Source organism: Pseudophryne corroboree, chromosome 7 (assembly GCF_028390025.1).
Source record: "Pseudophryne corroboree isolate aPseCor3 chromosome 7, aPseCor3.hap2, whole genome shotgun sequence".
Taxonomy (NCBI): Eukaryota; Metazoa; Chordata; class Amphibia; order Anura; family Myobatrachidae; genus Pseudophryne; species Pseudophryne corroboree.
In genome coordinates, this window is record NC_086450.1 from 139377885 (window position 1) to 139449973 (window position 72089).

Consider the following 72089-nt stretch of genomic DNA (forward strand, 5'->3'; position numbering starts at 1 on the left):
ATGGAATATAGAGAGGTGACGTCGCTGGTGACTAGCCAACAGTTGTCACTCCATGTAATGGATTGTAATTTCTGTAGAATGTCTGTAGTGTCTTTGAGATGCGATTTCTGTGATTTAACATATGGCTGTAAGAAAATGTCAATGTACTGGGATAAGTTTGAACTTATGGAACCTATGCCTGATATAATGGGCCTCCCTGGGGGCTTCGTCGGATGTTTGTGTATTTTGGGTAAGTAGTAAAATACAGGTATTATAGGATGTAGTGTATTGAGATATGTGTGTTCTTGGATTGATAGGATACCTGTGTCCAGACCTGTTTTCAGAAGGGTCTGTAGTTGTTGTTGAAAGGACTTGGTGGGGTCTCCTTTCATTTTCTGATATGTTGTAGTATCATTCAGGATTCTGTTGGCCTCTGCCATGTAGTCGTGTTTGTTGAGTAACACTATCCCCCCTCCCTTATCAGCTGGCTTGATGATCAGGTCAGTGTTCTTGCATAGAACATTAAGGGCTTTTCTTTCATTGTTAGTGAGATTGAATGATTTGGATTTGGTGATGGTATTGTCCAATTTCATAATGTCTTTTTCTACCATATTGGTAAAGGTGGCTATGTTATTGCCCATCATGTAACTGGGGTAAAACTGTGATTGAGGTTTCAAGTCGGTGAGTAAAAATGTATCCTTGTTACTGGGTTTGTGTTGTGGTATCGGTGTTTTATGGAAGTATTTCTTGAGGGTTAGATTTCTGGTGAATTTTTGAATGTCCATGTATGTCTCGAATTTATTCATAGGTGCAGTTGGGGCGAATTTCAATCCTTTGTCTAGGGCACTGATCTGGTGAGTATCTAGTGTAAGGTTGCTCAGGTTAAATATGCCCTGTCCTTTCTTGTCCATGTTGTTCATGGTCTATGTTTTACTTTTTTGTCCTCCCCTGCATCCTCGTCTGGTTCGGATAGTTTCCTCTTTGTGGATTGATGAGGTGTTTTGACAGACTCTTCCTGAGGGTGGTGGCCTGTCACTAGCCCTAAAAAATGTTGTTCTCCACATAGTGAATGTTTATCTGTTGTGGTTGGTTCTCTAGTGGATGCAGTTGTGGCAATGTTTGCACTAAGGTCTGTAATTGGTGAAGTTGCTGTATTCAATGCTCTTAATTCGGTATCCAGCCACCCTTGTTCTAAGGATTGTCTTGCTACCTCTAGTGACGGATCTTCTTCTATATCATAGATGGAGAAGGAAGTGTCGTAATCTGTACTGGTTGTAGAGTCGAGTGATGTGTTTTTAATGTCCAGCTCTGAAACAGTAGAAGCTATTTTTGGGGGTTGTGTGTGAAGTTTTTTCATATATTGTTGATAAGTTAGTTTTAACCTCTTGTATACGGGTGTCCTTGGTTGTCCCTTGTTTTTTGTGGTCAGGGAGTGTGTTCTATCTTTAGTCTGGTTGTCAAACTGATGTTGTTTGTGTATTATCTTGTTGTGAGTTTTTTTGTCCTGCCCAATGGTGCACCCCGAATTTGTCTCTCAGTATTTTGTTCCTTTTGACTAGTATGATCTTGTCTTCTCCTTGCTTAACTCTTTTGAGTGTAAGTTCGGTAAGGGCGTGAAATTCCTGATCGTGTTCAAAGGGTTCAAGATCAGTGTTTATCTGTTTGATGTTTTGCTCTAATTTGGCTAGTTCTCCTGTATGCGTCTTTATTAGGAGCTGTATCAGTTGGTGTGAGCATTCATCTTAGCAGTTTCTGAGTATCTCGACACTCACTCTGCCACTGCGATCAGTTCAGTCCGTTTCGTTCCTTGTTTGACGTTACAAACACACCCAGCGTTCGCCCAGCCACTCCCCCGTTTCTCCAGCCACTCCCGCGTTTTTCCCAGAAACGGCAGCGTTTTTTCACACACACCCATAAAACGGCCAGTTTCCGGCCAGAAACACCCACTTCCTGTCAATCACACTCCGAACACCAGAACGAAGAAAAATCCTCATAATGCCGTGAGTAAAATACCTAACTGTTGAGTAAAATAACTAAGCGCATGCGCTCTGCGAACATTGCGCATGCGCAGTAAGCGACTAATCGTAATATAGAGAAGATCGGCAACGAGCGAACAACTCGGAATGAGGGCCACTGTACACACCTCTTTTCCTCATTTTAGACACCAACAGCAGGAGAACTACAGATATTAATATAGGGTACTTATTTCTAATATATAATGATGCAGAGGCATTACAAACATGGATTTAACAAATACATAAATAAGATATCTGTATTATTTGTATATCTCTCCTAAACATTATACTAGATCAGCTATGTCACATCATACTCTAATTTTGGAAATAGGACCCTACCACTTTAGAGAAATAACACACTGACTTTGATAGACAGGTCAGAGGCCAAATCAGTGACACAATCCTTCATCCAATCAGAACAGGTCTGGTTTGATAGACAGGTCAGAGGCCCAATCAGTGATACAATCCTTCATCCAATCAGAACTGGTATGGCCCCCTCAGAAACATACAAATCAGAACAGGTCTGGTTTGATAGACAGGTCAGAGGCCCAATCAGTGATATAATCCTTCATCCAATCAGAACTGGTATGGCCCCCTCAGAAACATACAAATCAGAACAGGTATGGTTTGATAGACAGGTCAGAGGCCCAATCAGTGATACAATCCTTCATCCAATCAGAACAGGTCTGGTTTGATAGACAGGTCAGAGGCTCAATCAGTGATACAATCCTTCATCCAATCAAAACTGGTATGGCCTACTCAGAAACATACAAATCAGAACAGGTCTAGTTTGATAGACAGGTCAGAGGCCCAATCAGTGATACAATCCTTCATCCAATCAGAACTGGTATGGCCCCCTCAGAAACATATAAATCATGTCAATCTAGACACTTCAAGCACTCCCAGAGGAAGACCGAAAGGTTGAAACGCGTTGGGGGGAACTACAAAGAAAGAACCACTACAGATTCAAAGACTTCATCAGGAAGACTCTTTCCCACGTCGAAAAGACCCGGTCACGTGACCGGACCAATCCGGAAGCCAGCAGCACTGCTAGGATACCAGACAGCGGAGGAAGCCGGTGACGGAGCGCGGCGTGCGGCTGGAGCGGGCGACAGGTGAGTTCTCTGTAAGCGGTGGGAGAGGCGCAGCTAGCCGCTCTGCAGAGCGGCATCTGAATCCTTTCCCCGCCGCTAGACAGGTCCACCTCTCTGACCGACCTGCACCCGGGGGCATCTGAACAAGGACGCACCACGGGCAGCAGGGGCAGAGAGAGGAAACCAGTCCGGAGACCCCCTTTTTTACCCCACTTATGCCACCACCGTAAGCTCAGGGCATCGTGAAGGTTTTAAAGATTTTTTACCAACACCAGCATTTGTTATTATTATTATTATTATTTCCTAAAGACTTTTCAACAGCAGATGTGTGGGACGCCCAGGGCCGGTTCAAGGGCGCAGAGCGCCCCGGGCAGGAAAGGGGCGTGGCCTAATACAGGGGGCGTGGTGAGTCACGCCCCCTGTACATTGAAAGCGCCGCTTGAATGCTGAGTGGTGCGCGATGACGTCATCGCGCACCGCACAGCAAAAGGTCCTCTCCACGAAGAGAAACTAGACGCTATGCGTCTAGTTCCCTTCGTGGAGAGGACCTTTGCTGTGCGGTGCACGATGACGTCACCGCGCACCGCTCAGCAGTTACTCTCCACGAAGGGAAACTAGACGCATAGCGTCTAGTTCCCTTCACAGGAGGCGCCGAGGACGGGGACGGCAGCGGGCAGCGGAGGCGGACGGGGGGGACAGCGGGCAGCAGTGGCGGATCTTGCCACGGTGCGGCGCCCTCCGGATGGCGCCAGCGCCCTCCGGAAGACGGCGCCCCGGGCAAAAGTCCTGCTTGCCCGTGGCAAGAACCGCCACTGGGGACGCCGCAGTCTGTATTATAACCTGCATGAACTTTATAAGAGACAATATCGCCCACCTGCATGAACTTTATAAGAGACAATATCGCCCACCCTGGGCATTAACCGCACACCTTTAGATTGGCCAGTATACAATAAATACAGTGGCTCACAACAATTAATTCGCATCATATTGTTATTTTTGTGATTTCTATATCCAAGTGCAAACTCAAATTTGGGTCTGTTCATACATTATCCTTTATTACATCTGATGTGCATTCGTTAGCTAAACACACACACCTTAGGGGTTGAGCACAGTTCTATTGTGGTATATCCACTAAGCTTCTCCATTTACATATAGGTGGGTTGGAACACCCATCAGAACGAGCAGCACACCCCGGCTAGCTATAGAATAAAGACACTCAGTGCGCAGAACCCTCCAATTTATAGTGTTTATTTAAAAAGGGCACTAAAAATAATCCTGGAAACTATAGACCAGTTAGTTTAACCTCTATAGTGGGTAAAATATTAGAAGGCATTTTGAGGGATAGCATAGAGGAGCACCTACATGTTTATTACTAAAAGTCAACATGGTTTTGGAAGGAACAGATCATGTCAAACCAACTTAATTAGCTCCTATGAGGAAGTGAGCAAGAATCTTGACCATGGAATAGCAGTGGATGTGGTTTACTTAGATTTTGCAAAAGCCTTCGATATAGTGCCACGTAGGAGACTGGTCCACAAATTAAGGGAACTTGGCCTAGGAAATACTATTTGTACTTGGATAGGTAATTGGTTGGATAACAGGGAACAACGAGTAGTGGTAAATGGGATGTTCTCCAGCTGGGCACCAGTAGTCAATGGAATACCACAAGGGTCTGTTCTTGGCCCACTGCTATTCATTATATTTATCAATGATCTAGGAATAGGCCTGGAAAGCACAGTGTCAATCTTTGCAGATGACACGAAACTGTGTACGGTAATTAACTCAGAAACCGATGTGGAGTCTCTACAGAATGACTTAGTTAAACTGGAATTCTGGGCGTCTAAATGGAAAATGAGGTTCAACATAGAAAAATGCAAAGTTATGCATTTTGGGACAAAAAACACACTTGCATCCTACACTCTAGATGGAGAAAATCTAGGGGTAACTATGGTGGAAAAAGATTTGGGGGTGCTCATAGATAATAGGCTTAGTAACAGTAAACAATGCCAAACTGCAGCAAAAAAGGCAAGCAAAGTGCTTGCGTGCATTGAACGGGGCATTGAGACCAAGGATGAGGATGTAATCCTGCCGTTGTACAAATCATTGGTACGCCCACACCTGGAATATTGCGTTCAGTTCTGGGCCCCATATTACAAAAAGGATATCGCGGAACTAGAAAGAGTTCAAAGACGAGCTACTAAATTGATTAAAGGTTTAGAGACACTGGAATATGAGGAGAGGCTTACTAAATTAAATATGTATTCACTAGAAAAGAGGAGACTAAGAGGAGACATTATTAATATCTTCAAATATGTAAAGGGGCATTACATGGAGCTTGCAACGGATTTGTTTATTAAAAGAACTCTGTATAGGACGCGTGGGCACTCACTGAGGCTAGAAGAGAGAAAATTCCGTACGCAACGTAGGAAAGGGTTCTTCTCTGTAAGGGGAATAAAGATTTGGAACTCACTGCCGGAGGAAGTAGTAATGGTAGACTCTAAATGCATTTAAAAACGGATTGGACAAATTTCTAACAGGAAAACGTATCAAGGGCTTTAGCATTTAGCATATTGACATAAAAATTATCTGGGAGTGGTAGGAATCATTGCTGTAAATCGGTACTAAACCATTACTTCAGCATGCACATTATAAAATAAACAGATTAATGCAGAATACAGGTTGAACCCGATGGGCATTTTGCCTCTTTTCAACCTCACTGACTATGTAACTATGTAACTATGTCTGTTGTGAGAGGCAGAGAGGTTCCTGCATTAGGAGGAGGTGCAGGCTCTGACATGCCACATGGAGCATTATGGGGTTGCTCCAAGGTAGGTAGCTCTTAGCTTAGACATACTGTATTGTAGTAAGGAGCCATTATCAAGTGGCTCCTTGCTGGTTAATCATAGACCCAGATTGGGGTAATGAAGGTGTGGGGTGTGGTGCCTCTGGACTGGCTGAGCTGGATGGCTTTAGTGTGGCATACCTTTACATTCTATTAACACTTTTCACTTATTAATTTTCTAACACTGTTTCTCTATTTTAATTACAATTCATTTTTGTATCACCTTCTCTATAGCTTCGGCTTCCTAAATACTAATTTATTAACACTATAGATTTTTCACTGGTATGCTGCCCTGGGCTTTCTGGCTTATGCTGGTGTTTTGGGGTGCAACACCCTGCACCCAGATATAACGCTAGGGACCCCAAATATACAGAGATGCCTTGATGTGGCTTTGGGGCTTAGTCACACATTTGCACAAATATGTGTAACCAAGATCTCTGAATTCTAATATTATGTGGGATTTATATCTGGTTACTGTTATCATTCAGGGTGCTGGGGGAAACAATGTCTCTCCTTTTTTTTTCTTGCTTAGAAATACCCCTCCCTTTCGAGCCCCTGAATGATATCATTAAGTTGATTGAGCATCTACCATTATATATGTCTGTTGTGAGAGGCAGAGAGGTTTCTGCATTAGGAGGAGTTGCAGGCCCTGACATGCCACATGGAGCATTATGGGGTTGCTTCAAGGTAGGTAGCTCTTAGCTTAGACATATTGTCGTAAGAAGCCATTATCATGTGGCTCCTTGCTGGTTAATCATAGACCCAGATTGGGGTAATGGAGGTGTGGGGTGTGGTGCCTCTGGACTGGCTGAGCTGGATGGCTTTAGTGTGGCATACCTTTACATTCTATTAACACTTTTCACTTATTAATGTTTTAATACTATTTCTCTATTTTAATTCCATTTAATTTTTGTATCACCTTCTCTATAGCTTCGGCTTCCTAAATACTAATTTATTAACACTATAGTTTTTTCACTGGTATGCTGCCCTGGGCTTCCTGGCTTATGCTGGTGTTTTGGGGTGCCACACCCTGCACCCAGATATAGCGCTAGGGACCCCAAATATACAGAGATGCCTTGATGCGGCTTTGGGGCTTAGTCACACATTTGCGCAAATATGTGTAACCAAGATCTCTGAATTCTAATAGTATGTGGGATTTATTTCTGGTTACTGTTATCATTCAGGGTGCTAGGGGAAACAATGTTACTCCAAATATAAACCAACCCCCAAAACATAAAACAGATTTTAGCAATGTGACGTCAATGATATCAGGCCGGATGCAATGTAATGCGAGTGTTTAGTGAAAAACATTAACGTGCCACAACTGGAGTTTTTAAAGTCCAGGCTCCTACGCTGGCCCTCATTCCGAGTTGATCACTCGCTAGTTATTTTTTGCAGAGCAGTGATCACATAGTCGCCGCCCACGGGGGGAGTGTATTTTCGCTCTGCAAGTATGCGATCGCATGTGCAGACAAGCGGGATGAAAAAGTTTTTTGCACTTTCTGAGTAGGTCTGACCTTACTCAGCCCTTGCGATCACTTCAGCCTGTCCGGTCCCGGAATTGACGTCAGACACCCGCCCTGCAAACGCTTGGACATGCCTGCGTTTTTTCCAAACACTCCCAGAAAACGGTCAGTTGACACCCACAAACTCCTTGTTCCTGTCAATCTCCTTGCGATCGGTTGTACAAATGGATTCGTCGCTAGAAGCATTGCACAGCAACGATGCTGTTTGTACCTGTACGATGCGCGTGCGCATTGCAGTGCAAACGCATGCGCAGTATTAACCTGATCGCTGCGCTGCGAAAAACGTCAGCGAGCGATCAACTCGGAATGAGGGCCACTGTGCGATGTAGGGTGAGTTTTTAAGTGGTTAATCTTGCACCTTATAATGCGAGTTGCACGACGAGGTGAAAGCTTTAACAGAAGCATGCACAGATCAGTGAGATCCGTGCATGCTTCTGTCAGGAAAAGGTTTCAAATACTAAAAAAAAGTAAAAAAAAAAGATGTAGGGGTTCCCCATATTTTTAGAACCAGCAGTGGGCTCCACTAGCCAGGAAGGTAATGCCGCAGCTGGGGGACACGTTGATATTGGTCATGACAGCTGCAGCATCACCCCCCTCCCCCTCCTATTAGTCAGCCCTGGCCAGGGTACCCTGGGGAGTTGGGACCTCCCATAAAAGGAACCCCCTCCAGGGCACCTAAGGGGCAGGGCTGAAGCCCGGGGTTATGCCCAGTATTTCTTAGCTGTAGATGACAAATTCATAGTCAAATGTCTAAAAATAATAATAATTAATATAGTTTTTTAATTGTGGAACCACAGGTCCCAGCAAGCTCCCCCGCATGCTGGTACTTGGAGAACAACAAGTACCAGCATGCGGGGCATTAAAGGGCCCGCTGGTACCTGTAGTTCCACATGTTAAATAAATATTACAATAAACACAGTACACAGACACCATGAAAGTACAACTTTAATAAAGCATCCATGCCCACTCACACTCACATACATACCGACACTCACACATAATTACCTACATCCCACTATGCCATTCATGTCCTCTTCTCCATGTAGTAATCCACGTCACCTGCAAATAAACAATGCTCACCTATTCCAGTGTAGATCACGTCCTCTTCGATTCATGTAGGCATCCCAGGTGTTAAAAAAAACAAGAAAAAAAAAACCGCCAGTCCGGACTGAGCAGCAGCATGTGTTGCTACATGCTGCCACTCTGCATGAATAACGGGAACCCATGAGGAAGAGCTCTACTAGTGATTAGCCCTGGACTTCCCATAGAGCTAAATGTTATGAAAATAACATTGAGCTCTATGGATTGGAACCAGTGTGTGTGGCTGACCGCAAACTTCATTGGTCTAAACCACAAGGTTTAAGTTTGTTGGGTGGAGTCCCCACTCCCCAGGGTACCCTGGCCAGAGCTCACTAGGGACGTGATGCTGCAGCCGCCGGGATCAGTATATATATATGTGTCCCCCAGCTGCGGCAATAGCTCCTTGGCTAGTGGAAGCTGGTGCTGGCTCTGAAATACAGTACTTGTGACTCCTACAACTTCCCCCCCTCGTATTTTTGCAGGGGCTGGGGGATTGCATGTCTTTTTTGAAAACTTTTTTTTTACTATTTGGAAACTTTTATAGACAGAAGCATTCATGGTCTCACCATCTGTGCATGCTTCTGTCAAACCCGACAGCCAAATACTGGTCTCTTGCTTTGCGACTTATGGTAATGTTTTAGGTGCGAGTTCTAAACTCACATCCAATTACATTGTCCGAGTTGTATGTGTGCAATGGAAAAAAATCTGGATGTGAGTTCTGCCATTGTGAGTTTTGGGATTGCAGGAAACATGCAAGTATGCATGTTCCCACACCCTATTACATTTGTGAGATCAGCAAAACGGGCCAGTTTAGAGCTAAATTCGCATTTTTGCAAAATCACATTCCATCACATGTGGCCCATCATTTTAACAAATCTAAATTGGGATCATGTAATTCATCTGACTGCACTGTAATCTTGCAGGGGGTAGATGTATGACCCTCTGTTATAGGGGAGAAGCGATATCAGCGCACGTTATGTGCGCAGTTGTGCAAGTAGTAAAAATTTCTTAGTGGTACTGTGTGCGCGTGTGCCCAAAAATGGGTGTGGTCACATGCCACACGGGACATGGCCAATGAAAATGGGGGGGGGGGGTGATACAAATATGGAGGGCCAGATACACATTTGACTCCAATAGTGCCAGATACACATATACCCCCACAGTGCCAGATATGCCCCCACAGTGCCTGATACACATATGTCCAACAGTGCCAGATACGCCCCCACCGCGCCAGATACACATACGCCCCCAGGAGTGCCAGATATGCTCCACAGTGCCAGATATACATATTCCCAAAAGTCCAGATACACAAATGCCCTACAGTGCCAGATACTAGAGATGAGCGCCTGAAATTTTTCGGGTTTTGTGTTTTGGTTTTGGGTTCGGTTCCGCGGCCGTGTTTTGGGTTCGAACGCGTTTTGGCAAAACCTCACCGAATTTTTTTTGTCGGATTCGGGTGTGTTTTGGATTCGGGTGTTTTTTTCAAAAAACACTAAAAAACAGCTTAAATCATAGAATTTGGGGGTCATTTTGATCCCAAAGTATTATTAACCTCAAAAACCATAATTTACACTCATTTTCAGTCTATTCTGAATACCTCACACCTCACAATATTATTTTTAGTCCTAAAATTTGCACCGAGGTCGCTGTGTGAGTAAGATAAGCGACCCTAGTGGCCGACACAAACACCGGGCCCATCTAGGAGTGGCACTGCAGTGTCACGCAGGATGTCCCTTCCAAAAAACCCTCCCCAAACAGCACATGACGCAAAGAAAAAAAGAGGCGCAATGAGGTAGCTGTGTGAGTAAGATTAGCGACCCTAGTGGCCGACACAAACACCGGGCCCATCTAGGAGTGGCACTGCAGTGTCACGCAGGATGGCCCTTCCAAAAAACCCTCCCCAAACAGCACATGACGCAAAGAAAAAAAGAGGCGCAATGAGGTAGCTGTGTGAGTAAGATTAGCGACCCTAGTGGCCGACACAAACACCGGGCCCATCTAGGAGTGGCACTGCAGTGTCACGCAGGATGTCCCTTCCAAAAAACCCTCCCCAAACAGCACATGACGCAAAGAAAAAAAGAGGCGCAATGAGGTAGCTGACTGTGTGAGTAAGATTAGCGACCCTAGTGGCCGACACAAACACCGGGCCCATCTAGGAGTGGCACTGCAGTGTCACGCAGGATGTCCCTTCCAAAAAACCCTCCCCAATCAGCACATGATGCAAAGAAAAAGAAAAGAAAAAAGAGGTGCAAGATGGAATTGTCCTTGGGCCCTCCCACCCACCCTTATGTTGTATAAACAAAACAGGACATGCACACTTTAACCAACCCATCATTTCAGTGACAGGGTCTGCCACACGACTGTGACTGATATGACGGGTTGGTTTGGACCCCCCCCAAAAAAGAAGCAATTAATCTCTCCTTGCACAAACTGGCTCTACAGAGGCAAGATGTCCACCTCATCTTCACCCTCCGATATATCACCGTGTACATCCCCCTCCTCACAGATTATCAATTCGTCCCCACTGGAATCCACCATCTCAGCTCCCTGTGTACTTTGTGGAGGCAATTGCTGCTGGTCAATGTCTCCGCGGAGGAATTGATTATAATTCATTTTAATGAACATCATCTTCTCCACATTTTCTGGATGTAACCTCGTACGCCGATTGCTGACAAGGTGAGCGGCGGCACTAAACACTCTTTCGGAGTACACACTTGTGGGAGGGCAACTTAGGTAGAATAAAGCCAGTTTGTGCAAGGGCCTCCAAATTGCCTCTTTTTCCTGCCAGTATAAGTACGGACTGTGTGACGTGCCTACTTGGATGCGGTCACTCATATAATCCTCCACCATTCTATCAATGTTGAGAGAATCATATGCAGTGACAGTAGACGACATGTCCGTAATCGTTGTCAGGTCCTTCAGTCCGGACCAGATGTCAGCATCAGCAGTCGCTCCAGACTGCCCTGCATCACCGCCAGCGGGTGGGCTCGGAATTCTGAGCCTTTTCCTCGCACCCCCAGTTGCGGGAGAATGTGAAGGAGGAGATGTTGACAGGTCGCGTTCCGCTTGACTTGACAATTTTGTCACCAGCAGGTCTTTCAACCCCAGCAGACTTGTGTCTGCCGGAAAGAGAGATGCAAGGTAGGCTTTAAATCTAGGATCGAGCACGGTGGCCAAAATGTAGTGCTCTGATTTCAACAGATTGACCACCCGTGAATCCTTGTTAAGCGAATTAAGGGCTGCATCCACAAGTCCCACATGCCTAGCGGAATCGCTCCCTTTTAGCTCCTTCTTCAATGCCTCCAGCTTCTTCTGCAAAAGCCTGATGAGGGGAATGACCTGACTCAGGCTGGCAGTGTCTGAACTGACTTCACGTGTGGCAAGTTCAAAGGGCATCAGAACCTTGCACAACGTTGAAATCATTCTCCACTGCACTTGAGACAGGTGCATTCCACCTCCTATATCATGCTCAATTGTATAGGCTTGAATGGCCTTTTGCTGCTCCTCCAACCTCTGAAGCATATAGAGGGTTGAATTCCACCTCGTTACCACTTCTTGCTTCAGATGATGGCAGGGCAGGTTCAGTAGTTTTTGGTGGTGCTCCAGTCTTCTGTACGTGGTGCCTGTACGCCGAAAGTGTCCCGCAATTCTTCTGGCCACCGACAGCATCTCTTGCACGCCCCTGTCGTTTTTTAAAAAATTCTGCACCACCAAATTCAAGGTATGTGCAAAACATGGGACGTGCTGGAATTTGCCCATATTTAATGCACACACAATATTGCTGGCGTTGTCCGATGCCACAAATCCACAGGAGAGTCCAATTGGGGTAAGCCATTCCGCGATGATCTTCCTCAGTTGCCGTAAGAGGTTTTCAGCTGTGTGCGTATTCTGGAAAGCGGTGATACAAAGCGTAGCCTGCCTAGGAAAGAGTTGGCGTTTGCGAGATGCTGCTACTGGTGCCGCCGCTGCTGTTCTTGCGGCGGGAGTCCATACATCTACCCAGTGGGCTGTCACAGTCATATAGTCCTGACCCTGCCCTGCTCCACTTGTCCACATGTCCGTGGTTAAGTGGACATTGGGTACAACTGCATTTTTTAGGACACTGGTGAGTCTTTTTCTGACGTCCGTGTACATTCTCGGTATCGCCTGCCTAGAGAAGTGGAACCTAGATGGTATTTGGTAACGGGGGCACACTGCCTCAATAAATTGTCTAGTTCCCTGTGAACTAACGGCGGATACCGGACGCACGTCTAACACCAACATAGTTGTCAAGGCCTCAGTTATCCGCTTTGCAGTAGGATGACTGCTGTGATATTTCATCTTCCTCGCAAAGGACTGTTGAACAGTCAATTGCTTACTGGAAGTAGTACAAGTGGGCTTACGACTTCCCCTCTGGGATGACCATCGACTCCCAGCGGCAACAACAGCAGCGCCAGCAGCAGTAGGCGTTACACGCAAGGATGCATCGGAGGAATCCCAGGCAGGAGAGGACTCGTCAGAATTGCCAGTGACATGGCCTGCAGGACTATTGGCATTCCTGGGGAAGGAGGAAATTGACACTGAGGGAGTTGGTGGGGTGGTTTGCGTGAGCTTGGTTACAAGAGGAAGGGATTTACTGGTCAGTGGACTGCTTCCGCTGTCACCCAAAGTTTTTGAACTTGTCACTGACTTATTATGAATGCGCTGCAGGTGACGTATAAGGGAGGATGTTCCGAGGTGGTTAACGTCCTTACCCCTACTTATTACAGCTTGACAAAGGGAACACACGGCTTGACACCTGTTGTCCGCATTTCTGGTGAAATACCTCCACACCGAAGAGCTGATTTTTTTGGTATTTTCACCTGGCATGTCAACGGCCATATTCCTCCCACGGACAACAGGTGTCTCCCCGGGTGCCTGACTTAAACAAACCACCTCACCATCAGAATCCTCCTGGTCAATTTCCTCCCCAGCGCCAGCAACACCCATATCCTCCTCATCCTGGTGTACTTCAACACTGACATCTTCAATCTGACTATCAGGAACTGGACTGCGGGTGCTCCTTCCAGCACTTGCAGGGGGCGTGCAAATGGTGGAAGGCGCATGCTCTTCACGTCCAGTGTTGGGAAGGTCAGGCATCGCAACCGACACAATTGGACTCTCCTTGTGGATTTGGGATTTCGAAGAATGCACAGTTCTTTGCTGTGCTGCTTTTGCCAGCTTGAGTCTTTTCATTTTTCTAGCGAGAGGCTGAGTGCTTCCATCCTCATGTGAAGCTGAACCACTAGCCATGAACATAGGCCAGGGCCTCAGCCGTTCCTTGCCACTCCGTGTGGTAAATGGCATATTGGCAAGTTTACGCTTCTCCTCCGACAATTTTATTTTAGGTTTTGGAGTCCTTTTTTTTCTGATATTTGGTGTTTTGGATTTGACATGCTCTGTACTATGACATTGGGCATCGGCCTTGGCAGACGACGTTGCTGGCATTTCATCGTCTCGGCCATGACTAGTGGCAGCAGCTTCAGCACGAGGTGGAAGTGGATCTTGATCTTTCCCTAATTTTGGAACCTCAACATTTTTGTTCTCCATATTTTAATAGGCACAACTAAAAGGCACCTCAGGTAAACAATGGAGATGGATACTAGTATACAATTATGGACTGCCTGCCGACTGCAGACACAGAGGTAGCCACAGCCGTGAACTACCGTACTGTACTGTGTCTGCAGCTAATATAGACTGGTTGATAAAGAGAAGATGTCTATGTAACTATGTATGTATAAAGAAGACTGAAAAAAATCCACGGTTAGGTGGTATACAATTATGGACGGACTGCCTGCCGAGTGCAGACACAGAGGTAGCCACAGCCGTGAACTACCGTACTGTACTGTGTCTGCAGCTAATATAGACTGGTTGATAAAGAGAAGATGTCTATGTAACTATGTATGTATAAAGAAGAATGAAAAAAAACCACGGTTAGGTGGTATACAATTATGGACGGACTGCCTGCCGAGTGCAGACACAGAGGTAGCCACAGCCGTGAACTACCGTACTGTACTGTGTCTGCAGCTAATATAGACTGGTTGATAAAGAGAAGATGTCTATGTAACTATGTATGTATAAAGAAGAATGAAAAAAATCCACGGTTAGGTGGTATTACAATTATGGACGGACTGCCTGCCGAGTGCAGAGACACAGAGGTAGCCACAGCCGTGAACTACCGTACTGTGTCTGCTGCGACTGGATGATAAATGATATAAAAAATATATATATATCACTACTGCAGCCGGACAGGTATATATTATATATTATATAATGACGGACCTGCTGGACACTGTCTGTCAGCAGAATGAGTTTTATTTTTATAGAATAAAAAAAAAAAAAACACACAAGTGAAGTCACACGACGAGTGTTTAACTTTTTCAGGCAATCACAATATAAGTATACTACTAACTATACTGGTGGTCAGTGTGGTCAGGTCACTGGTCAGTCACACTGGCAGTGGCACTCCTGCAGCAAAAGTGTGCACTGTTTAATTTTAATATAATATGTACTCCTGGCTCCTGCTATAACCTATAACTGGCACTGCAGTAGTGCTCCCCAGTCTCCCCCACAATTATAAGCTGTGTGAGCTGAGCAGTCAGACAGATATATAATATATATAGATGATGCAGCACACTGGCCTGAGCCTGAGCAGTGCACACAGATATGGTATGTGACTGACTGAGTCACTGTGTGTATCGCTTTTTTCAGGCAGAGAACGGATATATTAAATAAACTGCACTGTGTGTCTGGTGGTCACTCACTATATAATATATTATGTACTCCTGGCTCCTGCTATAACCTATAACTGGCACTGCAGTAGTGCTCCCCAGTCTCCCCCACAATTATAAGCTGTGTGAGCTGAGCAGTCAGACAGATATATATAATATTATATATAGATAATAGATGATGCAGCACACTGGCCTGAGCCTGAGCAGTGCACACAGATATGGTATGTGACTGACTGAGTCACTGTGTGTATCGCTTTTTTCAGGCAGAGAACGGATATATTAAATAAACTGCACTGTGTGTCTGGTGGTCACTCACTATATAATATATTATGTACTCCTGGCTCCTGCTATAACCTATAACTGGCACTGCAGTAGTGCTCCCCAGTCTCCCCCACAATTATAAGCTGTGTGAGCTGAGCAGTCAGACAGATATATATAATATTATATATAGATAATAGATGATGCAGCACACTGGCCTGAGCCTGAGCAGTGCACACAGATATGGTATGTGACTGACTGAGTCACTGTGTGTATCGCTTTTTTCAGGCAGAGAACGGATATATTAAATAAACTGCACTGTGTATCTGGTGGTCACTCACTATATAATATATTATGTACTCCTGGCTCCTGCTATAACCTATAACTGGCACTGCAGTAGTGCTCCCCAGTCTCCCCCACAATTATAAGCTGTGTGAGCTGAGCAGTCAGACAGATATATATATAATATTATATATAGATAATAGATGATGCAGCACACTGGCCTGAGCCTGAGCAGTGCACACAGATATGGTATGTGACTGAGTCACTGTGTGCTGTGTATCGCTTTTTTCAGGCAGAGAACGGATTATAAAGTAAACTGCACTGTCCTCACTAGTAAACTCTCTCCACTCAGTCTCTACACTTCTACAGTAACAGTACTCCTCCTAGTCAGCTCCAGTAAATCTCTCTCAGTCTCTTATAATCTAAATGGAGAGGACGCCAGCCACGTCCTCTCCCTATCAATCTCAATGCATGTGTGAAAATGGCGGCGACGCGCGGCTCCTTATATAGAATCCGAGTCTCGCGATAGAATCCGAGCCTCGCGAGAATCCGACAGCGTCATGATGACGTTCGGGCGCGCTCGGGTTAACCGAGCAAGGCGGGAAGATCCGAGTCGCTCGGACCCGTGAAAAAAAAACATGAAGTTCTGGCGGGTTCGGATTCAGAGAAACCGAACCCGCTCATCTCTACCAGATACACAAATGCCACATTGCATATCCCGACCCCTACCACCCTCCCACTCCCCCCCGCTGCTCACCGCAGCTGTTGTTGCTGCTGCTGTGTGAGGGGAGGAGAGGAGAGCGCAGCGCGGTCCCTCAGTGCTTAGTCCGACTCCGGTCTCCGGCGGCGGTGTGTATCTTCTCAAATGAGGCGCCGGTTCGTTAGCCAATCAGGAGCCACGGCTGCTGGTTTGCGAGCTCTGATTGGCTAATGAACCGACATCTCATTTTAGAAGATACATGCCGCCACTGGAGACCAGAGTCAGACTGTGCACTGAGGGACTGTGTTGCGCTCTCCTCTCCTCCCCTGACACAGCAGCGGATGCAAGCATAGCGGTTGGGCCGTCGGTATTGCATACTGGCTGGCAATCCATTGCATACCGGTTGGGCCGTCGGTATTGCATACCGGCTGGTGATTTCTTACCGGTACTTAGTACCACCCCGTACCACCACACTTGCAGCATTGTGTGCACTGATACCACTTCTCCCCCATGTATGACTGTGGTGGTGTGCGCTACATGACAGGGACGCTATGCAGAGGCTGCCAGCTCCAGGCTGCACAGGATAGTAACAAGATCCACTAGAGCCGGCTGGTAGGAGAGACGCGGTGAATTAGCACCAGGCTGATGTGCTGTGTGCTCTAGTGGGAATCACCGGAGGGCGGAGTTTTCACTCCCCCACTCTGGCAAATGAGATGGTAATACATCTCGTCAGTGTACCTTCCTGCATTGTGCCTCAGTCATACCTCCCAACTGTCCCAATTTGAGGGTGACAGTCCGGTTGTTTGGGAACTGTCCCACTGCTCCAATCCCGGGCCACAGTGTCCCACGGTGATGGGGTGGTGGTAGGGGAGCAGTTGGGAGGCTCCATGTCACTCGCTGCTCTGCTTAGCAGAGCAGCGGTGAATAGGCACTGTGCGCATGTGCACAGCATCTATTCATGGGAGACAAAGGGACTGGGGGCATGCCAACAGCTTACAGAGTGCTTGGTATGCCCCCTCAGTGATGAAAATGGGGGGCATGGCTTGCAATCGTTACCTGCAAGCCATGCCCCTTCCTGCTGAGGTCACACCCCCTTATCGGGAGCCCATGGATTTGCTGCCCCCAGAGTCCTGATCTGATAGTCGTGGATATTGGGAGGAATGCCTCAGTAAAGAGGCAAACCAGGCAGCACTATAGCGGCACAATATGTGTGGCTATAATACATTATCCCCCTCAGACTCCAAATGGGTAGATGTGGTCAGCCATTATGGTAATTTACTGTAGTGTGCCCAATCTGATTTAAAAGTTTTTTTCATTTTACAAGATTTTCTGGTAAATGCCATTGCGAGTGGTCACTGAGATGCACTGGCACCCATTGCTCTGCAGGAGACTCCAACATTCTCATGCCATACCTATCAGCCAGGGTGGCAGATGTACTAAGCCTTGGAGAGTGATAAAGTGGAAAGAGATAAAGCACCAACCAACCAGCTTCTAGCCTGTAACATGGCAGCTAGGAACTGATTGGCTGGCACTTTACAGTATCTCTCTCCACTTTATCATTGTCAGAAGGCTTAGTACATCTACCCCTAAGGCTCCAAAGGAGTTCAGGTTGGAAGTGACTCTTGGGAGCAATAAATTGTTAGCCTGGCCACAAGTTGCCAGCATTTGGACCATCTCCCTGGCAACTTTAGTCCTCCAACATTGCAGATTTTTCTTCACACTCCATAGACGTGCGCAGGAACAGCTGTGAAATTGCTGCACTGTAATCTACTATACCGATGTTGGATATGTGATGTTGTGGTCGGTACTGGTGCTCTGTGATGATACCTGGCAATGGACCTAGGGCCTAATTCAGATCTGATCACAGCAACAAATTTGTTAGGTAATCTAACTATCTCTGCACATATTATATCTGCCTCCCGGCAGTGCACATGGTTTTGCCCATTAGAGAACAAATTTGCTGCTGCGATCAGGTCTGAATTAGGCCCCCGATTCAGTAAGGATTGCAAAATCTGCTAAGTAGCAGAATTTGAAAACCTTTGGATCGCATGCTGGGGGCCGCCCAACATGCTATCAGCTTTTCCCTCCCCCCCCTTCCCGGCCACGCTGAAATTGCGGTCACACTGCAATTTCAGCGTGATCGGAAAAAATGAGGCAGCCTCCTGCCGGCGCAGCCTCGCTGTGCCCGCAGGAGGCCCGCCTACATTGTTCTGATGTCATGCAGCCGCCCCAATCATGCCCCCATCACGCCCACTGTTTGACTGGCACCGCCCCCATTTATCCATCCCTGCCCCCACAACTCTCAATCTCCACCTTGGAAACAGAGCGATACCACCCCCCTGATTGACGTGCAGAGGCGTTCGCATTTTCTGAGGGGCGCCTGCAGAAAATGCGGGTGTATGCACAGGACGGGCCCTGCGCATGCGCCCGCATCCTCTTCGTAGTTTTTGCGGTTGGATCACGTTTTGCGATCCAACCTTAATTAGGCCCAATATCTATTCCCTGCCACTAGGGGTCCCAGGGCCTTTTTGTGTTATGAACCCCCTGGGTCCAGATGAACCACAAGTCACAAAATGTACTAATAAATTCAGATATATGTTTATTGAGGGAAAATACAATGGCAGGGTAGTGCAGGTAAGCTTAATAATGCAGTATATTCAAAAAGAAGCTTACTGGAAACTGCAGGAATACTAGGAATGCAGGTTACACAGGAGTCTGCAAAACAAATGGCAGATGCAAACAGGGGGCCTTACTCAGCAGCAATCGCATCTGTGATCGCACACGATACCAGTTTGCAATTGCAAATGCTAAAATCTGCACTCATTGCAACTGCAGAACACTGCGTGTACGCACACCACAGAACCTACCAGTGGCGGCACTGGCGGAACTAGCGAGCGGTGGGCCCAGGTGCGAAAAAATGCTTTGGCATCTTTGGTTCTTAAGCTTTTTAACTTGGGTTTAAATGGTTTTATGTGTCATTGGATTTTAAATTTTTTGACAGATAGGCCACAATTTGTTAGGCTAGGTAAATCTGTGTCTAGTGAGGTCCGTATAGGTACGGGGGTTCCGCAAGGGTGTGTTCTGAGCCCATTATTATATTCTCTATTTACATATGATTGTTTTTCAGTTTCAGATTCTGTCAAAGTGATGAAATTTGCAGATGATCTAGCAGTTGTTGGTCTGATAAGTGGAAATGACGAGATATTTTATAGACTTGAAATTCTACGTTTACAGGAATGGAGTAAAGTAAACAGTTTGATTTTAAATACATCAAAAACTAAGGAAATGGTTGTTGATTTTAGACGTGGCAGCAATAGACCATTACTTCCTGTATTTTTGGATGGTAAGCCAATTGAGGAGGTGGCTTCATGTAAATTTTGGGGTATGTATATTGCAAATGATTTAACTTGGTCCTTAAATTGTAATTTTTTTATTAAGAAGGCGCAGCAGCGCTTTTTCTTTTTAAGGAGACTCAGGGCTGTCTGTTTGAGTACGAGCACTCTAGTTAAGTTTTATCAAAGTATTATAGAGAGCGTTTTGACATACGGGATTATAGTATGGTTTGGGAACTGCACTGTAGTTGAACGTATTGCCCTTGAACGTGTGGTCAAAACTGCTAGTAAGATTATTGGGGTGTCTTTGCCCTGTTTGAAGGACTCTTATGGAAAAAGAGTGCTAAGGAAAGCTAGGTGTATTCTGGCTGATGAAAGTCACCCAAATTGTACGGTTTTTGAAAGATTGCCATCTTTAAAACGTTTTACGAGTGTCCGTGCTCACACAAATCGTATTTCGAACAGTTTCTTTCCAACATCCGAAATGTTAAATGATCACTAGGTTCAGTGCTAAATCAGTGCTAAATTTTTGCATAACTGAAATATGGTTTTTACTGTTTATTTCCTTTACACGAATTGTTCCTATTGTATTTCATTGACATCACGTTGCTGTCTTGTTAATGACAAATAAAGTATATTATTATTATTATTATTTGCCCCTCCCCCCATCCAAGTCCACCCCCTCACCCCTGGAGAGGATCTGGTGAGGGGGACCTGCTCGGGGCCAGGCACATGGATACCTAGCAACAGTGCCTTAACTAGACATTTTAGCTCTGTGTGCAAGAAACGGCATCTGAGCCCCCCCCCTCTATGGAAAACAGGGGCAGTGTGCGGCGTAGGCGTCTGCAAAAAATATAGGGGCGTGGCCACAAAATAATACCAATTCATATAACGGTGCTCAATAGTCTCCATTATTCAAATTACGCCGCACAGTAGCACCACTACACCAGGTAGAGCCCCTTTTACACATTACGGCGGACAGATTCCCCTTTTTACACATTACAGCAGACAGCGTTCCCTTTTTACACATTACGGCAGACAGCGTCCCCTTTTTACACATTACGGCAGACAGTGTCCACTTTTTACACATTACGGCAGACAGCGTCCCCTTTTTTTCACATTACGGCAGACAGCGTCCCCTTTTAACACATTACGGCAGACAGCGTCCCCTTTTTTACACATTACTGCAGGCAGTGCCCCTTTTTACACAATTAGGCAGCCAGTCCACCTTTTTACACATTGTGGCAGACAGACAGAATATATACATAGATAGAGAGATAGACAGAAAGAAAGAAAAGATTATACTTACTGTCTCCGCTGGCAGTCAGGTTCCTCGGTGCAGCTTGATGGCGGATGATGATCCCAGGCAGGGGAGAAGGAGGAGGAGGGAGCCGCAGCAGCACAGTGTAATTGGTGGAGGCGCTGCTGCTGCTGTCTGTCAAAGTCGAAAAATATCATGATTCACATGCCTTGTACTAACCCCATGTACATGCCCGCTGCGTGTGCACACGCTCTGCCGTGCGTATGCATATCCGCAAATTGCGTAAGATCGCTCCGGCAATCACGCGTGTGTTATGCGCATTTAAGGTAGAGTTTGTGAGAGTGTAGCGGGCGACTCGATCGCAACATATTTAACCTAAATAGTGTGTTTTATAGATAGTATTTCCCTTAACAATGTCAGAAAGTATGTTTAGTGTAAACGGTTCTTGGACAGAGAAATTCCTCTTTGCATGATATGAAGGGTCAGACAAAGGTAGAACGGTGATGTCTAGTATCCAGCTGTAGAGTATTTTAATAGTAACATTTCAGTGTTGGTTAGGAAGAGATTGTTCGCTGCTGCGTATAGTTATGCACAAAAGTATGTTTGGAGCATTAAATGTATTTGCTGATAATCACACATGCAGGGGGGAATCCAGAGGATACCTCCCACCTGGGCAGTTGGAGAAGGACACAGCCCACCTGTTTAAACCCACCTATGACCTTTACTATAATGTGGAGACACATTCCTGTGTCCAATGAACAATGAGATTGTAGGGACCATTGTATTGTGAATGTATGCTGTAAATATAAGGACCACCATTGCTGGGACACTTACTCACTCTCTGCAAGGTTTTCACACTGAAGGCTTGAGGCCTGGTCCAGGAGCGCTTGCGAATCATTCCCATGTGTGTAAGTTCACTGTAGCCATTTCTTCCCTTTGTGTATGCCATTCATTCTCTCTCTGTGTATTTGTGTTTGCGATCGTTCACTATTGTATATATTTCTTTTTATGTTATTCTGTTTAGTTATTAATGTTAGGTTTGTAGTGTATAAGCTGTAACTGTTTTTCCCCTTTTACGTACTAAAATCATCTAAGAAGGTGTTGGAACCTTACCAAGTATTGTGTGTTTCACCATTTATTACTAAGGGTTTCTGAGCATCTCAATCGCTCAAACAGCTTGCTTAATTAACAAGGTTAACCTGTGTTATATCATTACAGTATCTCAGTACTAAGGTTTACAGTATAAGCATACTCTGTGTTTAAGGTTTAAAAGGTTATTGACTGTGTGTACGTTCGCTGTGTGTATTCCGTACACCCAGCGCAGCGTGTGTACGTAACTTGCGTACCACGTGCGAAGTCTTTGTACGCAAATAGCGTACAAAGTACGTAGCACGTGCACGTGGTTTTGCGGCCATTACGGCTTCACGGTATTAGTAAATAGCTTATGTTAAAAGGTAGATATTTGACTCTATCAATTGAGGGCTCATCCGTCCACCTCATATCCGCAGTCAAGCGAAACCAGGCAGACTTTATCCGTCAGCAAAGGGCGGAAAAGTAGTATCCCCTGTATCCGTGTTTGTGGTTGGGGATACGGTAGTGCTGATCAGATAAGCGTCTGCTTCGCTTGGTTTGTAGGGATGCTGGTGGAATCCGGTTCCAGAAGGTAAGAACGTTAAGCTATTGTCTTTTTAAATCTGGTTTTAATTTCTGTTTGGTGCCAACTGCACACGCAACACATGTAACACACGCACACACCTGTACTCTGCATATCTGACCATATTGTTGCAAAACAAGGTTCAAATGAGTCATATTGTGTTTGATTCAGATTGGATTGCTTATCTGTTTAAGTAGGTTTAAAAGTATTTTTAAAAGTTTGCATAGCTTGATAGTTTTATTTTTAACCCAGGCCTAAAATAACTTCAGGGGCTTGCATGGTGATTTTTTTTTGTGACAAAAGAAGCCGCATGGTCTGTCCTCCATTTTGTGTAACCCTCATGGATGTGGAAGGGGGAGGAGCAGCTGCCATTTTGGGGAAAGTCATTTTTTTTCTTCAAAATAGCTGATTTTCAGTTGACTCAGGAATAATCAGCCATCCTTTGTCAAAAAGAAATCACCATTTACGAGTTTCCAATGCATTTATTTAACCCATGTCATAATCAATTATAAATAGTTCAGATGGGGCTTAATGAAAGTTAATAATAAAATGAATATTTGATGTAAGAACGACACACAAGAGATAAAACAAAGTTGTTGTTTTTTTTTTCCCTCTTTTTTTCTCTCTTCCTTACCTCCAAGATTCAGTTAAACTCTGCTTGTTGTAGGAAAGCCATTGAGATGCAAATTAACCTGTGTGGCTGCTTTTTTTCCTGGCAGTGAAAAGAAATCACCTTCACAGACAGTCAAAAGCATATTCATATGCAAATTAGAAGCACTGAATAAGTAAATGAGTCTCAGGAAACCAGTGGATGGTACATAGATATAATATTATAATTATGTGGGTGTTTACATCAATGTATGCTCTGCAAGATGGCTATCATACTATTGGAAGCATTGATTATTAGATTAATTTAGAATTGTATTGTATCTGTGTATTTTCACCTATCTACCTTTCTGTTTGCCATTAGCATTGATAACGTGCTGAGAAAATTTGCTGCTATTTTAAAAAGTAAAGAGTAATACTTAAGGGAGTAATTGTAAAAACACGCACGCAGCATAGAAGATACTGTGTGGTGTTTGGTAAGCAATTATAGTTAAATATCGCTTACATTTATAGAAGCGTGTTATTTGTGTTACTGCGGACGTATCCAGCCTGTGTACACGTGTCTCTCACCGAGTGCGAGTCAAGCGTATGCGACGCAAAGGCCTACACACGTGGCGTAAATTACACAACGTGCGTACAGATACGCCCGCTAGATACAAATCACATGATAACATTGTTTTAGTAGGGCGATACGGAAGCCTCGAGATAATAGCACAATTTCTTTCAGTTTCCTAAAACTAGTTTAAAAAGATCCTTCTCTTGCTGCATCTCCTCTAGGATTAACCTGTGTTACCTGAATGAAAGTAATTTTCTGTACAGAAAAATCAAAGTATATTTGAAGTGAAAGAAGCGTGTGTATGCAAGTGAATTTTTCTTTGGGTGAACCTTGAGAAAAATCGGGATCTCGTAGAAGTACACCCGTGAAGTAAAGCACGTGATGGCGTGGGAGGCATCTCACGTTAACAGTGAAATAAGGTAAAAGGAGCAAGTAGTGTTACAGCAGACCAGAAGGTCGCTAAAACCAGAAATCCGTTAAAAGTACCTATACGAAGTTCTGAAGACCCTGACTTAAGAAAAGTCAGAGGTAAGTGAGCGCAACCCAGAGGGGGGTTGGCGCAAAACCCATATAGGCCCGTGTTGAGAATACGCTCCGGCTGAAGGATTCGCAGCCTAAACAACCGATTCCGCTGGTCGTTCTGCAGATAAGTAATAGTTACTTATACGCATTGCGACTGTACCGCACGTAATTGTGTGCATTAGTTTGTTACCTTGATACCCATTCTTGCGAGATCGTAAACGCTATTTGTACATTCTAACGTGATTTGTGTAGGTTTTTTTTATTTTAAGGGAGGTTCGCTGATCACTCAGGAGTTCTCCAGCAACTGATACTTACTGGGGAGGGTAGCATACTCCCATACGCCCCAGTAAATAGAGGTTCAGGTTGCAGGGGCCCTGGGTTGAGTACGCCAGCGCTAAGGCAGTGTGTGGACGTATTGGTCGACGTGGGCGAGAGTGAAGTGAAGGCACTTTCACCGTCGCCTTACCTCTGGGAACTTGTTTTTTTGTAGGAATTCGCAAAGAAGGCAATACCTGCAAATAATGAGGGCCAGTTGTTCAAGTAAGGGGCGATCAACCAAGGTTCAGGTTGATTCAGTACCGCGACCGGTTGGTCGGCCAGGTATATAATGTGTGAGAAATATGGATCACACGCCGAGGTTTTATGCAATGAGTGGGAACGTATGACTGTGAACGATGGAGAACAGTTCTCCAGGGAGGGCAGTTTTGATCCTGAGGTGTTGCAAAATTTAAGGAGAAGGATAGGTCTCATAAAATCCGGAAAGCAACGGAATAGACATTATAATTGTTTAAATGTATGGCAACAGGAAAGTGAGATACAAAGGGAATTAACTTACACAGCTTGTTCTCACTTTAGCAGGAAACACATGGCAACTGGAGAAGCAATGGCTACAGAGAATGGCATACTGGGATATGATGATAATAATGCACTTAGTAACTGTATTAACGATGATAAGAATAAATGTAATAAATGTAATAATGATAGAAGGAAAACTGATAAATGTACAAATTCTAACCCGTGCAAGATGCACCCCATGTTAAACTTCCCTCAGGATTACAAGCAAGAAAGTGAGCCCAGCACAATGTCGGCACCTTTTCCAGCAGCCATCATACGAGACACCCAGGTGGGCATGGCCCAATCGGTAAAGGCAGTAGTCAAACCCCCTTACGGAGGGTCAGGTGAGGTCGTGTACACAGGTAAGTATGGTATTGTATATTATGCACAGACAAATGCACCTCATATTGTAGAGTCAACACAAGATGATGTAGCTGAACTTAATCCTGTCAGGGTGATTGCAATCCCAAATGGACAGACTGACGCTCTGGGAATCACTCCCGCCAGGGACAGTGCAATGCACTGCCCCTGGTCCCGGACAGAATTAAGGACAATTATGTCTGAATTTCCCGATCCCAGGAGCGATCTAGCTGCATGCCAAAGTTTCATTAAAGAACTAGGTAACGCCACTGAACCCACTAACAAAGGTTGGCGAACAGTACTGCGGCATGTTTGCCCTCTACTATTGACCCCTTGAAATTCATTTCTGATTGTAGGTTAGACGAAGAGAGACCTCTCACCGATGCATACAATCAGGAAAATGTTAAACAGATCAACATTCAATTAGGAGTATATTTCCCAGCTGTTGTTAAGTGGAACAAAATTTTCTCCATAAGACAACAAGAAGGTGAAACTGCTTCTAATTATTTCAATCGAGCACTGCAAATAATGGCTAGATACACTGGGATCGCGGACATTGAGGAAAATGTACATTATAGAAAAGTAGCAGTTTATGTATTAATGGAAGGTTTAACAAAAGTGTTGAGAACAAGGGTACAGACCACTCAACCTAACTGGAGAAGTATCTCGGTGGCTGCATTAAGAAAGTCCGCTGTTGGGCACGAGCGGAACATCAGCAAACACAGGGAGACACAGGGCGGTAAGCAGATGACCATAAGTAAGCTACCTCAGTGAAAACCCCAGACCCCTGTTGGTGAGTCAAATGTGATAAGATGTTATAGTTGCCAGAGGGAAGGTCATTTTGCACGAAATTGTATGTTTAAAGACACATACCAGGTATATCAACCCCTTAGACAACAACATGACCGTAATATCCGAAGAACCAGGGAAGCACAGGGAGAGCGGTTGATGGTGATGAGCATCCAAGCACCAGAGGAGGCATCAAATCAACCAAAACCCCAGGCCACTGGCACATGGAGGAAGCCAAGGGTTTGTTATCGTTGTAAAAGGGAAGGGCATTATGCCAGCAACTGTAACAGCCCACATAAAGTCAGACCCCCTAGACAAGAACACGAGCAAAGTTATGACACACGTAATTATAATCAGGGATCATATAGGAAGAATTTTGGTCCGCACCTGTAATTTGCAGCCAGTAAAATTGATCATTAGCCCTGATAGTAAGCCTGAGGTTACAGTCAATGTAATTGGGAGGTCAGTTCCTTGTGGACACAGGGACGGCCGGGTAAACTTTGTAATTTATCTTTAAATGTTTCCTTCTCAATCTCTAACGTTCACCAACAGAACTCAAACGTCACATGACTACTTGGTCTTTTTCAGAGGTCTACCCAACCCCAGTATATCTTACCAGCATCGTTGTGTTTGGCCAGACGCAAAGGGTGGAGAGTGGAGATACTGGTGGGGGAGACTGTGCAGAGATACCGATGGACATGTTGATGCGACAGCCTGTTGATGAATCTGACAATGTTTTCCTTTTCTATTTGTTCTCTCTCTCTTTTTGTTCTTTCATGTTTTACAGATATGAGAAAACAAGAGAAAGACAAAATACCCTTGTGTGGAAGCACTCTTTGGCTGAATATGAAAAATTGTGTATGGTAGAGGAGAGGACCCTTTCGTTGTCCTTCCACTACAGTGTTGGATAAAACTTAACTTTTAATGATAGTCTATAGAAAATTCACTGGAGGTGAACAAAAAAGAATAATAATAAAATCTAGATTGCCATTGTACCAAATATGGTTCTACATATGGCAGGTGAAAATATTTTTGTGGTTGTTGTATAATTGTTGAAAATAAACAATATATACAGGTCACAGAAAGGATCGGTCTGTAAGATAAGCTTAGAAAAAATTGATATTGGATTGCCTGAAGGAAAAACGGCCCATAGCACCTAGTATTCCCTGGAGGTCTCCCATCCACGTACTGACCAGGCCATACCTGCTTAGCTTCCAAGATCGGACGTGTTCGGGCGCATTCAGGATAGTATGGCCGTGGGCCGATTGTATCAGGAATCACTGGTGATTTTTTGTTGCTGATTAGAAAAATGGCCTAAGTATTCAGCTAAAAGACTGTAAAATTGTGGGGGAAATGTTCTTAGATATGATATGAAGGTCTCCTGAAAAAAAGGCCCACAGCACCTAGTATACACCCTGGCGGTCTCCCATCCATGTACTAACCAGGCCATACCTGCTTAGCTTCCAAGATCGGACGTGATCGGGCGTATTCAGGATAGTATGGCCGTGGGCCGTTTATTTCAAGAGATAAGTAAACAAATGTCAGGTTTGAGAGTATGTGTAAACGGTAATTAACCAAATTTCCTGGGATTGGTCCTGGGAAATTATAATTGAGAAACAAAATCCAAAGTTATTAGACCCGTTGAAGGGTCAGGGGTGCTGCTAATGACCAGCAGAGTGATAATTAAATGATCTTGCAGCAAGATGGTCTAAAAAATTTTAACCAAAAAAGGTTTACTGCTGAACTGAAAGTAACTATCTAAAGGTTTTCTTGCTGTAGATATCAAATATTATGATCAAATATGTTAAATTGAGAACAGCTGAGAAAAACCATGTATTCCTGTGTTAACCAAGATTATAATGGCTAACAAGGCAGTTGCTGATTATCTGCAAATAGGTTCAATCCTAAAGATAATCACAAAGCAGGCACTTAAATTATTGGTCCCAATAGAGGGGTCTGATGTGCTGTTAAGATGCAGGCACAGTATTAGTAGCCCCTACCTACTGAGTTTGTCTGCTGTAAATAGCCTGTGATCAGATAAGTTTACAAAAAATTGATTAAATTGAAGCAGCAGAGAAAACAGTCTTTTTGTCCCTATGTGGAGACAATAGAAGCTTATAATACATGTCCTTGATCGACTAATTAATAGATTCTATCCTTAATGGAAAGTACGGAGCAGACAGTAACGTTGCTAGACCCAAATTAGGGGTCTGAAGCACTGTTTGAAAAACGGACACAATGTTAAAAGTTACCACTGCCAGTGATGTAGATATCCTTGGAGAACTGTGGCTGTGGTTTGATTGAAGGTCGTGTCCGTGCCCCGTGTTCTGTGACCGTGCGGCCGCCCGTTCCGGTTAGTACTCAGGAAGGTGTAATCACTATGTTAAATGAGCGTACTGGAGCTAAGGTGTTGTGGACTAGTCAGTCCGGGTAGACAACTTGGATGATTTGGTTATCCTGAAAACATGTTTTGAACAGTGCAATGTAACACAACAGCATGGATCTGAGCTATGATGTCAAAGTGTTTTACAAAGATTAATTAAACATTAGATTGTGAGAATGTAAGAGGTTAAATAGCTGTTAATATTTAATATAATATTTATTTTCTTTTTCCCTCACTTCCCATTATAGATTGGCCCACCATCATACTTTCACACAACACCACACAACTTCTAAACCTCACATAGGCACCCTAGTCACCCCAACACAACCCCTATCCCCCCTTTTCTATTTTCTTTTTCCCTCACTTCCCATTATAGATTGGCCCACCATCATACTTTCACACAACACCACACAACTTCTAAACCTCACATAGGCACCCTAGTCACCCCAACACAACCCCTATCCCCCCTTTTCTATTTTCTTTTTCCCTCACTTCCCATTATAGATTGGCCCACCATCATACTTTCACACAACACCACACAACTTCTAAACCTCACATAGGCACCCTAGTCACCCCACACATTCACTTTTCTCTTCTCTCAAAGAAAAAAACTTTTTCCACCCCCCCCCTCCCCCCCCCCCCAACCTCCCCCCACCCCATTCCAAACCCCAAACCCCTCCCCCCCCCTCCCACACTCCCGTCACCTCTTCATTACACTTTTCGCACCCCAAATCTTTGCCACACATCACCCAACCCCACCAGTCATTCTCATTATCACCAGTACACCGTTCCAATTATGCAATCAATTTTTAATTTCATTCTTTTTATTTTTATTTTTACTTTTATTTATATTTATTTTTATTATACATTATTATTAATTATATATATTATATATATATATATATATATATATATATATATATATTTTTTTTTTTAACACATTACATTTTCACATAAATTCATATATCGGGAATTATTTCATTTACATATACATTCGTTCACACACATTCTCTATAAATTTTTTCCTGCATAAGTACATGCTAATGTTCATTTCTCACATGATTAACAGCTATTTAACCTCTTACATTCTCACAATCTAATGTTTAATTAATCTTTGTAAAACACTTTGACATCATAGCTCAGATCCATGCTGTTGTGTTACATTGCACAGTTCAAAACATGTTTTCAGGATAACCAAATCATCCAAGTTGTCTACCCGGACTGACTAGTCCACAACACCTTAGCTCCAGTACGCTCATTTAACATAGTGATTACACCTTCCTGAGTACTAACCATCCTTCACCCCAATTAAACCTATTTACGATCCTATTAAGCTCAGCTGCATCACATCCAATCACAATCAACTTTTGTGCATCCTATTTATATGGAGAGCAGGCGGACTGAGAGCACGGGGCTTCCGTGAACAAGCCTAGCTCACAGGTGAAACGTACGTCGGGATTCTGACGTCCATTCAGTGACGTCATTGCGGCTTCGCCCTCTCCGGAACGGGCGGCCGCACGGTCACAGAACACGGGGCACGGACACGACCTTCAATCAAACCACAGCCACAGTTCTCCAAGGATATCTACATCACTGGAAGTGGTAACTTTTAACATTGTGTCCGTTTTTCAAACAGTGCTTCAGACCCCTAATTTGGGTCTAGCAACGTTACTGTCTGCTCCGTACTTTCCATTAAGGATTGAATCTATTAATTAGTCGATCAAGGACATGTATTATAAGATTCTATTGTCTCCACATAGGGACAAATCCTGAAAACATGTTTTGAACTGTGCAATGTAACACAACAGCATGGATCTGAGCTATGATGTCAAAGTGTTTTACAAAGATTAATTAAACATTAGATTGTGAGAATGTAAGAGGTTAAATAGCTGTTAATCATGTGAGAAATGAACATTAGCATGTACTTATGCAGGAAAAAATTTATAGAGAATGTGTGTGAACGAATGTATATGTAAATGAAATAATTCCCGATATATGAATTTATGTGAAAATGTAATGTGTTAAAAAAAAAAAAATATATATATATATAATATATATAATTAATAATAATGTATAATAAAAATAAATATAAATAAAAGTAAAAATAAAAATAAAAAGAATGAAATTAAAAATTGATTGCATAATTGGAACGGTGTACTGGTGATAATGAGAATGACTGGTGGGGTTGGGTGATGTGTGGCAAAGATTTGGGGTGCGAAAAGTGTAATGAAGAGGTGACGGGAGTGTGGGAGGGGGGGGAGGGGTTTGGGGTTTGGGGTTTGGAATGGGGTGGGGGGAGGTTGGGGGGGTAGGGGGGGGTGGAAAAAGTTTTTTTCTTTGAGAGAAGAGAAAAGTGAATGTGTGGGGTGACTAGGGTGCCTATGTGAGGTTTAGAAGTTGTGTGGTGTTGTGTGAAAGTATGATGGTGGGCCAATCTATAATGGGAAGTGAGGGAAAAAGAAAATAGAAAAGGGGGGATAGGGGTTGTGTTGGGGTGACTAGGGTGCCTATGTGAGGTTTAGAAGTTGTGTGGTGTTGTGTGAAAGTATGATGGTGGGCCAATCTATAATGGGAAGTGAGGGAAAAAGAAAATAGAAAAGGGGGGATAGGGGTTGTGTTGGGGTGACTAGGGTGCCTATGTGAGGTTTAGAAGTTGTGTGGTGTTGTGTGAAAGTATGATGGTGGGCCAATCTATAATGGGAAGTGAGGGAAAAAGAAAATAAATATTATATTAAATATTAACAGCTATTTAACCTCTTACATTCTCACAATCTAATGTTTAATTAATCTTTGTAAAACACTTTGACATCATAGCTCAGATCCATGCTGTTGTGTTACATTGCACTGTTCAAAACATGTTTTCAGGATAACCAAATCATCCAAGTTGTCTACCCGGACTGACTAGTCCACAACACCTTAGCTCCAGTACGCTCATTTAACATAGTGATTACACCTTCCTGAGTACTAACCGGAACGGGCGGCCGCACGGTCACAGAACACGGGGCACGGACACGACCTTCAATCAAACCACAGCCACAGTTCTCCAAGGATATCTACATCACTGGCAGTGGTAACTTTTAACATTGTGTCCGTTTTTCAAACAGTGCTTCAGACCCCTAATTTGGGTCTAGCAACGTTACTGTCTGCTCCGTACTTTCCATTAAGGATAGAATCTATTAATTAGTCGATCAAGGACATGTATTATAAGCTTCTATTGTCTCCACATAGGGACAAAAAGACTGTTTTCTCTGCTGCTTCAATTTAATCAATTTTTTGTAAACTTATCTGATCACAGGCTATTTACAGCAGACAAACTCAATAGGTAGTGGCTACTAATACTGTGCCTGCATCTTAACAGCACATCAGACCCCTCTATTGGGACCAATAATTTAAGTGCCTGCTTTGTGATTATCTTTAGGATTGAACCTATTTGCAGATAATCAGCAACTGCCTTGTTAGCCATTATAATCTTGGTTAACACAGGAATACATGGTTTTTCTCAGCTGTTCTCAATTTAACATATTTGATCATAATATTTGATATCTACAGCAAGAAAACCTTTAGATAGTTACTTTCAGTTCAGCAGTAAACCTTTTTTGGTTAAAATTTTTTAGACCATCTTGCTGCAAGATCATTTAATTATCACTCTGCTGGTCATTAGCAGCACCCCTGACCCTTCAACGGGTCTAATAACTTTGGATTTTGTTTCTCAATTATAATTTCCCAGGACCAATCCCAGGAAATTTGGTTAATTACCGTTTACACATACTCTCAAACCTGACATTTGTTTACTTATCTCTTGAAATAAACGGCCCACGGCCATACTATCCTGAATACGCCCGATCACGTCCGATCTTGGAAGCTAAGCAGGTATGGCCTGGTTAGTACATGGATGGGAGACCGCCAGGGAATACTAGGTGCTGTGGGCCTTTTTTTCAGGAGACCTTCATATCATATCTAAGAACATTTCCCCCCCAATTTTACAGTCTTTTAGCTGAATACTTAGGCCATTTTTCTAATCAGCAACAAAAAATCACCAGTGATTCCTGATACAATCGGCCCACGGCCATACTATCCTGAATGCGCCCGAACACGTCCGATCTTGGAAGCTAAGCAGGTATGGCCTGGTCAGTACGTGGATGGGAGACCTCCAGGGAATACTAGGTGCTGTGGGCCGTTTTTCCTTCAGGCAATCCAATATCACTTTTTTCTAAGCTTATCTTACAATCCGATCCTTTCTGTGACCTGTATATATTGTTTATTTTCAACAATTATACAACAACCACAAAAATATTTTCACCTGCCATATCTAGAACCATATTTGGTACAATGGCAATCTAGATTTTATTATTATTCTTTTTTGTTCACCTCCAGTGAATTTTCTATAGACTATCATTAAAAGTTAAGTTTTATCCAACACTGTAGTGGAAGGACAACGAAAGGGTCCTCTCCTCTACCATACACAATTTTTCATATTCAACCAAAGAGTGCTTCCACACAAGGGTATTTTGTCTTTCTCTTGTTTTCTCATGTAGGCTAACTACAAAATCTGTGGGAGCACCGCCAAAACTCAGTACTATTTATGATTTACAATAATATTCAGTATTTTGGTACCTTATAGATATCATTTTCTTCTTTTTATCTACAACCTTTATTTTCTAAGCTGGTGCAGATCCACAACCTTGTTTTCATGTTTTACAGATAGTATGTCACACATCAGTTAGACAAATGGTAATGCAAGATTTTTGCTCCTTACAGAAACATCGCTGATTTGGAAAAGAATATTGTATCACCGGAGTGTTCGTTTTGGGAAGACTGAGAGACAGCACCTTTGAGATGACAGCCGAGCAAGAAGAACAACAAGACTAGAGGACAAATTATCGTAACAAGTTTCTTTCCCCTTCAATTATTTTCTGTACCCCCATTACAACTTTCCCTTTCTCCTCCTGTAAGATGGACTCGCCTCAAGAGACTGCAGTCCGTGTTTTCCTGTTGACCCGGTTGTTGACCAGAGCAGTCTGTTTCGGTGAGAGAACCAGTGAGGTCGAGAAAGGATCTGGAATGGGTTCTGATGATCAGGATGGATTCGTAGAATTCCAAGAGCAACACAATCACCGAGCAAAGGCGAGTATCAGAAAACGATCTGGTAGCCATGACATTAATAGACATTGTGAAAGATTGTTAGCTGAGGAGAACTGCATCTGTAGGAATTGTAAAAATATAGTCGAGGACGGTTGCATCAAGGAATGTCAGTCCAGTTTTAATATCAACATGGACTGGCATCCATTGAGTGACTATCACTCATTAGTGGGTAAAGTGTTAAATCAGACAGACTGTTGGGTGTGCTCACAAGTACCTCAAGGTCATAGAAAGTCAGGACTAGTGCCATACTCTTTAACGGTAGATGAGGTACTTGAGTTAAAGGGTGGGAGACCGGTGGACAAGAGATTTAACATTTCTAGTCCTCCTAGTTTAAAGCTCCACCAATACCATGTAGATAGGTCCCTAATATGTTTTAACATTTCCAATCCCCGAAAGCCGGGAAATTGGGAAATGTCATGGAATAATCAAACCATGACATTTTCACATAGAGCCGACAGAATGCCCATAGACTCAGAACTTATACGCCACATAGCCGACAGTGGAAAATATTTCCGGTATAGGTACACTCTAGGAAGTAGGACCATGCGAGTTGGAGAAGTATCACCAGGATACTGTGCACATATCATACAGCCTGATACGTGTACTAGACAAATGAGAGAGTTAGGGATAGGACTGTTTTCATGGAAGGTTTGTAATATGGTTATGTCATTTTCTATCCCATATGTTCTCCCCGAGGGCGCATATTTCACATGTGGGAGAAAGGCGTATAGGTTCCTTGCCCCAAACTCAGAGGGATTGTGTTACGTTGGAAAAGTGTTGCCTGAAGTGAATTTATGACCCAACGATTGAGACGATGTTGTGATAAGATATGATTCCAAGGACCGTTTTTTTCACCCGTTTCTCCTTTGATTTTCTCCGAGGTACCAAGAAATCCACCTGGAAGAAGAATTTGATGACCTTTTACACAGACCACTGATGAACTGTGTCACAGACACTTAATGAGCTTTTAGAGACTGTAATTCTTTTTATGGACACTTGAAGAAGCTTTGTTTGCCAATTACCGCAAAGCTACAGTAAAGATACGACAACCAGACAAGACATCAGACAAGACATCAACAAGACCCCAATCGGCGACCACATACATAATCATACGACTGCATTTATAACGCATGTTTCTTATCTTCATCTCTACTATCTTCAGGTAGTGACACACATAGTCGACAGGAAATATAGGCACATATATTAGCACTCACATATTTTCCCCTTTCATGTATCATCAACTAATGTGCACCCCATTTGTTGTAACCAAAAGCCGAAAAGAGCTCGGTAGAGTTTGACAGCCCATCCACAGACCCTTGATACGGGATAAGAAGGATTCAATGTATACTTCGCAATACCTCGAAGCTTGATTTAGAACATGTACGGCACGATGATACATGACCCCTCAGACATGGATTTCATACACACATGCTTTTATTATCTCACTAGGTCATATCTTTCCCACCTTCTCCTCTCCTCCCTCTACCCAATCATAATAAGGTATTCCATGATGACATATATATTTTTCTGTTTGAATTGTTTAGAAAGTGGCAGTTATTGGTGACTGCCAAAGGGTGGACTGTCAAAGTCGAAAAATATCATGATTCACATGCCTTGTACTAACCCCATGCACATGCCCGCTGCGTGTGCACACGCTCTGCCGTGCGTATGCATATCCGCAAATTGCGTAAGATCGCTCCGGCGATCACGCGCGTGTTATGCGCATTTACGGTAGAGTTTGTGAGCGTGTAGCGGGCGACTCGATCGCAACATATTTAACCTAAATAGTGTGTTTTATAGATAGTATTTCCCTTAACAATGTCAGAAAGTATGTTTAGTGTAAACGGTTCTTGGACAGAGAAATTCCTCTTTGCATGATATGAAGGGTCAGACAAAGGTAGAACGGTGATGTCTAGTATCGAGCTGTAGAGTATTTTAATAGTAACATTTCAGTGTTGGTTAGGAAGAGATTGTTCGCTGCTGCGTATAGTTATGCACAAAAGTATGTTTGGAGCATTAAATGTATTTGCTGATAATCACACATGCAGGGGGGAATCCAGAGGATACCTCCCACCTGGGCAGTTGGAGAAGGACACAGCCCACCTGTTTAAACCCACCTATGACCTTTACTATAATGTGGAGACACATTCCTGTGTCCAATGAACAATGAGATTGTAGGGACCATTGTATTGTGAATGTATGCTGTAAATATAAGGACCACCATTGCTGGGACACTCACTCACTCTCTGCAAGGTTTTCACACTGAAGGCTTGAGGCCTGGTCCAGGAGCGCTTGCGAATCATTCCCATGTGTGTAAGTTCACTGTAGCCATTTCTTCCCTTTGTGTATGCCATTCATTCTCTCTCTGTGTATTTGTGTTTGCGATCGTTCACTATTGTATATATTTCTTTTTATGTTATTCTGTTTAGTTATTAATGTTAGGTTTGTAGTGTATAAGCTGTAACTGTTTTTCCCCTTTTACGTACTAAAATCATCTAAGAAGGTGTTGGAACCTTACCAAGTATTGTGTGTTTCACCATTTATTACTAAGGGTTTCTGAGCATCTCAATCGCTCAAACAGCTTGCTTAAATAACAAGGTTAACCTGTGTTATATCATTACAGTATCTCAGTACTAAGGTTTACAGTATAAGCATACTCTGTGTTTAAAGTTTAAAAGGTTATTGACTGTGTGTACGCTCGCTGTGTGTATTCCGTACACCCAGCGCAGCGTGTGTACGTAACTTGCGTACCACGTGCGAAGTCTTTGTACGCAAATAGCGTACAAAGTGCGTAGCACGTGCACGTGGTTTAGCGGCCATTACGGCTTCACGGTATTAGTAAATAGCTTATGTTAAAAGGTAGATATTTGACTCTATCATGTCCCTCTCCTTCACCATAGGCTGTCCTCCGCCGCTGTAAATGCTGGGATGCACTTCTCAGCATTCACAGCGGCAGAGGGCAGCCTATGGTGAAGGAGAGAGACAGCAGCAGCATCGCCTCCACCAATTACACTGCGCTGCTGCGGCTCCATCCTCCTCCTCTCTTCGGCGGACAGCACTGGATTTGGGCCCCTGGACAGTGGCGGGCCCCAGTGCAAGGAACTGCTTGCACTGGCGGTAGTTACACCACTGGAACCTACCTAGCCTTCGCACAGCCATAAACGTAGAACAAAATGCGCTCACGCAAATGTGCATCAGCATGCACTGCCATGCAGTACTAGTGATACAATGTAAGCCAAATGCACAGAAGTATCCATTCCTTATCTGTGCTGCATTTTTGTGAGCAGTATATATATAGTAGTACAGTGCAGCATTTTGGTGACCAACAGTATATAGTTGTACACTACAGTAGGCCATTGCTGAAATCTTGCAGCTGCGTGTCACTGCAAGTATCCATTCCATATCTGTGCTGCATTTTTGTGAGCAGTATATATAGTAGTACAGTGCAGCATTTTGGTGACCAATAGTATATAGTTGTACAGTACAGTAGGCCATTGCTGTATCTTGCAGCTGCGTGTCACTGCAAGTTTCCATTCCATATCTGTGCTGCATTTTTGTGAGCAGTATATATAGTAGTACAGTGCAACATTTTGGTGACCAACAGTATATAGTTGTACAGTACAGTAGGCCATTGCTGTATCTTGCAGCTGCGTGTCACTGCAAGTATCCATTCCATATCTGTGCTGCATTTTTGTGAGCAGTATATATAGTAGTACAGTGCAGCATTTTGGTGACCAACAGTATATAGTTGTACAGTACAGTAGGCCATTGCTGTATCTTGCAGCTCCGTGTCACTTCAAGTATCCATATCTGTGCTGCATTGTTGTGAGCACTATATAGTAGTACAGTGCAGCATTGTGGTGACCAGTATACTACAGTACAATAGTCCAGTGCTGTTCTCGCTGCTCAGTGTCAGTTCTCCGTAGTATCATCAGTGCTCAGTAAAATCAGTGCTCAGTATAATCAGTGATTGATCAGTATAATCAGTTCTCATTATAATCAGTGCGCTGTTAGACGTGCGCCCGTTTTCCGCCATTAGTGCATTGGGATTTAGTTATTGTGTCCCCGGTACAAAATCCCATCTAGATTTCACTTCACTAGGCAGGCGATAGCGAGATTTTACCAATTAATAACAGTGATTTATAATTAATTATTAATTACAGTGGTCTTGGCAAATGATTCCAGTGATTTTGTCATTTTCTTCCAGTGATTTGGACCAATAATACCATTGATTAGAACAAATAATTCCTGTGATTTTGTCATTTTCTTCCAGTGATTTGGACCAATAATAGATTAGAACGAATAATTCCTGTGATTTTGTCATTTTCTTCCAGTGATTTGGACCAATAATACCATTGATTAGAACGAATAATTCCTGTGATTTTGTCATTTTCTTCCAATGATTTGGACCAATAATACCATTGATTAGAACACATAATTCCTGTGATATTGAGGTGTTTGTGTCACTTAGCTTAGCCGTCCAGCGACCACAGTGCACCTCTTTTTCTCTTTTCTTTGCATCATGTGCTGTTTGGGGCCAATTTTTTTAAGTGCCATCCTGTCTGACACTGCAGTGCCACTCCTAGATGGGCCAGGTGTTTGTGCCGCCCTCTTGGGTTGCTTAGCTTAGTCATCCAGCGACCTCGGTGCAAATTTTAGGACTAAAAATAGTATTGTGAGGTGTGAGGTGTTCAGAATAGATTGGAAATTAGTGGAAATTATGGTTATTGAGGTTAATAATACTATAGGATCAAAATTACCCCCAAATTCTATGATTTAAGCTGTTTTGAGGGGTTTTTGAAAAAAAAATACCCGAATCCGACAAAAATTTTTAAGGGAGGTTTTGCCAAAACGCGTTTGAATCCAAAACACGGCCGCGGAACCGAATCCAAAACCAAAACACAAAACCCGAAAAATTTCCGGTGCACATCTCTAAAAACTCCCCCCTACCCCCACCAACCCTCCCTTACCACAGCCTGACTCTAACCTCCCCCCTTAGTACCTAACTCTAACCTCCCCCTTAGTGCCTAAACCTACCCCGCTCCCCTTCACAGCCTAAGCGTAACACTCCCCCCTAAGTGCCTAGACCTAAACTGCCCAGCTGGTGCCTAACCCTAACCTCCCCTGCCCGCACCATAACCCTAACCCCCCCCCCCCCCACAGCATAACCCCCCCCTGGTGGTGCCGAAACCTAACCCCCCCACCCCCGCAGCCAAATCCTATCACTCCCTGTTATACTTACCTTTGGGATTTCGGCTGTTCTGTATTCTGGCGTTGGTGTTCTGACAGGTGCCGGTATTTCGACTGCTGAGATCCCGGCATCAGATATCTTGAATGTATACCATAGATGTATATGGGGGCATATGTAATAGGATCCAATATTACCGAAGGTGTAGGATGCCGGCCAATCTCAGACTTCTTTTTAAAGCCGCAATCATTTACAAGGCAAAATCATACTTTGTAAATGAATGCTTCCGGCACCTCTGGCAATCCTCGGACCCTATTACATATGCCCCATATTGTGCATATGTGATATTTGAGGTAATTTTGCAAAAATGTCGTTCCAGGGAACATAACTTTGTATCACTGATCACACATAACACATACTATATAAAAAAATGTAAAAATACTTTAACATATGGGTTGGAGCACTGTACATGAAATGAAATCTGTATTATGGGCCTAATTCAGTAAGGATTGCAAATTCTGCTAATCATCAGTTGAAATCCTTTGCATCGCATGCTGGGGGCCGCCCATCGCTAGGCAAGGCCGCCCAGCATGCTGACCGGCGCCTCCCCCAGTTCAACAAGCTGAAATTGCGAACACATCACAATTTCTGCTTGTTAGCAGAAACTGAGGAAGCCTCCTGCCGGCGCAGCTTACCTGCGCCTGCAGGAGTCCCGCTGCTATGTTCGCGATCACGTCGGCTGCGTGTGATTGACAGGCAGTAAATGCGGGCGCATGTGCAGGATGGGTGCTGCGCATGCACCAGCATATTTTTCTCAATATTTGCGGTTGGATCGCTTACTGCGATCCAACCTGAATTAGACCCTATATTCAAAAAACATTGTTGTATCAAAAACATACACAATGTGTAACGAACATGCTGTGTTCTGGAGACAAAACCATCCACATACTGTACATACCTTCACATAAGAATGCTTTCTGCAGCAAGCATGGTCATTGCAGTGTGTTAAGCTCAATCACTTCAGGAATTGAAAGCACCTGCATGTGTTTCACTTATTATTAGTAGATGGAACATCAGTTCTTCTGGTCTTGCATTTATCATAAGTAACAGGATCTACGTTACCCTTTAGCTACTCAGAAAAACCGTTGCTAATGAGTTTGCAAATTTTGCGAATGCAACACCCACTACATGCCTCTGTCACGCCCTTGGATGCAGAAGTTGCGTATGCTGCTGATAGTTACACACAGAACACGCCCCATATTCGTTGTTCTGTAGTAATGACATTGCGCATTGACTCTTTCCCGTTAGTGCGCGTACGCAGTGCACCGATAATCGCTCATTCCGTGCCTTAACACAACTGCTGTCGAATTTGGCTTAGAGTCCAGAAACAAACAGCGGGAGAATAATTGTCCTTTGCTTGGCAGACACAGAATACAGGAGCAACAGGAACATAAATCCAGAAACATGAAACAAGTCCAGTAACATTGGTGAATGCAGGCTAGGCGACAGGGGTGACAAGTGGGACAGTATTACTGGGCTCCAAGATTGTGAGGGGCCCCGGATCCTCAGGAATCTTGGGAGTCCAGTTCCTGTGTCACAAGGGGAAGACAGAGAGGCACAAGGGGAAGACTGAGAGTCACACAGGGAATTCTGTGACACAGGTATGGGGAGGCAGAAAGACACTGGGGGATGGGAAGGCTGAGAGGTACAGTTAAGATGAGTGGATGGCTGGAGATGCAGAGATGCGGGGGGGGGGGGGGGGTGATGCTGGAGAGGCGGGGAGCAATAGAGTTGATTGGTGAGGTTTCAAAGAAATGGGGTAGTGTTAGGTGGGGGGTGATGAGCCAATGGCCAACCAGCCTGTACCTACCTGGTAGGGTTAGGAGTCCCAAAAACTCTGAGTGTACTGAGCTCCAAGATTTGTGTGGGCAGCTCTGGGTGAATGGCAGAAACATTAATGACCCAGCAATAAATACAGGAAGAATTAAATAGCCAGATCTCAGGCATAGTAACATAGTAACATAGTAAGTGAGGTTGAATAGAGGCAAATTGCCCATCGTGTTCAACCTGTTTTAAGTTGTGATGATTCTACATACTTGCTGAATAATGTTTTATGACTAGTTAGCTACTATAACTCAAGTTACCCCCGGATTAACCACGTTGATATTTTAAGTTTTATAACCTTGGATAGCTTTTTCATTCAGAAATTTATCCATTCCCTTTTTAAATCCAATTACAGAGTCCGCCATTACCACCTTCCCTGGCAGGGAATTCCACATCCTGATTGCCCTAACAGTGAAGAACCCTTTCCTCTGTTGCATTCGGAACTTTCTCTCCTCCAGTCGCAGCGAGTGCCCACGTGTCCTAGTGATGTGCACCGGAAATTTTTCGGGTTTTGTGTTTTGGTTTTGGATTCGGTTCCGAGGCCGTGTTTTGGATTCGGACGCGTTTTGCCAAAACCTCCCTGAAAATTTTTTGTCGGATTCGGGTGTGTTTTGGATTCGGGTGTTTTTTTTACAAAAAACACTCAAAAACAGCTTAAATCATAGAATTTGGGGGTCATTTTGATCCCATGGTATTATTAACCTCAATAACCATAATTTCCACTCATTTTCAGTCTATTCTGAACACCTCACAATATTATTTTTAGTCCTAAAATTTGCACCGAGGTCGCTGGATGACTAAGCTAAGCGACCCAAGTGGCCGACACAAACACCTGGCCCATCTAGGAGTGGCACTGCAGTGTCAGACAGGATGGCACTTCAAAAAAATAGTCCCCAAACAGCAAATGATGCAAAGAAAAAAAGAGGCGCAATGAGGTAGCTGTGTGACTAAGCTAAGCGACCCAAGTGGCCGACACAAACACCTGGCCCATCTAGGAGTGGCACTGCAGTGTCAGACAGGATGGCAGATTTAAAAAATAGTCCCCAAACAGCACATGATGCAAAGAAAAAAAGAGGTGCACCAAGGTCGCTGGATGGCTAAGCTAAGCGACCCAAGTGGCCGACACAAACACCTGGCCCATCTAGGAGTGGCACTGCAGTGTCAGACAGGATGGCAGATTTAAAAAATAGTCCCCAAACAGCACATGATGCAAAGAAAAAAAGAGGTGCACCAAGGTCGCTGGATGGCTAAGCTAAGCGACCCAAGTGGCCGACACAAACACCTGGCCCATCTAGGAGTGGCACTGCAGTGTCAGACAGGATGGCAGATTTAAAAAATAGTCCCCAAACAGCACATGATGCAAAGAAAAAAAGAGGTGCACCAAGGTCGCTGGATGGTTAAGCTAAGCGACACAAGTGGCCGACACAAACACCTGGCCCATCTAGGAGTGGCACTGCAGTGTCAGGCAGGATGGCACTTCAAAAAAATAGTCCCCAAACAGCACATGATGCAAAGAAAAATGAAAGAAAAAAGAGGTGCAAGATGGAATTGTCCTTGGGCCCTCCCGCCCACTCTTATGTTGTATAAACAGGACATGCACACTTTAACAAACCCATCATTTCAGCGACAGGGTCTGCCACATGACTGTGACTGAAATGACTGGTTGGTTTGGGCCCCCACCAAAAAAGAAGCAATCAATTTCTCCTTGCACAAACTGGCTCTACAGAGGCAAGATGTCCACTTCCTCCTCATCGTCCGATTCCTCACCCCTTTCACTGTGTACATCCCCCTCCTCACAGATTATTAATTAGTCCCTACTCCCCACTGGAATCCACCATCTCAGGTCCCTGTGTACTTTCTGGAGGCAATTGCTGTTGAATGTCTCCACGGAGGAATTGATTATAATTCATTTTGATGAACACATCTTCTCCACATTTTCTGGAAGTAACCTCGTACGCCGATTGCTGACAAGGTGAGCGGCTGCACTAAACACTCTTTCGGAGTACACACTGGAGGGGGGCAACTTAGGTAAAATAAAGCCAGTTTGTGCAAGGGCCTCCAAATTGCCTCTTTTTCCTGCCAGTATACGTACGGACTGTCTGACGTGCCTACTTGGATGCGGTCACTCATATAATCCTCCACCATTCTTTCAATGGTGACAGAATCATATGCAGTGACAGTAGACGACATGTCAGTAATCGTTGGCAGGTCCTTCAGTCCGGACCTGATGTCAGCACTCGCTCCAGACTGCCCTGCATCACCGCCAGCGGGTGGTCTCGGAATTCTTAGCCTTTTCCACGCACCCCCAGTTGCGGGAGAATGTGAAGGAGGAGCTGTTGACGGGTCACGTTCCGCTTGACTTGACAATTTTCTCACCAGCAGGTCTATGTGCAAAACATGGGACGTGCTGGAATTTGCCCAGATGTAATGCACGCACAATATTGGTGGCGTTGTCCGATGTCACAAATCCCCAGGAGAGTCCAATTGGGGTAAGCCATTCTGCGATGATGTTCCTCAGTTTCCGTAAGAGGTTGTCAGCTGTGTGCCTCTTATGGAAAGCTGTGATACAAAGCGTAGCCTGCCTAGGAACGAGTTGGCATTTGCGAGATGCTGCTACTGGTGCCGCCGCTGCTGTTCTTGCTGCGGGAGGCAATACATCTACCCAGTGGGCTGTCACAGTCATATAGTCCTGAGTCTGCCCTGCTCCACTTGTCCACATGTCCGTGGTTAAGTGGACATTGGGTACAACTGCATTTTTTAGGACACTGGTGAGTCTTTTTCTGAGGTCTGTGTACATTTTCGGTATCGCCTGCCTAGAGAAATGGAACCTAGATGGTATTTGGTACCGGGGACACAGTACCTCAATCAAGTCTCTAGTTCCCTGTGAATTAACGGTGGATACCGGAAACACGTTTCTCACCATACAGGCTGCCAAGGCCTGAGTTATCCGCTTTGCAGCAGGATGACTGCTCTGATATTTCATATTCCTCGCAAAGGACTGTTGGACAGTCAATTGCTTACTGGAAGTAGTACAAGTGGTCTTCCGACTTCCCCTCTGGGATGACTCCCAGCAGCAACAACAGCAGCACCAGCAGCAGTAGGCGTTACACTCAAGGATGCATCGGAGGAATCCCAGGCAGGAGAGGACTCGTCAGACTTGACAGTGACATGGCCTGCAAGACTTTTGGCTTTCCTGTCTAAGGAGGAAATTGACACTGAGGGAGTTGGTGATGTGGTTTGCAGGAGCTTGGTTACAAGAGAAAGGGATTTAGTGGTCAGTGGACTGCTTCCGCTGTCATCCAAAGTTTTTGAACTTGTCACTGACTTCTGATGAATGCGGTCCAGGTGACGTATAAGGGAGGATGTTCCTAGGTGGTTAACGTCCTTACCCCTACTTATTACAGCTTGACAAAGGCAACACACGGCTTGACACCAGTTGTCCGCATTTCTGTTGAAACAATTCCACACCGAAGAGGTGATTTTTTTTGTATTTTGACCAGGCATGTCAATGGCCATATTCATCCCACGGACAACAGGTGTCTCCCCGGGTGCCTGACTTAAACAAACCACCTCACCACCAGAATCCTCCTTGTCAATTTCCTCCCCAGCGCCAGCAACACCCATATCCTCATCCTGGTGTACTTCAACAGTGACATCTTCAATTTGACTATCAGGAACTGGACTGCGGGTGTTCCTTCCAGCACTTGCAGGGAGCGTACAAATGGTGGATGGCGCAACCTCTTCCCGTCCAGTGTTGGGAAGGTCAGGCATCGCAACCGACACAATTGGACTCTCCTTGGGGATTTGTGATTTAGAAGAAAGCACAGTTCTTTGCTGTGCTTTTGCCATCTTAACTCTTTTAAGTTTTCTAGCAGGAGGATGAGTGCTTTCATCCTCAGGTGAAGCTGAACCACTAGCCTTGAACATAGGCCAGGGCCTCAGCCGTTCCTTGCCACTCCGTGTCGTAAATGGCACATTGGCAAGTTTACGCTTCTCCTCAGACGATTTGGATTTAGATTTTTGGGTCATTTTACTGAGCTTTATTTTTTTGGATTTTACATGCTCTCTACTATGACATTGGGCATCGGCCTTGGCAGACGACGTTGATGGCATTTCATCGTCTCGGCCATGACTAGTGGCAGCAGCTTCAGCACGAGGTGGAAGTGGATCTTGATCTTTCCCTATTTTACCCTCCACATTTTTGTTCTCCATTTTTTAATGTGTGGAATTATATGCCGGTAATATATCAATAGCAATGGCCTACTACCAGGGGCGTCGGAATGGGGGGGGGCAAAGGGGCAGCTCGCCCCCCGCAAAGTTGAGAGAGGCGCCTATTACCTATAGCAGAGGAGCGGCAGTCGCCGCACTTTACAGCTGATGTGCAGTACCAGCCTCCTCTGCTTCTTCCTTGCACGGCATCATACTGGGTATCAGACTGACTTCAGCCCTGGCCCCTGTGTGACACACGCGGCTGAAGTCAGTCTGATATACAGTGTGATGCCGTGCAATGAAGAAGCAGAGGGAGCTGGCGCTGCACATCTCAGGTGGTCCCGAACTCCTCCACTGCCACCTCCTCCTCCCCTGCAGTGGCTCCGCCCGCAACCACAGTGGCTCCACTCCCACCTCTTCCCAGTGGCTCTGCCAGTGGAAACTCCCCTGCAGCCATGGAGGATGTAGCGGGAGAAGGGACACCAAGCCTGACCCGGACTGCTCTGCCTCTGCCTATGTCAGCTCACAGTGGCAGTGCCGCGATTATCGGCCATTTTGGGGGCGGAGCCTAATTATGTGAAGTGCCAGCCCCCATAAGAGACTTGATCTGTACTGTAGTCAGGTAATGTCCATCTCTCTCTCTCTCCCCCCCTCCCTTTCTCCCTGACACTATCTCTCTCTGGGCTCTCCCTGACACTATCTCTCTCTGGGCTCTCCCTGACACTATCTCTCTCTGGGCTCACCCTGACATTATCTCTCTCTGGGCTCACCCTGACACTATCTCTCTCTGGGCTCTCCCTGACACTATCTCTCTCTGGGCGGGATGTAGTAATGCTTACTGGTACAGTTTTTCCCATTTAACGCAGAGGCTATTTAACATAGAGAGATATGTACTAAACCTCGGTAACTGAGATGCCCTTCTTACCGTACTGCTGGGTGGCTGAGCTGGGCAGGGAGATAACCACCAGCAGCAAGAGCAGCATGTGGGAGAACAGCAGCCGAGGGTGCGGGCTGCACATACCCGAGGCAGCTGGATATACAGTACAACAGTGCTGAGAGCCTCTGGAGCCCACACCCTCGGAGCTGTAGTACTCCGGCAGAGGACACTCATCCCCCGAACCCTGCGTTGCGAAAGCGGAAACTGCAGCCACTTGTTGCCGGCATGGTGCTGCTGCTGGCTGTCCTCCCACCCCGGCTCAGCCACTCAGCAGTACGGTGAGAAGGGCATATCAGTGCCCGAGGTATAGTACATCTCTCTGCGTTAAATAGCCTCTGCAGTAAATGGGAAAAACCGTGGCGGTAAGCATTAGTACATCCCGCTCTCCCTGACACTGTCTCTCTGTCCCCTCCACACTCTCTCTCTTTGACAATGGGGGTGATTCAGATCTGATCGTAGATGTGCTAAATTTAGCACATCTGCGATCAGTTACTCAGACATGCGGGGGGACGCCCAGCACAGGGTTAGTCCGCCCCGCATGTCTAGCTCTGCCCTCCCCTCCACCGCGTGTGGAAGCATCGCATGGCTGCGATGCCTTCGCACCCAGCGAGTAGTCCCCTGTCTGCGCAGCTAGTGCACAGCCTAGCTGTGCTGGCACGCGGCTACCCACTGCGTCCCGGGGCGCATCAGCTGCATGTGACGTCACACAGCTGCCGTGGCCCACCCCCACAACAGTCCGGACACACCTGCGTTGTCCGGACCGTGCCCCACCAACGGCGTTCTAACATTGGCACACCCCCTCTCACCCCGCAACCGCCACTGCCTGTGAATCAGGCAGAGGCAGTCGCAGCCCTGAGATACTTTCGAGGCACGCTCCCCAAAGGGCTTAAGACTGCGATCGCTGCCTCTGCAGCGATCCAGTCTGAATTAGTCGCTCTGTCTCCCACACACTCTTTCTGACACTGTATCTCTCTCCCTGGCATACTCTCTCTCTGTTACACTGTCTCTCCCTCTCTCCCTAATGGTGTGTAAATATCTCTCCCTTGTACTGTCTCACTGTCCCTTACACTCTGTCATCTTTCTCTCTTCCTGACACTATCTCCCTCCCACCGTCTCTCCTCTCTCTCTCTCTCTCACACTTTTCCTCTCTCTCTCCCCCTCTCCATCATTCTCTCTCCCACACTATTTCTCTCCATCCCTCTCCCTGACACTGTCTCTCTGTTCCCTCCCCACACTCTCTCTCTTTGACACTGTCTCCCCCACTCTCTTCCTGACACTGTCTCTCTCTCTCTCTGTGACACTCATCTCTTTCTCTCCCTCTTTCTCTCTCCCTGGCACTCTCTCTCTCTCTCTCTCTCTCTCTCTCTCTCTCTCTCTCTCTCTCTATGTGACACTGTCTCTCCCTCTCTCCCTGAAGCTGTGTAAATATCTCTCCCTGGCACTGTCTCTCTGTCCCTAACACTGTCTCTTTCTCTTCCCCTGACACTGTATGTCTATCTCTCCCTCTCACTCCCTAACACTGTCTCTCTCCCTGACACTACCTCTCTCTTGACACTGTTTCTCCCTGTCTTTCACTCTCTCCCTCTTTCTCTTTCCCTGACACTCTCATCTCTTTCTCCCTGACACCCTCTCACTCACTTCTCTCTTTCACTCATTCCCTCTTTTCCATGAAACCCTCTCTCCCTCTCTCTCTTTCCCTCTCCCCCTGATATCCGCTTTTTCTGTCTCACTCTCTCCTGCTACCCCTAAGGGGCATTATAGTAACAACAGCGGGGGGCAGGGGGGTCCTTTCAAAAATGTTCTATGGGAACAGCAAAGTTCTAGTTACGCCCCTGCCTCACATAGTCCAGCATCAGCCACCTCGTCACTGCTTATCCTCCCCTCCTCCCGCCTACCTCCAAATTTTTGCCGTACCACTGCCTATGGCCTGGGAGCCCATCATAGCTCCTGCAGAACCACTGCCTGGCCAGAGAGACAATTCAGCCTCCTCCCGGAGACCTCCAGGTAACTGCTCTTCTGGGCACATCACATTCTGCTGCTGATGATATACCTCTCTCTATCTTTCTCCGTCTCTCTCTCTGTCTCTCTCCATGAATCTCTCTGTCATTTTCCATGTCTCTTTCTCTCACCATGGCCCTCATTCCGAGTTGTTCGCTCGTTATTTTCCTTCGCATCGGTGCGATTTTCCGCTAACTGCGCATGCGCAATGTTCGCACTGCGGCTGCGTCAAGTAAATTTGCTAAGAAGTTTGGAATTTTACTCACGGCATTACGATGTTTTTTCATCGTTCTGGTGATCGGAGCGTGATTGACAGGAAGTGGGTGTTTCTGGGCGGAAACTGTCCGTTTTATGGGTGTGTGTGAAGAAACGCTGGCGTTTCTGGAAAAAATGCGGGAGTGGCTGGAGAAACGGCGGGAGTGGCTGGGCGAATGCTGGGTGTGTTTGTGACGTCAAACCAGGAACGAAACTGACTGAACTGATCGCAGTGGCAGAGTATGTCTCGAGCTACTCAGAAACTGCTAAGAAATTTCTATTCGCAATTTTGCGAATCATTCGTTCGCAATTCTGCTAAGCTAAGATTCACTCCCAGAGGGCGGCGGCTTAGCGTGTGCAATGCTGCTAAAAGCAGCTAGCGAGCGAATAACTCGGAATGAGGGCCCATGTCTTTCTCTCTCTTTCTATCTCTATCTCTCTCTCCATTTTTGTTGTGAGGTACTGTATAACACATAGGGGGCGACATTTAGCGATTTAGGGGCGCCAAAAGGAAACTATATCTTGCCCCCCCACCTAAAAACGTTCTGACGCCCCTGCCTACTACTATATATACTGCGCACAACTGAAATGCACCACAGGTATGGATGGATAGTATACTTGACGACACAGAGATAGGTAGAGCAGTGGCCTTCTGTACCGTACTGCTATATAGTATTTACTGGTGGTCAGCAAACTGTGCAAAACTGAAATGCACCACAGGTATGGATGGATAGTATACTTGACGACACAGAGGTAGGTAGAGCAGTGGACTACTGTACCGTACTGCTATATATATAGTTATACTGGTGGTCAGCAAAATTCTGCACTGTCCTCCTACTATATACTACAATGCAGCACAGATATGGAGCGTTTTTCAGGCAGAGAATGTATAATACTGGTGATCACTGGTCACTGGTCAGCAAAACTCTGCACTGTCCTCCTACTATATAATACTGCTGGTCCCCAGTCCCCACAATAAAGCAATTAGCACACTGAGCACAGATATTTGCAGCACACTGAGCACAGTCAGAAATGGAGCGTTTTTCAGGCAGAGAATGTAGATATTTGCACTTGCACGTGTGAAAAATGGCGGCGACGCGCGGCTCCTTATATAGAATACGAATCTCGCGAGAATCCGACCGTGGGATGATGACGTTCGGGCGCGCTCGGGTTAACCGAGCAAGGCGGGAGGATCCGAGAAAAAAAAGGTGAAGTTCGGGCGGGTTCGGATCCCGAGGATCCGAACCCGCTCATCACTAGTCCTAAACTGTGTTCTTTTAATAAATAGTTCCTCTGATAACTCTTTGTGATGTCCCTCCCTTTACATATTTGAAGATATTAATAATATCTCCTCTTAGGAGCCTCTTTTCTAGTGTATACATATTCAGCCTAGTAAGTCTTTCCTTATAGTCCAGTTCTTCTAGGCCTTTAATCAATTTAGTAGCTCGCCTTTGAACACTTTCAAGTTCACTGATGTCTTTTTTTATACAATGGTGCCCAAAAGTGAACACAATATTCCAGGTGCGGACGTACCAATGCCTTATACAGCGGCATGATTACATCTGAGTCCCTTGTCTCAATTCCCCTTTTTATGCACGCTAGCACCTTACTTGCCTTCTTTACTGCGTTTTGACATTGTGTACGGTTATTAAGCCTATTATCAATGAATACCCCCAAATCTTTTTCCAACTCTGTTTCCCCTAGGCGTTCCCCATTTAATATGTAGGATGCAAGTTTGTTTTTAATCCCAAAATGCATAACCTTGAATTTGTCTGTATTAGACGTCCAGAGTTCAAGTTTAGATAGATCATTCTGCAAGGACTCCACATCCAATTCTGAATTAATTACCTTACACAGTTTAGTATCATCTGCAAAGATTGACACTGTGCTTTCCAGGCCTATTTCTAGGTCATTGATAAATATGTTGAACAGTAGTGGTCCGAGAACGGACCCTTGTGGTATTCCGCTGACTACTGGGGACCAGGTTGAGGACTTCCCGTTGACCACTACTCGCTGTACCCTGCTATCCAACCAGCTGCTTATCCATGTGCAAATAGTTTTTCCTAGGCCAATCTCCTTTAATTTGATCATCAGTCTCCTGTGAGGAACTGTATCGAAGGCCTTTGCAAAATCTAGGAAGACCACATCCACTGCTTTTCCTTGATCAAGATTATTGCTCACTTCCTCGTAGAAGCGAATTAAGTTAGTCTGACATGACCTGTCATTCACAAACTCATGCTGGTTCTTGCTAATAATCCTAGCGGACTGTAGATACTCCTGTATGCCGTCCCTTAGAATTCCTTCCAATATTTTCCCCACTATAGATGTTAAACTAACTGGTCTGGTCTGTAGTTTCCCAGAAGATTATTGGATCCCTTTTTAAATAATGGCACTACCTCAGCTATACACCAATCCTTCGGTACCATGCCTGATCTAATTGAACTATTGAAAAGCATGATCCATGCTGATAATTGAATCATCAATTACTTGATACGTGTGTGCAGAACAGTGTGAGATGAGTATCAACTCTGGTAAGTACTGCATGTAACATAACTAATGGCCTAGGGACTCCTAGTGGCGGAGTATGGGTACTGCCAGGTAACATGACATAACAGAGTCCTTACCACTTGACATAAAAGGAAGGCTTCCTGGGCATCGATGCGGTGTTGAACATACACCAGTGAGCGGAGCATATCTTGACTAGTTCTGTACTGTGCATATTCAGGAGCTATGCGCAGACAAATACGGGAAACGCAGAGTCATAAACATTTTAATCCCATCATTCACTTGAGACTGAAGTGGCATTACTGTGTTACAATGGGGCATTCTTTCTCATGTGGCCAAAGCTCAGTGCAGGTGTGTCAAGAGAACTGCAGGCTGCATACGATTTGCTGTAAACAATAAACATAGATACACACATTTTTAGATACATCTTATGCAGTAAACATAGTATGGTATCTGTGTGTTCTGATAATTGGTAGCTGAAAAAGCACATAAATAGGGTACAGACGCATGCAATAGTTGCACAGCTGTGCATGTGGATGAATATACTGTAGGGATTCATTTACATGCATTAAAGGTGGGATCACATACAACTGATTTGCAATCATCTCATCAGGCCCTAAAGTTTTACTAATGTTGGGCATACACTGTCCAATAATCTGCCTGTCATGCCAACAGACAATTTATCTGACAGCCAGGACCGATTCTAGACCTTGTGGCGCCCAGGGCGGAAGTTTCCTTTGCCGCCCCCCCCCCCCCCCAACATGCAAAACAAAAAAATAGGGGAGTGGCTTCATAGGGAAGGGGCGTGGCCACAGTTATGCCCCCTGTAGGTGTGCCCCCAGTAGATTTGCCCCAAGTAGATTTGTTCCCCTGTAGTTGTGCCCCCTGTAGAGTTGTGCCCCCTGTAGCTGTACCCCCAGTAGAGTTGTGCCCCCTGTAGTTTTGCCCCCTGTAGCTGTGCCCCCAGTAGAGTTGTGCCCCCTGTAGATATGCCCCTTGTAGATATGCCCCCAGTAGAGTTGTGCCCCCTGTTGCGTTGTGCCCCCTGTAGTTTTGCCCCCTGTAGTTTTGCCCCCTGTAGCTGTGCCCCCAGTAGTTGCGACCTCTGTAGTTTTGCCCCTAGTAGTGCCGCTTACAAAAAAAATATAATAAAAAAAAAAATACTCACCAGCCCCGCTCCTGCTTCCCAACCGCTGCTGCTGTCTCTGGCCGCCCGCTCCTTGGATCACTGGGAGAGACGTCATGACGTCTCTCCCATAGCACCGCACAGACACTATAGGTCAATTAGGACCTCTTGCGACTGCGGCCGCTCCCACAATGCAGTGCGGTGCTCGATGATGTCAGGCGCACAGCACGGCAGCATGTGGGAGGGTCAGGTGGCGCAGCGGTGGCGACAGCGCCCTTAAGGATGCAGCGCCCCGGGCAAAAATCCTGCTTGCCTGCGGCAAGAGCCGCTCCTGTTGACAGCCTGACACCCAGTAGATATCATAGCCATACACTGTGTAATATCTCCGTTTTTTTCCCTGAGGGGGGACATTTCCCCATTACTCCACTGTGCAGGAACAGGAGAAATGTTAGTTGGTTGGGCTATTTACAAATTCAGAATATTAATGTACATCAGACGATCCGGCATGTCCAACTGATCGATATTTTCGGATCGGTCGTGCACACATACATTGGACAATTATCTAGATGATCTAGATGTAAATATGAGCTAAAGATTTTATTTGCAAAGTAAACATAAAAACATAGAGTGGCCCATCTGTCTCTTTTTAACCTTACGGTAATTTTTACCCTGTAAGCTCTCTAGTTCTTTGTATGGATATCCACCCCACCCCGTCAGCCTGAACCTAATTCATGCTGCCAATCCCTTCTGCATAGCTGCCGGCTCCACCCTGTGTCTCATTGCTTCCTGCAGCTTCTCCACTGCAGCCTTTCAGCATCTCTCTGCTGCTTTCATCATCTCCCTGCAGCCACACGCCGTCTCCCTCCTGCAGCACTCAGAATCTCCGGTTTAGCTCCGCCCCAGCAGCCCTATATGTCTGCGAAAATGGTCTGGCAGAACCCGCTGTTTTGGGTGTCCATTGGGTCCTAGCATTTCTCAGGTTTGCCCCGTGGCACCGGCCAGTGTCCATAGGGTCTTAGTGCATACCCTCTCCCTCTCTCTCTCTCTCTCTCTCTCTATCTCTCTCTCTCTCTCTGCTCACTAGCTCTGCTGGAGTATTACACTTCCAATCAGGGCAGGATTAAGCCTTGGGGGGGCCTGGGGCACTTAAGACAGGGGGTTTCTGGGGAAGGAGGGGGGTATATAATAGATTGTGCATACCTTCTACCTTGTGTCTCTTTAATTGATAAGAAAGGTATTTCAACAGAGGTGATTGTAATCATAAACTAAGAGGAAAGTCCAGCAGGTAGAGAGCATTCTGTCCCTCCTGGAATGGATCAAGGGGAGGTATGTATTGTGTATAGTAAATTTAAACAATGGTGTATATTAAATGGTACTAGGAAAGAAGAACAAGCGCCTTATGGTGCAGTAATTTTGTTAATAGTGTATTTACAAAACACAAATAATGGAGAGATCCGTACCAGATAGCAACTTGTGTCAAGGCCTATCAATTCCTTATCCAGTGGCTGTTCTCCACCTATATATCAGGAGACATAGAACATTGCCATATAGTGTAGTATCTTAATGTATCAACCAGGGGTCCCACCCCTATAAATCACGTGTACCAAATCAAATCTTTAACCTGCACGTGTCAGATAAACCTCTATCCAATCCGTATAAAGCAATGGAAGACTCCCTTTTGTAATTTCAGCACGCTGACCAGGAAGCAGAATGGCTGGAAACTCCCACAGTGCTATCCCATACACCTTTCTGTAGAGCAACGTGTCCTCCCCGCGTTATAACAGCATCAGAAAGAGTCTCTCCAAATCTCAGGTGTTGGGGCAATGGTGTATATTAGATTTAAACTAATAGTTTAATAATGCCTGGGTACTATTTATAGCTCCACCTATTTAAGAGACAACTATTTTATAAAGTGTTCTTGTAGTGGAACAAAGAAAAACAACCTTAAAATACACACAGAAAAAAAAATCTATTAGTCATCTTGCAAAAATGCAATAGCAGCAGCCCTTTTACTACTTACACTCTGGACAGGACTCAGGAGGACTCTATGTGTGTCTCTCCCTATTCCCAAATGCTCTCATTAGATTACAAGTTACACAGGACCTAGACACCTAGGCGGGGAGGAGGAGAAGCTGGAAACCGTGGGTAGATTACAACTCTCTGCCCCTCCTATCTATCCCCTGATCAGGAAGCTCCATTGGTAGCTTATGACTCCTGGTACTCATGTGTATCTTCTGCACTGAATACTGTCCTGCTCACATTCTGGCTGCCTGGTTCTGCTGCTGTACAAGAGGGAGAGCTACTGATGTCAGTGTACCTGGCCTGATAGAGGGGAGCCTGGGGTACAGTATGCCCTGCGCCTCCACCTTAATCTGGCTATTCTTGCAATTTAACTGTAGTCCTTTCCCTTTTCTTTCCATAGAGACTAAACCATACTGCTTGATGGTCACTGGATCCTAGGTTCTCACCAACAATTAGGTCAGATATTCTACCACCATTTGAAAGTATTAAGTCTAATACTGTTTATACAAGTGGTCTCCCTTACCAAATGTTTGAGAGATGCACCCAGCAAGTTTAGAAAGTCACCACTTACAGTGGAATTTGCAAAAGACTACTCCCAGTTTACATCATGTAGATGAAAGTCTCCCATGATTATTACCACTCTTTTTAGCACCATTTTAATGTTCCTGTCCTGTTCCTCTTCCTGACCTGGTAGTCTATAGATAACCCCAGTGCCAAGAATCACATCCCCAATTTCTATGGTCACTAAAAGGACCTCAGTTTTTTCTTCAGTACATTGTATTAAAATAGCATTTATGCTTTTTCACATACATTGCTACCCTTCCTCTAATTTGTCCAATTCTGTCCTTTCTAAATTAAAAGTATATCTATGTCCCAGTCATGATTTTCATTGCATCATAACTCCAAAATTGCCAGAGTATCCAAATCTTCCCTTGTACCTATTGGAATAACTATTCTGGGATTTTATCTACTAAGCTCCTAGAATTTTGCACACATACTGTAGGTCTAAGACTTTTGTTTGTGCCAAGTTCAGCTCTCTGCCTGTGTATGTTTTTGATCTGCAGTAATTGTAAATCTATAAAGAGAAGAAAAAACATATCATGAGTGTTAATAAGAGGGGAGTGCATTATTGAGCAGTCATTGTGCACAGAAGGGTGAGATGCAGGCAGAGTGAAGGAAGTTACAGCTTTAATGATCATACCATGGAGTGTTGTGAAAAATAACAGTTTGTGGTACATGGTGATATATGATATTTAGGGACTGAACATAAGGAAATGCCATTTTTTCCATTGAAATTACCTGTTTGTAGACCTTTATCTCCTCCCACCTCTACAATGGATTCGGTATGATATACCAGCTGTCGGGATACCTGCGGCATGCACAGTGTGTCTCCTTGCAGGTTTGCTGCGCTTGCCATAATTTGGGAGTGGTAGCAACCTTCGGTTGCCACTGGATTTTATTGCCCATCGGATGGTGGTGTGGACCACCATCCAAGTGGGGATTCCAGCTGGTGGTCAGAATTCCAGTATTTCATGGGGTGTCAGGATTCCAGCATCAGTATCCTGACAGCCAGGATCCCGTCAGCCGACAAAGTGAATGCCTTCCCCTACAATGAATGCAATACTTGATCAAGCATCTATGTTAAGGTGCAACACATAGAAATTCTATATTATTATACACTACTAAATATTCTGTCAACCCTAAATTTATAATGATTATTTGTGTTGGGGGTCTCAGCAGGTACATGCACGGCTGATGATTTTTACCCTCAGCAACTTCTACATCTTAGTGAGTGTACACCAAATCATACTTAGTTCCAAATTCTGAATTATAGTAAGCTAGATCGTTATGCTTTGTTAATGTGAAATGCTGTATGCTACATATGTGTCATATACGATGCTTGTCCACATGGTAACCTTAGTAATAGGTGATAATGGGTCCGTCATGAGATATTTAAAGCCTTCATATGTAGAGATGGGATGGCCAAGCATGTGTGAGTGTGGCTGTTCCTCATTGTGAATTCCTGGGACCTCAGTTTATGCTGCTGCTGCTTCTAAAGGCAGTTGGCCACGCCATCTATAGGCATAGTGGCACCTCCTTCCCATTCCTGGCCCCCGACACAGGCCTACTTATTACCTACTCCTCCTCTCAGTGCCTCTGAGTGGTAGTTACCAATGTTAACTTTCTAAAACTTGTGGACTTTATTTGGTCACATTTGGGCAGATTGCATAATTCACTACCTTTATCACTAACCTACTGTACTCTAGTTATGCAAACATTATAGCTAGACCACAGAGACCAGTCTCCACCACTATACCCAGACTAGACCATCACAACCAACCACACTAGACTCTCATGAAGGCAACCAATCAGAGGATAACAACACACACAAATTCTACCCAGCAACAATCTAAATGCAGAATTGTTTTCATGAATTTCAAAGTGGTTGGGTGGTGTCGCATTTGCTGAAATATTGTACACAGGGCTGTCTATTCGTATGGGCTCAATAGGCAGTTTCCCAAGGGCCCAAGGAGTATAAGGGCCCCAGGCTGATAGCTGAGGGTCCCATTTTACCAGGGGTACCAGCTTTTTGAAAATCAGCGTTGGTGAACTGGAGATATCCAACTTCAAAGCAGTGGTTCCTATCCAAGTCTGTTAATTGCTCTTCCCAGCTAGATATCTCCGATTTTGTCTGACTTAAAGTTTTTAGGAGTATATACTACAAAAGCTGGAACTCTCCCCTTTCAGTGGACACTGGCAGATTGTCTCTAATAGGTCCAGAACAAGAGATATCGGAGATATCAGCCTTCCAGCAGCTGGTCCCTGTTCCAGCTCCACATGCCTGGTATGCAGTTTAAAATTTTCATCTGTGGATTGCCCTGCTCCTGAACTCTGATCCCCAAGTCCCCAGTATCTACTGAAATGTGGGACTCTCTAATTTTTTATCCCATTGAAAGCTAAGAACTCTATTTCCAGGAACAGGAGATATCTGCAGCCAAGCAAGCTGCCCTTCCACAAGAAAATTATGAATATTTAGACCACACTACTATCCCTGAGAACCAAACCTGCCCGAATTTGGGGATCCAAGCCCGGGTCCAAGTCAGGCTCGGTGTTTTGCACTGAACTAGCCCGAACTTGGGGATCCGAGCCAGGATCCGAGTCAGGTTCGGTTTTTCATGCCTGACTCTGATCTGAAAAATGAAGCAAAACGTCATCATCCCACTGTCGGATCTCACGGGATCGGCGCCATCTTCACTCCGGACTTGGAGAGTGCACAGCAAGGACGTGTTCCTTCTGTGCTGTGTGCTGTTAGGGAAGGAGGAAGCAAGGAGAGCGCAAAGGGGGGCAGGAGAGAGCAAAGGAGTGGGGGGAGGAAAGAGAGCAGAGGGGTTGTTTTGCAGGAGAGTTGAGTTGGGTGCTTGGATGTGCTGTCATTGTTAGGGCTCTGCATAGTAGCATACTTTGGCTATGTATGTATAGGACCAGGTGTTCTCTGTTTATAAGGGGCTGTGTACTGCTGTACACTACTGCTATATATCCTCTGTGTGTGATCCAAAGGAAAAAAATATATTTCTATTGGTGCTTCACTCTGACTACTAGTACTGTGGCTGCTGTACACTACTGCTGTATTTCTGTGTGTGATCCAAAGCAAAAAATATATTTATTTTGGTGTGTCACTCTGACTACTAGTTCTACTAGTACTGCGGCTGCCATACACTACTGCTATATATCTGTGTGTGATCCAGTGCAAAAAATATATTTCTATTGGGGCGTCAGTGACAACTACCAGTACTGCTGTACACTGCTGCTATATATCTGTGTGTGATCCAAAGCAAAAAATATATTTCTATTGGTGCGTCACTCTGACTACTAGTACTGCGGTTGACATACACTACTGCTATATATTCCCTGTGTGTGATCCAGAGTGAAAAATATATTTCTATTGGTGCATCACTCAGTCACTCAGTGCGTGAGAAATGGAGGTAAAACAAGTGAAAGATTAAGAACCATTTACTACTACTAGTGCTGAAGCTGCTGCCACTTGTCATGACAACAATGCAATTCCGTCAACATCATCGGCTAAGGGCGATGACCAATGGTGTACAGGGTATGTAAAGTCAAAGAAAAAAATATTTGAAGGTGATAAAAAAAATAAAAAATTAAAGTTAGCTGAAGAGAAACGTAAAATTGGCAATATGCAATTCATTACACTGGTGGTTCTGCAGCTCATAATGATAATGTAAGCCCTCCTCCCTGTATAAAAGTTAAAAAAGGAAACTTTTAAAGGCACAGGAACTAATTGTGCCTTCAAAAATATCACAAATTCCCAAGGAGAGTCCAAGTGGGTCCGTGGTTGCTATGTCTAGCCATACTGTACCGGAAGAGGAGGCTCCGTCCATTGCAAGTGCTGAGAGGAACAGCGCCAGTCCATGTGCTGACATTGAGATTGATTATGTCATTGTAGAAATACACCAGGATGAGGGGGATATTGGTGTAGCTGGCGCTGAGGAAAAAGTTGACGATGAAGATTCAAATGGTCATGTGGTTTGTTTGTTTGAATAAGACACCAGTGGAGACAGTTGTTGGTCATGGGATTAAAAAGCCCATTTTCATGCCTGGGCAAAATACCAAAAAATTTACCTATTCGGTGTGGAATTATTTCTCCATAAATCTGGACAACAAGTTTCAAGCCATGTGTAGCCTTTGTCAATCCATAATAAATAGGGGAAAGGACATTAATCACCTAGCAACTTCCTCCCTTATACATCACTTACAGCGCATTTATCAAAAGCCATTGTCAAGTTCAGAAACTTTGGATAGGAGTGTGACCAGTCCAGTGACACCTAGCTCCCTTTCTTCTGTTGTATCCAAGCGCCTGCAATCCATACCACCAACACCCTCGTCAATTTTCTCCTCCATCAGGATCGGAGGTAGGCATGACTGACTCCTCTCTTATCCGGGATTCCTCTGGAGAATCCTTGAGTGCTACGCCTACTGATGCTGCTGCTGCTGTTGTTGCTGCTGGGAGTCGATCTTTTTCCCAGAACAAAGCAATTGACTGTTCAACAGTCCTTTGCGAGGAAGATGAAGTATGACAACAGTCACCCAGTTGCAAAGTTGATTACTTATGCTGGTGTTAGACATGGGTGCAGTATCCACCATTAGTGCAGTGGGATTTAGACAGATGATGGACGTACTGTGTCCCTGGTACCAAATCCCACCTGGATTCCATTCCACTATACAAGCAATTCCCAGACTGTACAAGGACATTACAAAAAGTGTCATTAGTGCCCTCAGAAATGCCATTCTACCCACTGTCCACTAAACCATGGACAAGTGGAACAGGGCAAACTACTGTAAGGACTACATGACTGTGACAGCCCACTGGGTAGATGTAGTGCCTTTTGCAGCAACAACAGCAGCAGTACCAGCAGCATCTCACAAACGCCAACTGATTCCTAGGCAGGCTATGCTGTGTATCACCGATTTCAGTTAGAGGCACACCACTGAGAAATTCCTAGAGAAACTGAGGGACATCACTGCACAATGGTTACCACACTTAGACTCTCTCTGATATCTGACAAAGCCACCAATATTGTGAGAGCTATACATCTGGGCAAATTTCAGCACATTCCATGTTTTGCTCATACAATGGTGGTGCAGAATTTAAAAAAAAATTAGAGGGGTGTGCAGGAGATGCTATCGGTGGTCCACAAAATTCGTGGCCATTTTCGACATTCAGATACTGCATGTAGAAGACTGGAGCGCCAGCAAACACTCTTGAACTTGCCTTGCCATAACCTGAATCAAGAGATAGTAATGAGGTGGAATTCTACTCTCTATATGCTTCAGAGGATAGAGGAGCAGCAAAAGGCCATTCAAGCCTACACATCCTACACATGACATAAGGAAAGGAGGGGGAATGCACCTGACTCAAGTGCAGTGGAGAATGATTTCCATGTTGTGCAAGGTTCTCAAACCCTTTGAACTTGCCACACGTGAAGTTTGTTCAGACACTGTCCGCTTGATTCAAGTAATTTCCCTCATCAGGTTTTTGCAAAAGCAGCTGCCGAAAGTGAAGGAGGAGCTGAAACGGAGTGATTCCGCTAAGTATGTCGGACTTGTGGATTAAGCCCTTCATTCGCTTTGCCAGGATTCAAGGGTGGTCAATCTGTTGAAATCAGAGCACTACATTTTGACCACCGTACTTGATCCTAGGTTTAAAGCCTACGTCGTATCTTTGTTTCTGGCAGACACAAATCTGCAGAGGTGCAAAGACCTGCTAGTGAGAAAATTGTCAGCTCAAACAAAACGTGACACGTCAACATCTCCTCCTTCATTTTCTCCGGCAACTGCGGCTGCAAGGAAAAAGCTAAATTTTCCTAAAAGACCCGCTGCAGATCAGTCAGGAACAAGTTTTGACATCTGGTCCAGACTGATGGGGCGGCCTACAATTACTGACATGTCTACTGTCACTGCATATGATGCTGTCACCATTGAAAGAATGGTTGATGACTATTTCAGTGATAGCATCCAAATAGGCATGCCAGCCAGTCCATTTCACTACTGGCAGGAAAAAAAAGGCAATTTGGAGGCCCTTGCACAAACTGCCTTTGTTTTTCTTAAGTTGCCCACCCTCCAGTGTGTACTCAGATAGAGTTTTTAGCGCATCTGGGAATCTTGTCAGCAATTGGTGTAGGAGGTTACTTCCCCAAAATGTGGAAAAGATGATGTTCAGCAAAATTAATTACAAATTCCACGAGGAAGACTTTTACCAGCAATTACCTCCCTAATGTAGTGAGGGACCTGTGATGGTGGATTCCAGTGGGGACGAATTAATAATCTGTGAAGACAAGGATGAACACACTAATATGTGTGAGGAATGTGAGGATGATGATGACATCTTGGTTTTGTAGAGCCAGTTTTGGTAGGGAGAGATCAATTTCTTCTTTTTTGTTTGGGGCCCAAACAAACCAATAATTTCAGCCACAGATGTGGCAGTCCCTGTCACTGAAATGATTGGTTTGTTAAAGTGTGCATGTCCTGTTTATACACCATAAGGGTGGGTGGGAGGGCCCAAGGACAATTCCATCTTGGGTGGGAGGGCCCAAGGACAATTCCACCTTGCACCTCTTTTCTTTGCATTATGTGCTCTTTGGGGCATTTTTTTGGGCATTGTTTGTAAAACTGCCATCCTGTCTGCCACTGCAGTGCCACTTCTAGATGTGCCATGTGTTTGTGCCGCCCACTTCTGTCGCTTAGTTTTGTCATCCAGCTACCTCGGTGCAACCTTGTGGTCTAAAAACAATATTGTGAGCTGTGAGAGGTTCAGAATAGACTGGAAATGAGTGGAAATTAATATTATTGATGTTAATACTACTGTAGGAACAAAAACACCCCCAAATTCTGTTATTTTAGCTGTTTTGATGATTTTTAAAAAAAAAAATCCAGATCCAAAACCAATACCCGCAAGGGTGGTTTTGGCAAAACCAATCCAGATCCAAAACACGAAGGAGATCCAGATCCAAAACCAAAACCCAAAAAATTGCCCAGTGCACACCCCTACTATCCACCCCTTCCCTGCATACTAAACAGGGACGTGCAGTCAGGGGAGGCAGTGCCTCCCCTGTCTTCAATGATTAAAATAATATAAAGAAAATACTTATGACACATATTCTGTGTCATAAGTAATTTCTTTATATTATGCTATACATTTCAGAGCTGAAAAGTATTTGGGAGGCACTGATAGCAGTGCCTCCCGTTTACAATAGGAACAGGCTAAAGCGGGTGGGCGGGGCAAAGCACTGGGCTGTAAAAGCCCATTAAAACCAAAGGGGAAAGCGGCACTTCTGCAAGTGCCTCGTTGACAGGGGAAACCCACCCCTGTCAGCGAGGCAGATATGATTGGACAGCGGATCCAGTGCTGGATCCGCTTGTCCAATCACCCATAAGCGGCAGGGGGTTGCTGTGTCTGTCAGAAAAAAAAGAGACATTCTCCTCCTATATGATACAGAAGGCGCCCGCTGGTGTTATCAGTCACTGTTGCCCCTTACCGTAATGTGTATCAAAAGAAAAGCAGCGCTGGCCACCCGCTTGCAATGATTGCGGAAGTTCCCCAACACCGAAGCAGCACGTCCACGGCACCAAACTACAAGCCAGCTGCCAGCTAGAAGCTCCCGGAGTTACTGCAGCACTAACGAGTGTCAAAAGGTCACTCTCCTCTGCCGTTTCCCTACCCTACAGTATCAGATAGCATCCCAGCACACAGCACCACAGTGTGAGTACTAACGACAGCCGCCCAGCAGACACTTGTTAACTATTTCCTGCCTTGCTCAATTCACATACAGTACTGCTGCAATTCCCTGCAGTCTGTAGCAATACTGTATCACAGACTGTTTATATTCAATAAGAGCTTGATCTGAATTGCTCTGGTGATCAACTTATGGGAGACCTTGGGGTAGATGTATTATACCCGCACATATCGTGTTGGTATAGCAATTCCTGCTTCGCCTCTTTAATGAGGTGAAGCAGAAAGAGGTAGCGACAACATGTATGAACATCTCGGCTGCCGCAGACCCCAGATCCCCCAGCACTAGGCTGATGCGCTGTGTCTCACCCCAGTCGGCTCACTGGACATGCACGAGATCTCGCTATTATCACGAAATCTCACATGCAGCCCAGAGTCGGCAACCACCACAGCCAGGGACAGAGCTGTCCCTGCTGTGGTGATGGGGCAACGACACCTGCAGCTGTCAAAATCATTTGCTGCAGGTATCGGAGCGGTCAGTGCTACTGACCATTTATACGTTGCCCTGCATATTGGCGCGCTATCTTGTAGATAGCAGTGCTGATAATGAGTGCCACTGTCATTTACCACACTTTCCCACAGTCCAGTTTGATCCCAGGGACATTGTTTGTACAGATCACACACTAGGGACACTATAAGAGCTACTTCTGTATGGTGTAACGTGAATAAGGGGTACTTATGTGTGGTGTAACGCGAACTGGGCAGGCGCCAAATTACTGCCTTGCCCAGGGTGATGGAAATACTAGTTTCGGCCCTGCTGTGGAGCTGTCACTACAGCAGCGGCAGCCCCAGAGCCAGCGGGACCCGGCGTTACTGATGTGGACCTGTCACTACAGCAGCGGCAGCCCCAGAGCCAGCAGGACCCGGCGTTACTGATGTGGAGCCCCAGAGATGGAGAGCGTGCAGCGGCGACCTCTCCCTCCTCCTCATCTGCCCTCCTATGCAGCAGCATCATTGCTGGTGATTCACTGACACCTACACTCTCCCTTGACCTGGGGCCCAGGACGTCAGAAAGAACACTTGGGTTGCAGGGACAGGAAGGTGCAATGTATATATATATATATATATATATATATACAATGTAGTAATCCCGGCACTCCCTCTCCCAATTGTAAGGTGCTGCGGTGCCCTCCTAGAGAAGCAATGCTGATCCTCAAAATATAAGATGGAGACAGGCGGCACTCAAGCAGACTCAAATCATGTGAAAAAAAGCGGTCTGTTTATTCCGACATGTTTCGGGGAACTCCCCGTCCTCAGTGCCTAACAAGCCAAACTAAACCACAATAAAACCTTATATACCCACCAAACAGTAATGAGACATACAAATAATAATAATACAGCATTTCTAAAAAACTAAAAACACCAGTGTTACAGATGCCTATTCAGTCCAAACTAAAATGTATGCATCCCTACTCCTAAGTTCCCCTTCCTACTAGTGCCCAGACGCTCATGAAGACCGGAGCGTTACATCTATTCTGTTCTGGCTGGATGTGATTCACGAGTGCTCGCCACTCCCCATCGGGTGCTAACACCAACTACGATAGGGACCACACTCAGAAATCTTTCCCAGTCAGTTTTTAGTTTTTTAGAAATGCTGTATTATTATTAGGAGAGAGAAATGTTTATGATATATATACTTTTTAATATATTTTTTAATAAATGTGGTATAAATTGTGAGCCCTAAAAGCATATACTGATGGCTACAAGCGAATGCTACCCTTTGCAAAGATGATTAGAAAAGCCAAATAGAAATCAGGTGTGATAATCAAGGTATAACAACTAAAAGGATGGGAATAAGAAAGCATCGTATAGTGGCCAATCAGTCATGGTTTTTGGACATTATAAGTCTGTTACTAGTATTGGTAGAGTTTTATTGTTGTAAGTTGTTACTTCTCATGTAAATTATGAAAGTTTGTAAAATGCATATGAAATTACAAAAAGGATGGTGTAAAATATCATAACTAGTGCTAGAAATTAACTTAAGGCAATTAACCAATCAATGTAAAAAGCGGTGGTTAAAAGGTGAACTTTGAGGATCCAATGACACAGCTCCTGACGAAGTCCCCTAGTGACGAAACGCATTGGGCGTGGCTTGCATCTGCAGACGAAGCTCTGTCTCCCGTTTGATACAGAGCAAACGGTGTCTCCGTGAGAAATACCCCGCTGACTGAAGGAACACAACGTAGCGGCAGTTATCGGAGAGAGTGGCTAAGTGCATTATTCTAAACTTACATGTACGTGGATATTTACACAAGTAAAGTGTTACTTTTTATTATTATTCATTGGTGCGCTCTCCTTATTTTTGACATTATCTAGAAACCCCCGACTCCTGGCTGGAGTGGATGAGCGGGCACCGCATGTATTAACTAAAAGACTCTGAGAACCACTACAGTGTGCGCGGGTCAGAATTTTATACTATATATATATATATATATATATTTATATATATCTCTATTTCATATTTTAAAATAACATTATTAACATACAGGATGGATATAACATCAAAAGATTTCAATGTACACCAATTAGGTTTTTGCTCAAATACAGAACCCAATTAATTAGTCTAAATTATGCTTAATTTATAGTATCTAACCAATAGGTTTGGATGGTTTCATTTATTTATGTATTTGTGATTTTAAGTTATTGTACTTTGTCTGTTCATTCAGATCTAATACCCCTGAGGAAGTCCTAAGGGACGAAACGCGTCGGGTTCTACATCTGATTAAACCTGATTGGTATATATCTGAATTGGGTTCTGTATTTGAGCAAAAACCTAATTGGTGTACATTGAAATCTTTTGATGTTATATCCATCCTGTATGTTAATAATGTTATTTTAAAATATGAAATAGAGATAACATTGTGTTTTAAGAATAAACTTTTAAATTATATTGATTGTCTGTAATAAGTTACTAGCGCCCTCAGATTCTGTGTGTATTTAGTATTTGTGAATCCTTGCTGACGAGGGATTCTTCTAGAGGTGCTGCTTTTATATCCCGAGCGCAACTTGGTACCATTCTTATATTTATATATATATATAGATATATATATATCTCAGTGCCTCCCCAGCCAATGACCTCACCGCACGTCACTGATACTAAACACCCCCTACCACCCAGGAAGTAATGTACCGGGGCCTCTTCATTCAGCCCAATGCTCCCTTCTACAGTTTAGTATTCTCCCTTCCATCCCATCTCCCACCATCTTTGCATTAAAGTAGTAATTAACAAAAATGACTGCTCCAGGTAGATAGAAAAACCCCTACCGCCAACAAGACATCAAAGCTGCCACTGATAGCAACCCTCACCCCTATCACTGGAGGATGGGTGAGGTCCCCAGTTCATTGCTTTGCCCAGGGACCTACACTTCTATTAAGATTGTACACATAGTCCTATGTAAGCTAAGATACCTATGTAAGTCCAGGCGTGTGGTTCTACTTTGCCATTACGTAGTTATGATAATGAGTGACTATTTTGTGTATAACCTTCTGCTATACCCTGGATCTGACCATTTACTGTTACTGTAATTCAGAACCTCCATTCTCTAAATGTCGCTTGATTGATTGGTTTCAGCCTATTTGTTTGGCCACCATTAGTAAACATCTGAGGATACATGCTGAAGACTGAGAGGCAATTAAGTTCTGGAAGGAGGAGATTCCTATGTATGAATAGAATACTGGCATGGTCACCAGTGTTTATAGGGGACAAGACAGCCCAGGACCTACACTTTTGTGATTGATATTCAATTACGTTTTAAAAAAGGGGGTTGCTTCATGTTTAGTTGGACTGGTTAGAAATCCTTTAGTTTTCCTATAAGAAAATTCTTCTGAACAGGACAGATGTGGCCACTATAAGCTCATACTGCTGCCAATTCAGAATTTGTCCTTGAGATTTGCTCTATAATATCAATTTTAAACTTAGTAAAACAATAATTCACTTTTTGAGAAATTAATTCATTTTAAATAATTGTAGCCTTCCATACTTTAAAGCAAAAATGTTAAAATGTCCAGCATTAAGATTCATGATAATAAGAGTTCTCGAAGGTTAGTATTTATGGTCTACCTTTTACTGAACTAAATTCATTATTGTGGGTAATGTTTTGATATGGTGTAAGTGTATTGTGGACCTGGGGGGTCATTCTGACCTGAACGCTCTCTGCAGTTCTTCGCAGCGATCAGGTCAGAACTGCGCATGCACCAGCGCTGCAGTGCGCCAGCGCATGGCTGACAGCCGACGGCTGTCATTGCCTAGTGATCGCCTCTGCCTGATTGACAGGCAGAGGCAGTCGCTGGGAGGGAGGGGGCGGCATGGTGGCATTTGGCTGACGTTTTGTGGGTGCGGGCCGCGGTGGCTGCGTGACATCACATGCAGCCGCTGCAAGCCGGGCAGCGACGAGTAGCTTCCAGCCAGTACGCAAAAGCTGCGCTGGCCGGGAGCTACTCCTGAAGTAAAAGAGCATCACAGCGGTGCAATGCTTTTGTGCTTCAGCAACGGGGCAGGGACTGACATGCGGGGTGGGCTAGCCCCGTGCTGGGCGTCCCCCCGAACGTCTGTGTTCCTGATCGTAGCTGTGCTAAATTTAGCACAGCTACAATCAAGTCGGAATCACCCCCCTTATTCAGTAAGGATTGCAGTTTCTGCTAAAAAGCAGTTGCTGAGATCAACTAGTTGCCACACAGAAATAGAGAAAAAACACCCATTGCAGAAATTGCGAATGCATCGCAATAGGGGTAATTCCAAGTTGATCGCAGCAGGAATTTCGTTAGCAGTTGGGCAAAACCATGTCCACTGCAGGGGAGGCAGATATAACATGTGCAGAGAGAGTTAGATTTGGGTGGGGTGTGTTCAATCTGCAATCTAATTTGCAGTGTAAAAATAAAGCAGCCAGTATTTACCCTGCACAGAAATAAAATAACCCACCCAAATCTAACTCTTTCTGCACATGTTATATCTGCCTCCCCTGCAGTGCACATGGTTTTGCCCAACTGCTAACAAAATTCCTGCTGCGATCAACTTGGAATTACCCCCTATATGCAGGCTGATTGTAAAATCATACGCAATTCCCAGAACATCGAAGATCTTTCCTGCTTGCACCAGGCAAGGTCATCCACAATTTTTGAGACACAGGAGGCTGGAAGTGGTCATCGCTGACGTCAGATGCTCTCCTTAAAAACTCCTGGGCACGCCTGCGTTTTTTCAGACACACCCAGAAAACAGCAGGTTTCCGCCCAGATACGCTTGCTTCCTGTCAGTCAAATAGCAGCTGCATTGCGATCAAGATGAGTACGCAATTTGTCGCTATTTTTGCTCACGCATACGCAATGCGAATGCTGTGCATGCACAGTCGTTCGTTAATCGGTCGGATTGCCAATCGCAAATTTGACAATCCTTACTGAATGAGGTTCTAAGTAAGGGCTTGGGCCCTCATTCAAGATGGATCGCAAAACACGATCCAACCGCAAAAACTATTAAGACATCCTGCGCATGCACCTGCATTTTCTGCGGGTGCACCACAGTAAATGCGAACGCCTCTGCCTGTCAATCGGGCAGAGGCCTTCGTGGGGCTGCAGTGCTCCGTTTCCTAGGCAGAGATCGAGCGTTGCCGGGGTGGCGTCATGGAAACGGGGGGTGGCGGCAGTCAAACGGGGGTGTGCCATTGGTGTGATCAGGGCAGCCACTGCGATCAGAAATATGGCGGCGGGCCTCCTGTGGTCGCAGCTATGCTGCACCACCAGGAGGCTTTTCTACTTTCAGCGATCACACTGAAATTTCGGTGCGACTGCAATTTTGGCATGGTCTCAGAGGGTGACTGGCGGATAGCATGCTGGGAGTTCTCGCCCTGCAATGGGCAGCCCCCAGCATGCGAACAAAAAGATTGCAAATTCTGCTACTAAGCAGAATTTTCAATCCATACTGGATAGGGTCCTTGATTCATATTTTTAAGTAAAGCAAAAAACTAAACAAATAACTGTGCCTGTAACAAACAATGCTGCAGTGCAAGGAGAGCAAATACATTTATATATTTCTGGCAGGGTAAATACTGGCAGCTTTTATATGTAGCCCACAAATGTTAGACAGCTTTATTTTTACACTGCAATTTAGATTTCAGGTTGAACATACCCCACCCAAATCTAAATATCTCTGCACATGTTACATCTGCCCCATCTGTAGTGCAACATGGTTTTGCCAAGTTGCTTGATTTTTTGCTTTACTTACAAACATAAATCAGGCCCTATGTCTGGTATAGCAGTAAATAAACTAAACTAAAACTAAAATAGGCATTAAAAGTAGAGATGAGCGCCTGAAATTTTTCGGGTTTTGTGTTTTGGTTTTGGGTTCGGTTCCGCGGCCGTGTTTTGGGTTCGACCGCGTTTTGGCAAAACCTCACCGAATTTTTTTTTGTCGGATTCGGGTGTGTTTTGGATTCGGGTGTTTTTTTCAAAAAACCCTAAAAAACAGCTTAAATCATAGAATTTGGGGGTAATTTTGATCCCAAAGTATTATTAACCTCAAAAAACATAATTTACACTCATTTTCAGCCTATTCTGAACACATCACACCTCACAATATTATTTTTAGTCCTAAAATTTGCACCGAGGTCGCTGTGTGAGTAAGATAAGCGACCCTAGTGGCCGACACAAACACCGGGCCCATCTAGGAGTGGCACTGCAGTGTCACGCAGGATGTCCCTTCCAAAAAACCCTCCCCAAACAGCACATGACGCAAAGAAAAAAAGAGGCGCAATGAGGTAGCTGACTGTGTGAGAAAGATAAGCGACCCTAGTGGCCGACACAAACACCGGGCCCATCTAGGAGTGGCACTGCAGTGTCACGCAGGATGTCCCTTCCAAAAAACCCTCCCCAATCAGCACATGATGCAAAGAAAAAGAAAAGAAAAAAGAGGTGCAAGATGGAATTATCCTTGGGCCCTCCCACCCACCCTTATGTTGTATAAACAAAACAGGACATGCACACTTTAACCAACCCATCATTTCAGTGACAGGGTCTGCCACACGACTGTGACTGATATGACGGGTTGGTTTGGACCCCCCCCAAAAAAGAAGCAATTAATCTCTCCTTGCACAAACTGGCTCTACAGAGGCAAGATGTCCACCTCATCTTCACCCTCCGATATATCACCGTGTACATCCCCCTCCTCACAGATTATCAATTCGTCCCCACTGGAATCCACCATCTCAGCTCCCTGTGTACTTTGTGGAGGCAATTGCTGCTGGTCAATGTCTCCGCGGAGGAATTGATTATAATTCATTTTAATGAACATCATCTTCTCCACATTTTCTGGATGTAACCTCGTACGCCGATTGCTGACAAGGTGAGCGGCGGCACTAAACACTCTTTCGGAGTACACACTTGTGGGAGGGCAACTTAGGTAGAATAAAGCCAGTTTGTGCAAGGGCCTCCAAATTGCCTCTTTTTCCTGCCAGTATAAGTACGGACTGTGTGACGTGCCTACTTGGATGCGGTCACTCATATAATCCTCCACCATTCTATCAATGTTGAGAGAATCATATGCAGTGACAGTAGACGACATGTCCGTAATCGTTGTCAGGTCCTTCAGTCCGGACCAGATGTCAGCATCAGCAGTCGCTCCAGACTGCCCTGCATCACCGCCAGCGGGTGGGCTCGGAATTCTGAGCCTTTTCCTCGCACCCCCAGTTGCGGGAGAATGTGAAGGAGGAGATGTTGACAGGTCGCGTTCCGCTTGACTTGACAATTTTGTCACCAGCAGGTCTTTCAACCCCAGCAGACCTGTGTCTGCCGGAAAGAGAGATCCAAGGTAGGCTTTAAATCTAGGATCGAGCACGGTGGCCAAAATGTAGTGCTCTGATTTCAACAGATTGACCACCCGTGAATCCTTGTTAAGCGAATTAAGGGCTGCATCCACAAGTCCCACATGCCTAGCGGAATCGCTCCGTGTTAGCTCCTTCTTCAATGCCTCCAGCTTCTTCTGCAAAAGCCTGATGAGGGGAATGACCTGACTCAGGCTGGCAGTGTCTGAACTGACTTCACGTGTGGCAAGTTCAAAGGGCATCAGAACCTTGCACAACGTTGAAATCATTCTCCACTGCACTTGAGACAGGTGCATTCCATCTCCTATATCGTGCTCAATTGTATAGGCTTGAATGGCCTTTTGCTGCTCCTCCAACCTCTGAAGCATATAGAGGGTTGAATTCCACCTCGTTACCACTTCTTGCTTCAGATGATGGCAGGGCAGGTTCAGTAGTTTTTGGTGGTGCTCCAGTCTTCTGTACGTGGTGCCTGTACGCCGAAAGTGTCCCGCAATTTTTCTGGCCACCGACAGCATCTCTTGCACGCCCCTGTCGTTTTTTAAAAAATTCTGCACCACCAAATTCAAGGTATGTGCAAAACATGGGACGTGCTGGAATTTGCCCATATTTAATGCACACACAATATTGCTGGCGTTGTCCGATGCCACAAATCCACAGGAGAGTCCAATTGGGGTAAGCCATTCCGCGATGATCTTCCTCAGTTGCCGTAAGAGGTTTTCAGCTGTGTGCGTATTCTGGAAAGCGGTGATACAAAGCGTAGCCTGCCTAGGAAAGAGTTGGCGTTTGCGAGATGCTGCTACTGGTGCCGCCGCTGCTGTTCTTGCGGCGGGAGTCCATACATCTACCCAGTGGGCTGTCACAGTCATATAGTCCTGACCCTGCCCTGCTCCACTTGTCCACATGTCCGTGGTTAAGTGGACATTGGGTACAACTGCATTTTTTAGGACACTGGTGAGTCTTTTTCTGACGTCCGTGTACATTCTCGGTATCGCCTGCCTAGAGAAGTGGAACCTAGATGGTATTTGGTAACGGGGGCACACTGCCTCAATAAATTGTCTAGTTCCCTGTGAACTAACGGCGGATACCGGACGCACGTCTAACACCAACATAGTTGTCAAGGACTCAGTTATCCGCTTTGCAGTAGGATGACTGCTGTGATATTTCATCTTCCTCGCAAAGGACTGTTGAACAGTCAATTGCTTACTGGAAGTAGTACAAGTGGGCTTACGACTTCCCCTCTGGGATGACCATCGACTCCCAGCGGCAACAACAGCAGCGCCAGCAGCAGTAGGCGTTACACGCAAGGATGCATCGGAGGAATCACAGGCAGGAGAGGACTCGTCAGACTTGCCAGTGACATGGCCTGCAGGACTATTGGCATTCCTGGGGAAGGAGGAAATTGACACTGAGGGAGTTGGTGGGGTGGTTTGCGTGAGCTTGGTTACAAGAGGAAGGGATTTACTGGTCAGTGGACTGCTTCCGCTGTCACCCAAAGTTTTTGAACTTGTCACTGACTTATTATGAATGCGCTGCAGGTGACGTATAAGGGAGGATGTTCCGAGGTGGTTAACGTCCTTACCCCTACTTATTACAGCTTGACAAAGGGAACACACGGCTTGACACCTGTTGTCCGCATTTCTGGTGAAATACCTCCACACCGAAGAGCTGATTTTTTTGGTATTTTCACCTGGCATGTCAACGGCCATATTCCTCCCACGGACAACAGGTGTCTCCCCGGGTGCCTGACTTAAACAAACCACCTCACCATCAGAATCCTCCTGGTCAATTTCCTCCCCAGCGCCAGCAACACCCATATCCTCCTCATCCTGGTGTACTTCAACACTGACATCTTCAATCTGACTATCAGGAACTGGACTGCGGGTGC

The 72089-nt window shown here is 44.9% G+C and overlaps 4 pseudogenes; 2 read left to right on the forward strand and 2 right to left on the reverse strand.

Annotated features, from left to right (window-relative positions):
* Positions 1-27583: 27583 nt before the first annotated feature.
* LOC134947126 (5S ribosomal RNA) lies at positions 27584-27701 on the reverse strand (annotated as a pseudogene).
* A 129-nt stretch (positions 27702-27830) lies between these two features.
* Positions 27831-27950, reverse strand: LOC134947227 (5S ribosomal RNA; annotated as a pseudogene).
* Positions 27951-32633: 4683 nt separating this feature from the next.
* Positions 32634-32751, forward strand: LOC134946292 (5S ribosomal RNA; annotated as a pseudogene).
* Positions 32752-32880: 129 nt separating this feature from the next.
* Positions 32881-32998, forward strand: LOC134946462 (5S ribosomal RNA; annotated as a pseudogene).
* The last annotated feature ends 39091 nt before the right edge of the window (positions 32999-72089 follow it).